Raw genomic sequence first — 72,089 nt, 5'->3', positions numbered from 1 at the left:
AAAATAACATAACTGGCTGCAGCATAGATACAGGGAGTTTGAAATGAGTGAAATTCAGATTTCAAATAGATTCACCATCTCTCACTTTCATTAGCTTTGTACTGACGATTTGAATTCTGTACGTTTAGGGATCTGTATGAAGTGTGCATGCAGTCTGTGGCTTGAATGAAGCATGATTTATGAGGAGAGGCTGAGGGAACTGGGATTATTTAGTCTGCAGAAGAGAAGAATGAGGGGGGATTTGATAGCTGCTTTCAACTACCTGAAAGGGGGTTCCAAAGAGGATGGATCTAGGCTGTTCTCAGTGGTGGCAGATGACAGAATGAGGAGTAATGGTCTCAAGTTGCAGTGGGGAGGTTTAGGTTGGATATTAGGAAAAACCTTTTCACTAGGAGGGTGGTGAAGCACTGGAATGGGTTACCTAGAGAGGTGGTGGCATCTCCTTCCTTTGAGGTTTTTAAGGTCACGCTTGACAAAGCCCTGACTGGGATGATTTAGTTGGGGATTGGTCCTGCTTTGAACAGCAAGTTGGACTAGATGACCTCCTGAGGTCCCTTCCAACCCTGAAAGTCTATGATTAACATAATTTGGGGAGATATTCTCCTCTCACTCTCTTTGGGGAATTTCTGTGTGTAACTTCAGTTAACTCTATTGGAAATTACACCCACACCCACGTGATCAAATGGACATGCAGAACACAAAAAGGATGTGTACAGAAGTCAGTTAAACGTTCACATCTTCCCATAGAAACGCTAACTGCCTAGGTGATCCATTCTTGGGTTGTCTGAAGGGCTTTAACAAGGGATAATGATGCAAGGCATGGACACTGCCGATTAAAATAACTCTTCGAGACTGAGGAGCATAACTGTTCAATATTGAGCATAGGTGATGGGCAGTAAAGTAGCAGCATGCATTGAGAGTCACTGTAATTTATAGTGATAGGCCCTGAATGATAGATGAGATTTAGATTGCAGCACAAGGATGGTGGTCTATTAATTTTTCGACCGAATGTTCTTTCTCACCAACTTTTTTGGTGAGGCTGAAAACCAGCGAAGGCTTGAACTCTCCTGCGATGAGATTTATTGTTTACTGCTGCCTTGTAGTCTGTGGTGTTATGATGAAAAGCTGCCAGTGCTGCATTCCTCCTGGTCTCCCTTTGTTTTTCTTTCGCTCGGTGGGAATTTATAATCGTTTGAGAAAGAACAGCTGTAGCCTGCTCCTTCCATCTGAGATCATCACTCACCCACCCTGCTTTCCCTCATCTTGTCCATTGACGAATGGCCCCTCTCTATTCTCGGGGAAAAGTTATTGACCTCATTTAACCTTTGGGGTTTGAGATTGCTGCTGTGTGGCGCAACCGGCAGGGAGTGCTCTAACAATTCTGTAACTGGCTTTGCCTGGCGTTCATGGGTGAAATCCTGGTCCTATTGAAGTCACTGTGAGTTTCACCTCTGAAACTGCATGGGCTCATTTCTGCTGAAGGGAACTCATTGGCGGTGGCAGCAGTAACATACCGTGAACTATATTTTTCTAATAAGGTTTTCTCAGGATAAAACTTTTCACAGGCCACAGTGGTTTTAAAACAGAAGCGAAGTCCAGGTGGGCGGGGCCAATGTGCTTGGCTTTGCTCTCATTAGTCGCAAGCCACCTTGGAACCAGTGCTCAGAGGAGGGGTTACAGGCTGTCATGTTTATAACTAGAGCTGCTTGGGAATTTTTCTATTATTTGTTTTTTCATCAAAAATGCCGATTCATCAAAACCAAAACGATTCACAAAACAAGGTTGAGCTCGAGAAATTTCCCAACTCGAAAAAATGTCAAGAGGAAAAATGCTTAAACATTGTCAAAATGACAAATTCCTTGTTTCCATTTTGAACCGACTCTTTGTTTTGAAATGTAAGCTAGTTAGACTGAAGAAAAAGGTTAAAAAAAGAGGGAAAAGATTGAAATGGAAACATTTTGAAATTATCAAAATAAAATGTTTCAAATGACCCCAAATGAAAAAAATATATATCATATTTTCAGTTTGTGAACATCTTTGAGATTTCGACTCTTTCGTCCCAGTTTGAGACAGGACAATATTTCAAGTTCTTTAAGATATTCGCAGGATGGAAAAGCTGTTTTCCACCCAGCTGTAGTCACAACCCAGTTTTGAGCTGCTGATTTTGGGGGCAGTTACGGGGAAGTAGGTAGCTACAAAAAGGTGTGGGGGAGAGTTGAACTACCTGCCTTTTGGGGTATTATGTCATTTCCCCACCCCAAAACTTGAGCACTGCTTGGTAATACTACTGAGACAAGGTGGGCGAGGTAATATCTTTTACTGGACCAATTTCTGTTGGTGAGAGAGACAAGCTTTAGAGCTTCACAGAGCTCTTTGGAGCTCTCTCTAATATCCTGGGACCAGCACGGCTAGAACTGGTAATACGACCATCAGTTTAAATCAGTCATTGTTCACGCTAAGGAACCTTTGGTGCTGACAAATAGAGAACAGTATTAAGCTGGCCGCAGTCAGATTGTCTTCCATAGCAAGAACACAAACAAACAAATAATAATAATAAAAAAGCCACGTTGAGCACAGCCTGAGCATGAGGATTTTTTGCTAGTTACCACATATAAGATTACACTGCACCAGGCCGTGTCAGTAGCTGTAACCTTCGGTGATGATGAGGTACCTTTGAATTAAGGCAGAGAACCAATCGCTATCACCTGTGTGATAATGCAGCTTGTCTGCCTTGCAGAAAGGGGAAGAAAGCATGGCCTGCGTGGCTTATTAAACAGCTATTTTGAAATATGGCCATCCTAGAGACGCAGCCAGTTTCAAACAGCCTGAGCAATGTTCCCTATGGCTTAGCTTGCCACTGCTCTGTGACGCTTTTCTAATTACCTTATTAAGCAACATTTTAAATCTAATTAGAATGGCGAGTGTCTCTTTTCTTTTACGGTACATTCTTCTACATCTTTTAATCACTTTATTACGTCGATACAGATTTGGCAAAGGTGTCTGGTGTTTCTCTAAAGCCCCAAATCCCGCTCTCCGCCTCCAGCTCTTGCTATCATTTCATTCTCCTGCGACCACTCACCAGTCTTAATGCTTGTCTACACTACCCGCCGGATCAGTGGGCAGCGATCGATCCCGCGGGGGGGGGGGGAGGGGGTGTCAATTTATCGCGTCTAGTATAGAGTCGACGGGAGAGCGTCAGCTGTTGACTTACCGCAGTGAAGACACCGCGGTAATTAGATCTAAGTACATTGACTTTAGCTACGCTATTCACGTAGCTGAAGTTGCGTATCTTAGATCGACCCCGTGGGGTAGTGTAGACAAGCCCCTGAGACACTGAAGTCATTTCACGTCAAGTGCTAGCAGAATCTTCCCAGTGATGCGCCTATGACTGCACAGCCTAGTCTCTACCTCTGGTTTATCCTGACAGTAGAAACTAGCTTTAGGCAAATCCAAACCAAGATTCTTGCTAACTTCTCTTGCCCACTGAGTCTGTCAGTATCACACAAGAACAAAATGCAGCCTGGTTCCATTTTAAACAAAAACCACAACTCATTTAGGCAGGGACTTTGTCTGCCTCTGTGTTTGTATGGCACCAAACACAAAGAAGCCTATTTGCTGAGAGGGTTGCCAACTTTCTAACTGCACAAAACCGAATACCCGTGCCCCACCCCCTGCCCTGCCCCTTCCCTGAGGCCCCCCTTCTGAGGCCCCACCCTCCATTCACTCAAGCCCACCTCTCTCCGTCGCTTGCTCTCCCGCACCCTCACTCGCTTTCACTGGGCTGGGGCAGGGGTTTTGAGTGTGGGAGAGGGAGAGGGCTCCGGCTGGGTGTGCGGGCTCTGGGGTGGGGCTGGGGATGAGGGGTTTGGGATGCAGGAGGGGGCTCAGGGCTGGGGCAAGGGATGGGAGTGCAGGAAGGAGTGCGGGGTGTGGGCTCCATGAAGAAGTTTGGGTGCAGGAGGGAGCTCAGGGCTTGGGTAGGGGTTTGGGGTGTGTAGGGAGTGTGGGTTCCGGGAGGGGGTTCCAACCTGGGACAGGGGGTTAGGAGTACAAGCTCCGGCCGGGCTGCGCTTACCTCAGGCTGCTCCCTTTTGGTGTTGCGGTGGGGCTAAGGCAGGCTGCCTGCCTGCCCTGACTCCGCACTGCTCCCAGAAGCAGCCATGTCCAGCCCCTAGGAGGAGGTGTGGCCAGGCGGCTCTGCATGGTGCGCGTTGCCTGTGCCCACAGGCCCCACCCCCACAGCTCCCATTGGCCAGGAACTGGAAGTGGGAGCAGCATGTGGAGCTTCCTTGGTTGCTCCTGCGCCTTGGGGCCTCAGGGACATGGCAGCTGCTTCTAGGAGCTGCACGAAGCCAGGGCAGGCAGGGAGCCTGCCTTAGCCTTGCTGCACCACTCACCAGACTTTTAATGGCCTGGTCAGCAGTGCTGACCAGACCCGACAAGATCCCTTTTCGACTGGGTGTTCTGGTTAAAAACTGGACGCCTGGCAACTATCTGCTGACCAGGCCATCTGGGTGCTAGTAGAAAATAAATATTAATAACAATAATAAAAATGAGTGTGAAATTTGGCATGTGTAACCATTACCTGACACAGTTATCTCCTCAGGAATTCTTTAACTTTTTCTCATCAAAATATTGAATGTAAATAAGCCGGAGGGCTGTGGCTGGGAATTTCTACTTTATTCAGGAAGCAATTAGGACTTCAGGTCTTCAGCAATATCTCTGCTATGGAGTTTCAAGCCCACAACGAAAGCTGTCATGGGTCATAACATATGCTCTACTGCAAGCCAAATATAATACAGGGCCTCGTGAAATCCCATCCATAAAATTAATTCAAACTGGCTTGGATATGATCGCTCACACAAATTGAAAGCTAGCTTAAAGTTCATAAATGAAAGGGAATATTCCAAATTGGTGAGTGGGAAGTATCTAGTGGGTTACTGCTGGTATCAGTGTTAGACCTGGACACGTATACCATCTTCATAAAAGATCTAAAAGAGGGAGTAAAAAGCACATTAATTAAACTTACAGATGTTACTAAACTGGGAGGAATTGCAAATACCATTGGATGCAGAAAAATGGTGTAGAAGGACCAAGAAAAATGGGCAGAAAATAACAATATGGCTCAATAAGGAAAAATGCAAACTAATTAATCTGGGGAAAAATTCACTGAGAAGGAGAAACCTGTAAAGAAGTCATACTGCAGGAGACCTAGGGGAGAGCAAATTAGGTATAAATTTAATATGATATGGCAGCAAAATAGGCCAGTGCAGCAATAGGCTGTGTATGCCTAATGTCATGGAGCTACTAGTCCACCTCTCTGCAGCTCTGGTATGATCACACCTGGATTGTGTTCCCTTCTGGGCACCTCATCACTAGAAAGATATTGATAAGTGAGAAGGACGTTCAGAGAAGGGCACCTATCACAAGGAGGTTCATGAGACCGATTTATGTGGAAGGGTTAGTAACTAGATGGATCTGTGTATAGCTTAGCTAAGTCACAGCTAAGGCAGAGGATGAAGACAGGTTAGGTTAGGAGCCTGCAGCTATTTGCAAGGTTTGGAGTGGGGAGATGGTAGATCCAGAAATAAAATGTAAAAAAGAGAAACTTGGTGGAATAGCAGAAAAAAACCAAAAAACTCAAAACCTGATGATGACATCTGTGAAGAGTGTCGAATAGTTTCCCAGTGGAAGCACCATTGTTTGAAATGTGGACTGGATATAACACTAAAAAGTGTACCATTGGGAATTGCCTTGTGATGGGTATATTGATGCAGAGAACCAGCCAAATTGCCAATTCCAAAGGTTCAAAAATCATGAGTCAGACTCACCAGAAATAATGAGATTATGTAAAAATAATAGATTTGGTGTTCTTTTTATTTGCCTTCAGCTTTTTGAGCCTGTAGGGTGTACTGGGATCACATTTTGAAGCTTTCTCCAGAGCCACAAGGGCTAGAAACTTATTTTTTCTTTAAGAAGGAAAGCTGAAATCATCACATATCGACTTGACTCCAGGAGCTGGGGCTTTAAGGAAAACAATAATTATCATGAGACTCATGACAAAATCATGAGAGTTGGCAACAGGTAAGATGGAAACAGATAAGACCAGACACATCTTCTGCTCTGAAGGGGGTTGCTGGACTGGCCTCTCCTATCCTATCCATCTCTATCTAAGAAACCAGTCCTGAGATTTTAGCATCATAATTACTACTTTTCCACTGTGTTCCTCCAAAACACTCAGTGAAGTTAAAAGGTGGGTCCCATACTGTTTAGGTAGATGTTAATATTTTCTTTCCCGCTGACCTTTTCCATATTCAGGTCTTAGTCAACAAGTCACTTTGTTAAATTTCCACTCAAAGCTTGATACCAGGATGAAGTCAGCTCTCTTTCTATTCAAATTCCATTTGGAAACTTGACCACCTTCTCCATATTCAGATATCTGACAGGTACTCAAATACAATCAGTGAAAATGCTACCAACCGTGCAGTAGCTTTGCATTCCTTCTGATTCACCTAGTGATACAGATTTGTTGAGGCTATTGGAAACCAGCAAAATGAGCTGTGAATTGCAGGAAATGTACGAGTGTTCTGGCTATGCTGCAGTTTAAGAAATCTCACCAAAACCTGTCTGTGCTGCCTATGGTTTTCCTATGTATTTACTGGTGTCACATCTTAATTAACTTTTATGGCTCTGTCTGACGACTACAGCTTTACCATAATTTCCTTCTGAAATCTCACTCTACTAGCTTTGTTAGGAGTTGTCAATATCAATGGTGGCCATCACAGGGTTGTTAACATCTAAGAGAGTGATTGGAGTGAGATGGAGCTGTCTACAGGCAATGCTGATTGTCAAAGAACTGTAAGTATTGCACAAAACTACATATTAGGGGAAAATGAGACCATTTCTCTGTTTGGACTGTGTCAGCACAGGTCTCACATACCGGGAAATCCAACAGGTTTGGGAGCACATCTAACCCAGGAATGAACAGTGAGTCAAGCTCTACGATACAACCGCATTTGCTCCAACCTCTCAGACAGAAACAAACACCTACAAGATCTCTATCAAGCGTTCTTACAACTACAACACCCACCTGCGGAAGTGAAGAAACAGATGGACAGAGCCAGAAGAGTACCCAGATGTCACCTACTACAGGACAGGCCCAAAAAAGAAAATAACAGAACGCCACTAGCCATGACCTTCAGCCCCCAACTAAAACCTCTCCAACGCATCATCAAGGATCTACAACCTATCCTGAAGGACGACCCGTCACTCTCACAGATCTTGGGAGACAGGCCAGTCCTTGCTTACAGACAGGCCCCCAACCTAAGGCAAATACTCACCAGCAACCACACACCACACAACAGAACCACTAACCCAGGAACCTATCCTTGCAACAAAGCCCGTTGCCAACTAGGTCCACATATCTATTCAGGGGACACCATCACAGGGCCTAATCACATCAGCCACACTATCAGAGGCTCGTTCACCTGCACATCTACCAATGTGCTATATGCCATCATGTGCCAGCAATGCCCCTCTGCCATGTACATTGGTCAAACTGGACAGTCTCTAAGTAAAAGAAAAAATGGACACAAATCAGATGTCAAGAATTATAACATTCAAAAACCAGTTGGAGAACACTTCAATCTCTTTGGTCACTCGCTTACAGACCTAAAAGTAGCAATTCTTCGACAAAAAAACTTCAAAAACAGACTCCAATGAGAGACTGCTGAATTGGAATTAATTTGCAAACTGGATACAATTAACTTAGGCTTGAATACAGACTGGGAGTGGATGGGTCATTACGCAAAGTAAAACTATTTCCCCTTGTTTATTCCCCCCCCTCCACCACACACACTGTTCCTCAGATGTTCTTGTCAACTGCTGGAAATGGCCCACCTTGATTATCACTACAAAAGGTTTCCTGCCTCCCCCCACCCCGCTCTCCTGCTGGTAATAGCTCACCTTAAGTGATCTCTCTCGTTACAGTGTGTACGGTAACACCCATTGTTTCACGTTCTCTATGTATATAAATCTCCGCACTGTATTTTCCACTGAATGCATCCGATGAAGTGAGCTGTAGCTCACGAAAGCTTATGCTCAAATAAATTTGTTAGTCTCTAAGGTGCCACAAGTACTCCTTTTCTTTTTGCGAATACAGAGTAACACGGCTGCTACTCTGACACTTGTCTAGCTGTTTTGTGACTTATTTTCAGAGCCAAGTTAAAAATATATAAAAACCCTCTTCTGTCAAAGAGTTTGCAAAAACTCCTTGTCAGTTGCTGGAGTGTTAGAGGAAATGGGTGTCTCCTTCTTGGTTATCACTCAGAGCTTTCTATTATCTAGCTACAAGCCAGGGCGCTTAATTGTGAAAGTTTATATCTTTTCATTGCAGACACGAACCTGGAAGATTAATGAAATTACTTTGGTAACGCATGATATCCTACGTCACTAGGGAAGAAATGAAAAAGAAATAGAAGACATTTAAGCATTTAAAAACTACCATTAGCAACACAGACATAACTTGACCCTAAACAAAAACAGCTGCCCCAAAATACTAAGTCAGAAATTCAGTAAATATCTGTATGGTCTTAGGAAGTAGGGTTGGCACTGGTGAACTCTCCCCAAAGCATCTTTATGTTGTCCTGAAGCCATGTCACCTTGGGATGTAATCTCATCAGGTCTCCTAAACTAAGCAGAGTCAGATGTACTCAGTATTTTGATAGGGAAAATGCAGGAAGTGTTGTAGGCTTTCTAATAGTGGGCATTTTTTTCTCCTAGTCAATAATCAAAAAACACCCCTGCATATTGTTAAGGGGCCCTGTTGTATTGGTGACTGCCTAAAACCAAGGTCCATTAAACCCTTGCTGTCGTTAGGTCTTATGGAATTAGAGCCAATGGCTGGAAGTTGAAGCTTGACAAGGTTAGACTGGAAATACGGGGTAAATTTGTGACTAAGGCTTGTAGTGGAGTCTCCATCATTGACCATTGTAAAATCAAGATTGGATATTTTTTTAAAAGATATGTTCTAATTCAAAAGGAATTATTCTGGGAAAGCTCTATCGCACGTTTCCTTCGGGAAGGCACGCTAGATGAGCACAATGGTCTCTGGGCCCTGGACTCTGTGAATGGATGAACTACTTTCAAGAATATGACACCAGGTGACTGGTAAATGTATCCTTGGCGTCCTAAATTCCTCCTGCAGTTTCTTTTTCATGATGTTGTTTTTCTGCACTTTGTGTCTCAAATGTTATAAAGCGTTGCTGCATGCTGATAAACAGTTGCCATGTTCCATGCCAGAGGTGGATGCACTAAAGTGGAGATGGAATTAGGGATGAGGTGGTCCCAGTTTATGCCACTAGGATCTCTGTACTTATAGTACCATGTGCCCTTTTTGTATAGTATTTATAAACCTGACTTTATATTGCCCTTTCACAGCGAAAACATGGAAGGTGAAGACTTCTGCAGAAAACTTAAAACTGGAAAAATGCTACAAGGGAGGCAGTGTTACCTAGTGGATAGAGCACTGGACTGGGACTGAGGAGACCTGGGTTCTATTCTTGGCTCTGCCACTGGGTGGCTTTGAGCAAGTCATTTTCCCTCTCTGTGCCTCAGTTTACCCATCTGTAAAATGGGAATAATGATGTTACCTTCTTTGTTAAGCGCTTTGAGATCTACTGATAAAAAGTATGATGTACAAGCCAGGGTTTTATTACTATTACAGCATGTGCCAGACCTGTTGTCACCAGGAGTGGCTCAGGCCATGAGAGCAGAGGACTCTATTGGCATTCCTGCAGAGTCACAGCCTAGCCCAGGCCACTGCACAGCACTGCCCTCCTATATCCCATCACCGCCGGGTCAGCTTGTTCTCTTTCCCTGCTGCCATTATTCACAAATAACCCAGGCTTGTGGCTTGCCCCATCCAGTGTATTTAGTAGCTGCTTCTGCATTGCAAATTACGGTGACCCCTGACTTGTTTGAATGATTATTCTCTCCACTCTTTCAGATGGGGCATTGCAGCGCAGAAAGGCTAAGGTCACAAAGGAAGAGCCAGAAATTGAACCCAGCTCTTCCAAGCCCTAGTCCAGCACCTTAACCATAGGCCTATATTCCCACTTTGTGTTATATTTTAGGGAGACTATAAGGAACAAATGGCAGCAGCTGTGACTGCTTGTGTTGTCCTAGTGACCACACTTTGTGTTCCAGGAGTTTATGGCTCTCTGGTGGCTATTCTATGATGCTGCTTTTAATACCAGGCTGTGGTAGCGTCCCATCAGTTTACGTGCCGGGGATTTCATGGCTAATTCAGTGGCATTTTGTGATGTGCAGGATCCACTAGAGGATGGCCACACACTCTGTAAAGCACTGTGGGATGAGGGATGCAATATATAAATGGAAGCTGGTGCCTTTTACACAGGGAGGGGAAAGGAAAGAAATCTCTCTCTTCCTCTGGGGAGTTCTTCTCTGATTTATGACGATTGTTTTACAGTCTGTGCTATTTTTGTAGCCGAAAGCGTAATCTGTAAAAGACTAGGCAATGCTGAGACCCACCAAAAAATTCCTTGTTAAAATTCGAAGGCAAACACTAAGGGGGAAACGTGGAACACTGACAGCTGCTGTTAAAGTCCAAATTCTACCAGCCCAACAGCTCCTGAGCTCTGAGACAGCTGGGCTGCTGCAAACTGTCCTACCAAAGAGTGCTGCCAGACAGTATAAGGTTACTCTAACGTCGTCTCGTTATCCTTGTCTAATGTGCAACATTTGGGAGTGCAGTATTGATTACTGAGGCTCAGCGTCCCATTGTGACAAACTGGTAGATCAACATTAATTCCTGACCTTCTGGTAAACAGTGGTGCCCGGCTGCTAAAGTATTATGTTGTTATGGGTGGCTGATTTAAAGATAGCTCTAAGCTCATTTGACCAATTTGCTTCCCGGCTCTCAGGCTTGGCCATATGTACACAATCGTCGGCCATTAGTCTGAAGTGCTCAGCTGAGATGAATGAATAGAAAAAGCAGCCATCTTAGCAATTGAACGTTCCCACTTTCCTCTCTTGCTGCTCTCTCCAAATAGTGGAAGCACAGGGCTAAGAAAATAACCGTGTGGTGAGTGACCTGGTTATGTGACTCCTGGATTATTGCTCTGCCTTAAAGCACTCATGAAAATGGAAGAGAGTCGCAGTTTCATTTTTCAGACAGCGTCATTAATCATGTTTTGAAAGTCCTGCACGGGACTTTCAGAGGTGGAAAACCAAAGTGCCCTTCACTTCTTGACATTCAGCTACTGACATGGTACCCATCTGGTCCTATGGAAGGATGTCATGTGGTATGATCCGGTAATTAATGCTGACGTATGACACTCTGGAGGCTGTGCTGTTTTTTGCTGCAGGTTTTTGCCTTCCCGGTTGTGGAGGCAGGGACCTGGAAGAGTTAAAATCTCATCCATTGCAAAAATGAATATGTATTTGTGCATATAAATGCCATGTCTATTTCTTTGTTAGCCAAGGAGAATTTGTGCACCACCAGCAGAGAAGGGGTTAATATACAATAGTATACTATCAAGCCAGGAAAAGTTTGACCCTTGCCCATCACCTGTGGCTAACTGAATTTTGGAGATTATAAGAAGGATTGTGTGGGCATGTTCCCAGTATTTAGTTTCCCAGACATGGAAATATCATCTTCCTTGACTTTCAGAGGTTTTAGCAGGGCGATCCAGAGAACAGTATTCATGGTATGGAGTCTCTCTGTACCCTGAAAGCACTGAATGCTAATGTACGTACATCAAAGCTGTGTGTGCCTCTGTCCTTTGCTATGCTGCTGCCAGGGAGGTAGAGATAGGCAGAAATTTGGGTAGCAGGGCAGAAAGCACAGTAGGACTGAAATTGCCTCTCTCTCTCATCTCTTGATTAAAGTGACCGTATTTGCAAACTTGAAAACTGGGACACTTTTGTGGCATTTTAGGGTCAGATAAAAGACGAAAATGCTTTTTAAAAAATGAGTGCAGCTGTTGTTACTGCCAGCTTCTGAGTCAATTTAATTTATTTATACCCAGAACGCATTGTGCTAGGTACAAACGCAGAACTAAAAGACAGTCCCTCCCCCAAAGAGTTTACAAACTGAGTATATGATGAGAGACCATGGGTGGATACCGACAGACAGCTTGGGGTAATACTAAGAAACAAGAAGACAACATTGGCCAGCAGGATAAGCAGTTGTCTCAGCAAAAAAATCATTGTCTGGTTTTCTGTAGGCATCACTACAAAGGAGATTTTTAGGGAGGGATTTGAAGTAGGACAATAAGGTGGCTATGTGGATGTTTACGGGGAGCTCCTCCTAAGTATGAGGGGTATCCCTGGATAAAGCACGAAGGTTGTGTGACATTGCACTCCATATGATTTTATGAAAGTATGCTGATGAGTGTGAATATAATGAAACTAAAATATGATTCATGCAAAAGGTGTCTTGTAAGGTATCATTACAAAGCTTATAATCTACTCAGTGGTTTCAGAGTAGCAGCCGTGTTAGTCTGTATCCACAAAAAGAAAAGGAATACTTGTGGCACCTTAGAGACTAACAAATTTATTTGAGCATAAGCTTTCGTGAGCTACAGCTCACTTCATCGGATGCTTATGCTCAAATAAATTTGTTAGTCTCTAAGGTGCCACAAGTACTCCTCTTTTTTTTTGCACATCTACTGAGTGTGGTCATCCTATTTGTATAAATGTATCACTCTTGTATCTGAAATTAGAAATATGAAATATAACTCTGAGGGCCTATTGTAATTATGCAAAGTGTGGGCCATTAATGGTGGTTTGGAATCTTAATGGCTCCCATTAACCAGGACAATTACTTGTAGATGGCTCTGTTTCACTTGTAAGCCTTTCTGTATACCTGTGGGCTGGCAGGTGGCAGCCATGTTAGTCTGTATCTGGAAAAAGAAAAGGAGGACTTGTGGCACCTTAGAGACTAACAAATTTATTTGAGCATAAGCTACAGCTCACTTCATCGGATGCATTCAGTGGAAAATACAGTGGGGAGATTTATATACATAAGAGAACATGAAACAATGGGTGTTACCATACACACTGAAACAAGAGTGATCAGGTGAGGTGAGCTATTACCAGCAGGAGAGTGGGGGGGGGGGGGGGGAATCTGTGGGGTTTCTTCTATGTAGTCATTTGTAGGGTTCCATCGCTGAAGCTGATCATGGTGTGATGAGTCCCCCACAGGGTGCAACCTGGAATTGTGGTACCACTGAGCCCTCCGACTCACCAGCCTGGGCTCCCTCTTGCACTGTGCTGCTATGGCAAGCTGAAGACAGCTCCTGGTCCTACACTCCCACCAGCATTCACACAGGCAGGGACACACCCAGCTGCAATTGCATGCAGGCTCTGGCTAGCCACAGCATGAACCAACAATAGAGAGGCTACAGCCAAAATACCCTCAGCTGCCCAGCCTAGTACCCCAGAGCTGCACCATCCTGCCCTGATTAAAAACCCAACCAGTATGAATTTATTACCCAGTTTGCCCCTCCCTCGATGTGGAGAGGACAGTGCACACCAGCCCTTGTTGACTGAGCTGAGATTTTCCCAGACACTTCACTCAAAAACACACCACTTAAGATAAAACATAAAACAAGTTTATTAACTACAGAAAATAGATTTTAAGTGATTACAAGTTATAACAAAAAAATCAAAACAGGTTACCTAGGAAATTAAACAAAAACGCAAACTAAACCTAATATATTATATAGGATTTGAATCAGCAATATCTCACACTGACTGATGGTACAAGCAGTCCACCAAGTTTCCATACACAGGCTAGAAATCCCTTTAGCCTGGGCCCAGCTCTTCCCCCAGTTCTTTGTTCCTCAGGTGTTTTCAGGTGTTCTGTTGTGTGGGGAGTGAGGCCCAGAAATAATGTGACACCCCATCTTTTATAGTGTCTCCATATGGTGGGAACCCCTTTGTTCTAACCCAAGTTCCCAATCCAGTTTGTGGAAAAATACAGATACCAAAATGGAGTTCAGTATCATGTGGTCTGGTCACATGCCCTTGCATGCCTTTCTGAGTCATAGCAGGCATTATCCGTAGGCTTTCTGAAGCATTCACAGGTGAGGCTAAGCTCTTCCATGGTCTATTGTCTTTGTTGATGGGCCATTAGCACTGTCTAGCTTCTTCATTGTTGTACCTGAAAGGCTAGCTGTGGGTGTTTCCAACCTCACAACATCTTTCAGTAACACATACATAGCAAAACTTCATAACTTCACATACAATGATAATACATACAATCCAACGGAGTATTAATGGTTAGCAGAGCAAGACTTTTAAAATGATACCTCACAAGGCATACTTTGTAAAAACATATCATAATTATATGACAGTGGTGAATATGGGAGTGCCAGGGTGTCTCTTTGGGGCACGGAATGTCACACATGGTATCCAGGAAGTTGATGTTGGTGTGTATGTTTGTTCCAGAGAGAATTTGATGGATGGGTTATAGTTGTCCAAGTTGTGGTGGAAATCTGTGAAGGAGTTTAGGTCTTTTGTCCAGAGGATGAAAATATCATCGATGTATCTCAGGTATAGTGTTGGTTTTGTGTTGCACTTTTTTCCAGAAATTCTTCCTTGAGGTGACCCATGAAGAGATTGATATTTTGGGGAGCTATCCTAGTACCCCTGGCTGTTCCCATGGTTTGGACAAAGTGTCTGTTGTTAAATGTGAAGTTGTGGGTTTGGCAATGTGTTTTGAGTGGGTTTTTGAGTGTTATGCATTATCTGGTATGTATTTGAGGCAGGCAGCGAAACCTTCATGATGAGGGATATTGGTGTATAAGGAGGTGACATGCCTTGTCACAAAGATGCTGTTCTGAGCGAAGTTGTTAGTGTGGCAGAGTTTCTGGAGGAAGCTGACCCTGTGTGAGGCAAGTGGTTTTAGGATGGTTTCTATGAGTCCTGATATTCCATCAGTAAGTGTGCTGTGGCTAGATATGATAGGTCTGCTGGGTTCCCTGGTTTATGTACCTTGAGAAGTGTGCAGAAGGTCCCTGAGGTGGGTTTGTTGGGGATGAGGTTGTAGAGTTTTTCTTGGAGCTGTTTTGGGAAGGATTTGATGGTACCTTTAAATTTCTGTGTGAACTGAGGTGTGGGGTCATCTATGAGTTCTTTGCAGTAGGTGGTGTTAGCGACATGTCTGTTGGCCTCATTGACTTAGTCATCATGACTTAGGTCTATGATAGCACCCACTTTGTCTGCAGGTTTGATCACTGTCTTGTGGTTGGATTACAGGGACTATAGCCGTCCTCTTGGTGGTAGAGAGATTGTGGTGGATGTGTGTTTGTTGAGGATTTTACAGTCTCTTTTTTCTCCCTGAAGCAATCTGTGCAATGGTCCAGTGTGTGGTTTCATCAGCTGGGGAGAGGGGGGGGGAAAGGAGGAGGGGAGTGTCCAGTCAGATGATTCATTTTTGTTATGACTGTTGGTGGGGATATGGTGGTTGTGGGTGGTTTTGTCTTTGTTATGAAAGAATTCCTTCAGGAGGAGTCAGCCGAAGAATTCTTCTGGTTCTCCACATGTTAGTAGGGTATCAGGTTCTGTAGCAGGGGCAGAAGTTCCGTCTCTTGGAGAGCACAGATACTTCAGTTCTGGTTAGGGGTAGTCTTAATAGGTTGATGATGTTGGGGTGTCATGTGGTGTCTGTGTGGTGGGTCATGTGGTCTTGACTTCTCCCAGAGGGAAAGTTCTGGTGGTTGTGGAGTTGTAGTTGGTTCCACTTTTTGTTGTTGTGTTGAATGGCTGTCATCATGCTTTTTTGATAGTTGTTTTGGGTTTCCTGCATGAGCTCTGGGTAGATTTCCTGATTATTTTTTTCTTCCAGTGTGTGGGAGTATGTGATGATTTCTTGTTTGAGGTGGTCTCTTCTGGAGTATGTAAGTACAGGAGATGGTTCCTCGGTTTTTCTGAGGTCCTTCTGCAGAGCAGTTCAGCATATTTGGAGCTGGATATAGTGGTCAGAGGGTTATAGATGGAATGATGTTTTGTTTCTGGCATTTGCTCAGGAAGTACATGTCACTGTTTAGTCTGGCTTCCATATTTGATGGGGAACACATCCCGAAAGAAATCTTTCCCAGCCCCCCTTTTCTAGCCTTCAAATAACTCACCAAGCTCGTCATCAGAAGCAAGTGCCCCACAGACCAGGCCACACCAACTCAAAATTGCACCAGACCCTGTCAGAACAACAGATACAAACCCTGCAGACATATCTCCATTGCTATGAGGAGCAATACCCCCCATAACACACCTTTCAGGATTCGGGGGTCCAGGCTTATTGCAACATGTGGTGTACCTTGTACCTTCCACCAACAGAAATTGGTCCAAAAAAAGACATTATCTCATCCACCTTGTGTCTTTAATAGAAGCTGCACAGTCTCATCAAAGGGGGGAGACCAGACCCTTGACTACATATCTTTCAACTGTGTGCTATTTACCCCAAGTCCCTGGCATCTAGGTGTGTTTAATCTGGCCCTCTCTGAAGTGCATGTGCTCTAGGCACATCTCACAGCAAAACATCTCAGCTGTCCTACGTTCTTTGGCCACCTTCCTGAAAAAGAAGCAAAAGTGACTGTAAAACTAAGCACAGGCCACATCTTTTAAAAAACCCTCGGATACTGGTCCAATAGCAGCTCATGGGAGTCCGCAATGACTTTGGCACCATGATATCTCTCCCTCCAAGCCCAGCAAGATGTAGCAATGGAGGCAATGAATGTTGAGTCTGTATCAGCTCCCATTGTGAGCCAGAAAAACTAAATGTGAACTCCTGTGTTTTTATACTACTTCAGCTAAGGACAGCTCAACAACTCCTCCCAGGCCCCGCCCCATCTCCCGCCAAAAAAAAATTATCCGTGCAAATAAAAGGAATTTTTAGATCCTATGTTGCTTTCCACCGTGAGAAACCCTGTTTCTGATAGAAACTATGACTGCCCCCCATCCTCTAACTCTGCAAACTGTAGGAGAAACTTATTTTAAGAAACTTAATCATGTGTTTTTAATCCACTTAGTTCAACAGCCTCCAGCGCTCCACCATGTTAGAGAACATACCACATGAATCAAGCACATTCCTTTATCTGATGGTCTGTTTGTATTAAAGCTCTGCAGGAGTACCGTTAGAATTTGCTGCCGTAGTGTATTTGCATTTACAGGAATCTCTAACCCACAGATTTTTAACATGCCAAAATCATGACGCTGTTGGGTATCCATCTATCTACTCATAAGAAGCCCATCATCACAGTATCTGGACACGTCATAAACATGAATGAATTTATCCTCCCCACCCCGCTCTGCAGGGGGGAAGTATTATCGTTTCCAATTTAGAGATGGGAAACTGAAGCAAAGAGTGACTAAGTGACTTGTCCAAGGTCAGGTGGGAAATCTGTGGCAGAGCCAGGAATCGCACCCAGATCTCCTGCATCCCAGTACAATGCCTTAATCCAGTGGTTCTCAAACTTTTGTACTGGTGACCGCTTTCCCATAACACACCTCTGAGTGTGACCCCCCTTATAAATTAAAAACACTTTTTAATATATTTAACATCATTATAAATGTTGGATGCAAAGCGAGGTTTGGGGCTGACAGCTCGTGAACCCCCATGTAATAACCTCAGGACCCCTTAAGGGGTCTTGATCCCCAGTCTGAGAACCCCTACCTTAATCCAAAGGCCATCATTGCTCGTGGGAAGTGTGCCATACCCCCATTTCTCACTCACTGCTGCTTGTTGGAAAAGGAGGAAAAAGTTGAGGGGAAAATCCCTGCCCCCCATTTAGGGGATGGGTCCTGTGCAATGCTTTGAGGCAGTATAATATTTTGCCTATTTTTCTCTAACATGAATATATATTAAACACACAAAAACTACATTAAAAGAACATTGTTGAGGTGCTAAGTCAAGCACCCAAGGTCTGGAAATGCCAAAATTCAGGATTTCTGTGCAGCCTTCATCACCCCACTTGTGCATATGCATTCTGACAATCTTTAATAACATGGCCACATACTATATTTTCCATCTCAGTATCCTCCCCATCTCTCCCCCTACTCCCCATGCCTCCCAGAGCCCAGCTCTTATCCCCTTTGCATTTGTATCAAGTAGTTTCCTCATCTCTGGTACCTGGGCCTATCAGGGGGTCATTGATAGCACAGGAGTGCTTGGCTTGTTTAGCCTAACTAAAAGAAGGCTGAGGGGAGATATGATTGCTCTCTATAAATATAACAGAGGGATAAATACCGGAGAGGGAGAGGAATTATTTAAGCTCAGTACCAACGTGGACACAAGAACAAATGGATATAAACTGGCCACCAGGAAGTTTAGATTTGAAATTAGACGAAGGTTTCTAACCATCAGAGGAGTGAAGTTTTGGAATAGCCTTCCAAGGGAAGCAGTGGGGGCAAAAGATCTATCTGGCTTTAAGATTAAACTCGATAAGTTTATGGAGGAGATGGTATGATGGGATAACATGATTTTGGTAATTAATTGATCTTTAAATATTCATGGTAAATAGGCCTAATGGCCTGTGATGGGATGTTAGATGGGGTGGGATCTGAGTTACCCAGGAAAGAATTTTCTGTAGTAGCTGGCTGGTGAATCTTGCCCATATGCTCGGGGTTCAGCTGATCGCCATATTTGGGGTCGGGAAGGAATTTTCCTCCAGGGCAGATTGGAAGAGGCCCTGGATGTTTTTCGCCTTCCTTTGTAGCATGGGGCACGGGTCACTTGCTCGAGGATTCTCTGCTCCTTGAAGTCTTCAAATCACGATTTGAGGACTTCAATAGCTCAGACATAGGTGAGAAGTTTTTCGCAGGAGTGGGTGGGTGAGATTCTGTGGCCTGCGTTGTGCAGGAGGTCGGACTAGATGACCATAATGGTCCCTTCTGACCTTAGTATCTATGAATCAGTTCAGGTGTCTGTTCCTGCACCTGGCACAACACATAGCAGCTCAGAGCTACAGTTGCAGGGAAAGCCCTGCTCAGCCCCAAGCTGGAGCATGCTCAGTGTAGACAGAATCTTCCGGGAATTTAAAATACAAGAAATCTTTACTGAGCATGTGCAAATTGGAATTTTTGAAAGACTTATGGGAGCATCAGGCAACCTTACTAATAGGCCGTGCTAATACTGTTGCCTTATACATCTCAAAGGATTAATTATAATAATATGCCTCTGTCTCTGTTCCATCCATAGCCCCCACACATATATGCCGTCTCTCACTCTACTACAGATGTTTGGAGTAGTCTAGTTAAGCACAGCAATAAACCAGGCTGCTTGATTGTCCTCAAATCCCCCAAGTGTTCTTTGTATATCTAACCAATTAAATGTGGGAGGGACAGAACAAATGCTTTATGAACAGCACAAGGACAGCCTCACATCCAGCAGAGACGTGGGTTTTTTTCCCTTCCCCAGTGAGAACTGATCACAGAATTACACCTTGTGTAAATAGAGAACTGATCAGGAAAAAGTGCTTGAGACGGTTTAGCAGAAGAGATGATCATATATTACTGAGGTACTCAGCTGATGCTGTATTTTCATACAGATACCATTTTAAAATAAAGCGCTTAGTTTTTACACTGATGTCTTCATAGCATTTAGGTATTTTAAGGCTATTTTTTCAACTCCATTTACATTTCTACTGTTCAGAAGAATAAGTGAAGCTGTGTTCATATAATATTTTATGTAGAGCTGGTGGAAACTTGGAGCTTCTGTTCCACAGGAAATTCTGACATTAGGAAATTTGTTTTCATTCCAATTTGGACCGAAAACTAAACATTTCAAATTTTTATTTTGTGGAAAATTTTCAAATGTTCTGTTTGGATAAAATTGAAATGATTTGTTCCGATTTTAACCTTTTAAAATTTCATATTATAATTTGATAAAATGTACACTGACCTTCAAAGCGAAAGCTGTTTTGAAATGAAAAATCAAAACATTTAGTTTCAATTTTTTTCTAAATTAAACTTTGAAATTGACAAGTTCCCGCAGCAAGTTTTAATTGTCAACAACACTGCATTTTCTGATGGAGAAACATGCCACCAGAATTTTTTGCTCGTTGTAACTTTACATTTAGAGCAGTGATACTCAGACTGAGGCTCGCGAGCCACAAGTGGCTCTTTCATGTGTCTCCTGCAGCTCTTTGCAACACATGATATTAAATTATTAACCATTCAGGATGCTTTTACTATATATATATATATATATATATATTAGTAAATGAAACAATGACTTCACACTACTGTGGCTCTTTTGGGTAATGCTGATCACTAATTTGGCTCCTGAACCACTGAGGTCTGAGTATCACTGATTTAGAGCCTGATCCAAAGCCCCTTGAAATCAATGGGGGTGTCACCATTCAGTGGGTTTGGATCAGGTGCTTATGGAACTCCTTCCATCTAAAGAGCTCAAAACATGAATCAGTTAAACCACATGACAGATTGGTTGGTGGGTGGGGGGAGGTTACAATTGTTATCCTTGTTTTACAGATGGGAAAACAGACATCAAGTGACTTTTCCACAGTAACTCAGAAATCCCCGGCAAGGCTGGGAATGGAATTTAGATCTCCTAACTTGCAATCCCATCTTTTAGCCAGGGTCTCTTCCTCATCAAGTGGCCCCTCCCCAACAGTGACCAGCAGTTTAATGACAGGTTTCAGAGTAACAGCCGTGTTAGTCTGTATTCGCAAAAAGAAAAGGAGTACTTGTGGCACCTTAGAGACTAACCAATTTATTTGAGCATGAGCTTTCGTGAGCTAAGCTCACTTCACGAAAGCTCATGCTCAAATAAATTGGTTAGTCTCTAAGGTGCCACAAGTACAGCAGTTTAATGACTCATTTTTACCAAGAAAAACAATAGCAGAAGGAAATATTGCTCCTTTAAAATCAGAGCCCCTTGGAAGATGTGGCCTGAGTGGGTCGTGCATTCTTTGGCTCATAAGACACGCATTGGTAAAGCCCTTTTGATGTAGGAATTTTGCTCCCTTTTGTGTTTTTGTTCTTTTTTTACATTTTGCAGCATTAACCCTTAGATTCTGCTGATAACTGTTCGGAATTGTAGTTACAAATAATAGTATTTAGCTCTTGTATAGCACTTGTGAGCAGTAGATCTCAAAGGGCTTTACAAAGGAGGTCAGTGGCATTACCCCATTTTACAGATGGGGAAACTGAGGCACGGAGTGGTGATGCTATTTGTCCACGGTCATCCAGCAGGCTAGTGGCAGAGCTGGGAATAGGACCCAGGTCTCTTGAGTCCCAGGCTAATGCTCTAAGCACTAGGCCACATTGTGTCAAAAGGGCCAGCAAACAGGTCCCTGGCATACTTAACCCTCTGCGGGTGCTCCAAATACCTGCTCTGACCATAGGTAAACCTAACAATGAAGGAACATTGGCCTTCTAAATCCTTATGCTGGTCTTGATCCTGTCCTGAACTCCAGGTGGGCAAACCCTGACACCCAGGTGGAGCCAAGTACAGGACAGAAGCCTTTGTTTGCAAAGAGCTGAGTCCATCTGGCACTGTGCAAGTGATTTTTAAAAGAGAGGCTAACATCAAAGCACGGGCCAGTTAGCACTGCCCAGTGCTGGGACATCCCACTGTCCATGGAGTAGTAGACTCAGCAATGTAGTTCAGGGAAGTAAAATCATAAACATGATTTGACCACCGGGAAGGGCATTCTTGTTGCATGCCCGGCAACACGCAGGTAGCCATGTTTCACTGGTGGGCTGCGTTTACTATGATTTATCATGTGTATTACAGTAGGTCTAGTAGCCCCAGCTTTGATCAGGACCCCAGTGTGCGAGGTGCTATACTTTCACCTAACAAGCAACAGGCCCTGCCCAGCAGGGTTTATAAAGAAACAGTCCCCAGTGGCCATTGCCAAAGGCAAGGTGCCAGATTAGAAGGACCAGTACACCGATCTGATGTGGCTTAGGATGGCACTCACCAGTTTCTGTTTTCTTTCATTCATGCAGCATCAGCGTCATGGGCATTTAAGTCATTTTTTAAAGGATGACAATTTTTCTGCATGTATATGTGAAATCTCCCACGTGCGTGTGCTCACAGATAAACAGTCCAGGGCTCGTCACAGCTGGGAAGGAGATTTGTGCCAAATGCATCACACCGTGCTTAAAATCACAGCTTCTAGAAAAAGTGAATCTCGGCAGGGGAGCAGCAGGGAAAGGAGAAGGCAGAGATGCTAGGAGTGCCCAATTTGTCCGACTTGGCCTGCAAGGACCATAAGAGAGCTTGTTTGGGTGGAAGGCCCGAGAGAGAGAGAGAACATATCAGTGACTACATCACAGGTTGAATGCACGAGATCTGATGTCTCTGAGGAAAGAAAGGGAGCAACAGATGTGAAGGGGCTATGGCAGAGGTAGTCAATTATTTTTTGTCAAGGTCCAAATTTCTTGGTCAAGCTATAGTCAAGTTCCAGAGTAACTAATAAAAAACCCGACAATAATGATAGTATAGTAAAAGCTGTTATCTGGCACTTTATCAACCAGAAAGCTCTACTAACTGGCATTTCCGATATCTCCCAATACAAATCTTCAATCTAGTAACCGGGACGAGTATACTGCCCAGGAGGTTACGCAACTGGACATTCTGCAGTCTACTTTTAGGCAAAAGAGGCAGACGGCAAGTAAACAAGCTGATATCAGGGATTTATTCAAAAAAGCAGCTCCCAGGGTGTGTCATAGGGTGATGACAGATTCAGCCCAATCTCCTACACCTTCTACAGCTACAATGATAATTGATGTTGATAGTGATGACCCTGAAGCACTGCAAGATCCTGAAGTGCCTTGTGAATCATCAAAGATTAAATTATGTTCAGCACAGTTTTAGTGTTAAGTGTATTTTTAGCGATCTGAGTGTACGCCATGCACTGCCCATAGTGATATGTAGCGTCATAATATAACCTCCTTGTAGCAGCGCCCCCGCAGGGCCCTCCTGGCTCCTGCCCCCGCTGGGCTGAGAAAGTCACACAGAGACCTTTAGGGGCAGTGCCCACCTGGTGCTTTTATTTACAGGCTGTGCTCCCTCCACCTTTCCACCACACACGTAGTCCCCTTCTTACAGTCCCCTGGCAGGAGAGAGGGCACAAGCAAGCTCTCTCTGCTGCCCCTCACTGCCTTTCCTCTACTGCAGCTTCCCTCTTTCCAGCTCCCCCTGGCTTCCTTCCCTGGGGCTCTTCCCTAATGAGGCAGCAGCTGTTCAAGCTTCCCCAATCAGGGCCAGGTGATCTACCCAGCTCCACTTCACCTCTCTTAATTGGAGCTGGAGCGACAGAGGGTTGGCTCAGCAGTTTTCTGCTTAGCACCCTGTCCTACTACTGTATTGAAAACTTTACCTGTCCACACCTAAGTGCTTCAAGAAACCAACCACTACTACTGGATTGGTGAGTACCTGTCGACGACTTTATACTTCATTCGTTTTATTGTATTCTAATTCTTTGAAAATTGGTATTCCATTGGTAAGTGTAACTCTCAGTTAACGGGAATTTTTGACTAACCAGCAAACCCCCCTCCTGCCCCCCATTTTCCCAACATTCCGGAAAACAAAGCTTTTACTGTAATAAGTAAACAAAAAGATTTTGGGGTCTGTTCAAAAGCATCTGGTGGTCCAGATTTGACTTCCTCTGGGCTATGGGGTGAAATGAAGTTGACTGGAAGGGGAGGGAGTGGGACTCATGAAAGGAAGGGGAAAGGAGGCAAGGAGAATTGGAGAAACAATGAGAAAAGAGGGAGAGGGAAGAGAGAATCCAAAGGAAGGGATTCAGAGTAAAAGTCGTGTTAGTCTGTATTCGCAAAAAGAAAAGGAGTACTTGTGGCACCTTAGAGACTAAACAATTTAAAGGAGAAAGACAAACCAATATTTTCACGACCACTGACTTTGGGGGCGTAAGTGCCCAGCTGGAAACCCTCCTGAGAAGATGCTGCTGGACTTTGTGCTTGTGCTTCTTTGCCTTTTGCAAAAATCTGGACAGTTTTTTTTTTCCTTTCAAGTGCAGCTTGTATTAAAAGATTGTGTTTCCTCTGTTATGAAGCAGGTGGTTAATCTAAAAAAACAGCGCCAGGCTCCCTGAGGGTCCTCCTGACATGCTGGGCATTCAGCAAGAATGTTGCCTCGTCCAATCCCCTTGGGAGCAACCTCAGGAACAAAAAGAGTGTTTCAACTGTGTGAGAATAATTAGGGGCAAGCATGCCCCCAATTGGGGGCTGCAGGCTATGGAATGGGCTAAACATTTGCTTGCAATATATTTGGGGCATGGTAAATGTTTGAGAAATAAATCCCTATTTGGGCAGGAGGCCTTACCAACAGCTGGGAAGCTTAAATGGAATATCCTGCGAAAAAGAAAAAAGAAAACAAAAAAACCTTTCCTTAACTACTAAAACGTACACACAGATTCCAGGAGTTATAGCCAATGGATTTCGTCCTTGCTCAGGAAGTTCCCTTTCCAGAAGCAAAATGTCATTAGGAGAGGAGTTTCATTATTACAGGAGTGACTGTAATGATGTTCTCTATATGGAGACTAGGTTCTTTCTTTACATACAACTTCACTGCGCTGGAAAACACTAGGGTTTGTGATCTCAGGGACGAATCATCTCCTTTCGGTTGTGAGAGCAAGAGCAGGCATTAAGGTTATAATTGCTGAAACAGCTGGATCGTAAATAACCCATGCAGAATTTATTTTAATTGTTCCCCTGCATAGGACGCTTCTGCGGATCTGACAATTATTCACAGTGATCCCTGTTTCTGTATAAATATTTTCAGATACATTCAAATAATTGGCTCTTGCTCTTTTCAAAACCTGAATCAGAAATTCGGGCTGGAGACTCAACATTTATTTAATACCTGGGTATGAATGGCACATATTGAAAAGGCAAAGTTACCGTGTGGTAAACATCTCTAGAAATCTGAGTTTGAAGGCCACAGCTGGGATTTCTTGAAAATATCCTTGCAGCTGTAATGGCATTTACTCTGCAGGGGAAAGGTTTTCCAGGTGATGCTGCTTTTATTGGCATTAGAAGCAATATGCATTAAGTGAAAAGGTTGGATCTAGCTTAAAGAAAACTTCCTTGATGTCCAGTTATGAGACTTAATATTTCCATAGAAGGTTCTCAAGAAGGCCTCTGGCTGTGTGCAGTTACACCCTGTGTATGGATGGACAAACTGACACAGAGAGAGGTCACATCTGCAGAAGCGTCCGTCAGTTTTGGGTGCCCAACGTGAGACGATTGCGTTGAGTGGATAACCCGGAAGCCTCTCTCCACTGGACTACGGAGACCAAAAGCCTTTTGGTTGTGGGCAGAAGAAAGCCTCCCAGTAGGTGGAGAGGGCTAGAGGAAGGGAGTGTGTGTAAGGAGCCCCTTCTCCTTGCTTCTCCACACCTCTGGGGGCTACCAGAGTCATAGATGAAGAGGTCTCTAGTGCAGCCAGCATCAGTACTGGTAGCCCCAGAGTGAAATGGCTGATCATATTATGGCTTTGATAGGCAGAGTACTTTGCAGGAGGGGCTGGGAAGTCCACGCAAGACACACCTGTATAGAAAGTATAACCAGAGCTGCCTCTGACACAGTTATCCCCAACCCTGATTTTCTCATTGGGGCTAAGCACCCACAACTCCCGTTGACTTCACTGGGAGTTTGGCCTGAGATGGATTTGCTCCCCTTCCTCAGGCAGGGAGGGCCGAAAGAACTCACTTTGAACCCCATTTTTAAAAAAAGAGCTGAACACACCTGAGTTCCCGGGGCTCGGGCAAGGCATGAGTTCTGGGCTGCTGTTTGGGGGTTCCTGTATTTCATTTCTCCGGGCATCCTAGAAAGAGAGGAAAGAGAATGACTTTCAAGCAAGAATCTCTGTAGCGTGCATAGCCCTGTCTTCCATTTGGTTAAAAAATATATGATGAAATGTCCCTTTCACATCAGTGGTTTTGAATTCAGCTCTTCAGGAGAAGTTTGAAAAAGCTTTGAGAAGCCCTAAACTTTTCTTTAAAAATAGGAAAGGAGGTTTCACAAACCACCCCCCAGGCTTTCCCAGCCCAAGCGAAAAGATCAGGAAGATATTCATGTCATCCTCAAAGGCAAACACTCGGAATTTCAAACATAAAATACCGGCATGAACATTAATGTGCCATTATATTTAGATTAGCAAATACATTTAGCCTGGGGAAATAGTTAGCTAAGGGCTTGTTAATATTTTTGTCTCCCTGGCCTGGAGCTTGTTAACCATTCTTGTCTGCTTTGGCCCATAGTGCTGCTCTTCCTGTGTGACAAACGCGGTTATTATGCTTGACATTTGCTTTGCTTCTATGAGTATCAAAGTAATCCACCTGTCTAAAACAACCCTTATGCAATCTTCATAGTCCCTACTTCCTGATGGGGAAGGTAAGAGGAGGACGGCCCGGGACACACTTTGCATTGCATTCACTTCCTTGTCATTTAATTAAAGAAAGAGTGGGGGTGGGGAAGATTGAAATAACTGGGAGAGACAGGTATGGGCCAGTGCTAATTGTTAACAATGGAGATAGTGCTGTTGATTTACATGGTGCTTTATTAATGCAAGTGCAGATCCTGCTCTCAATAAAGTCAATGGCCAAAATTACTTTGGTTTGACCTACAGCTTGCCAGCTTTCCCGTTTCTGAGATCTTGCCAGCTAAGGCGAGATCGATACTAGAAGAGGCTTGCTGGTATAGATTTCCCCTGCAATGGAACTGTAGCTGTTCCAATATCTCACTCTTACAGAGCGCTTTTCTCATCTCAAAGCGCTTTACAAAGGAGGACAGCCTTGTTAGCTTCATTTTACAGATAGGGAAACCAAGGCACGGAAAGTCAATGGGACTTGCCCAAGGTCACCTAGCAGGCCAGGGCAGAGCTGGGAATAGAACTCAGATTGCCTGAATCCCCATCTAGTGCTGCTAGGCCAACTGTTTCCCTAGGCTCACCAGGAACAGAGTTATACTGTGGGGGCCCAATACCCAGTAGTGGAAATGTCCCTCTGAGACCATACCCTGTGCAGGTGTCCTTCTGGCAGGTGAAGAAGTAGTGTAGGGACCCTGCTCCAAGCCCTGCCATAGCTTTTGCATTCCAGCATTTCAGCCATTCTCTAACTCCCAGTGCCCACAGGTGCCCTGAAAGGCAAAGCATAAGTTAGAGCAGCCCTGGGACTGCTCCTATTTACACTAGGACATAGGTAAGACCCTAGCTGCCTCTTAAAGCTACATTCTCTCCCTGCTTTCCCCCTCAATCCTGTCCCAATATCAGGGCTGGGACAACTGAGAATTGGGGCATGTGTGTTCAGAACAGAATACAGGTTTCAGAGTAGTAGCCGTGTCAGTCTGTATCCACAAAAAGAAAATGAGGACTTGTGGCACCTTAGAGACTAACAAATAAATTTGTTAGTCTCTAAGGTGCCACAAGTCCTCATTTTCTTAAAACAGAATAGCGAACACAGCATATAAACCAGACTGGCATAGGTGAATTAACAAGTGAAGTGAAGAGAGCGCTAAATAATCTTTTCAGGAAGATGTGATATTTTTACACTCCAATATTTTACTTTAAAAACCAGCTAATCAAGTCCACGCAGGGGTTTTATATCCCACAGAGAAACTATCATGTTTGATTAGCACATTAAGCTCCTGCTGAAACTAAATAAGGAGCAGTTAGAAAATGATCCTATCAGGAAGCAAAATGTAAGCCTTCTGAATGGAAGTTTTTAGATTTCGTGTATGATTTTGGACTGAAAAGGCTACATTTTCCTTCCTAGTCTTTTTTATTTATTTGTGTTTTGCTCCCCTCATTCACTTTTGCGCTGGCAGCTGAGTGAAGTTAGAAATGTGGCCTGCGCCTGCATTACACACTCAAATATCCAAACACCTGTGCAAATATGATAGTTATACAGTTACTGTATGTACTTGTGTATGTGTGGGCTTATGGTGCATGCAGAGTGGGCATCTGCCTGTTGTTGGATGTGCAAAATTGGATGCTGACTGCAAATTTGGTTCAAGTGGCATTTGCTGTACATGAAAGTTTTCGGAAAGGAGAGGAAATGCTAAGTGGCCAAGAATACAAGCTATCATGAAGAGAAGATTAAAAAATGGAATATAACACTTTGCCAGTGCCCCTCAGGGTCCTGTCCACGCCCCACTATACTTGATTTTGCTGTATCCTTCCTCTCCTTTGGTGACCTTACGTGGGTTCTGTTGTCATAATTCTGCCACCAGCTCCCCTGACATCTGGGCAAGTTCTCCACAATTATTAACTGAATATTGATATGTGGCAAATGCTTTGCAGCAGGAGGGTCGTGCTGTGAGCCTCTGAATGACTGAATGTTGAAAAGAGTCTGCTCTGTGGTCTGACAAGATATTTCAGGTCTAAGTCCTTCCTCTGAGAGAAGGAAGGCCTTGAGACCAGCCTTCAGCCTGAGCCCAAATCACAGAGGTTTCTCTCCAGCTGTCTGAGATTTGGCAGGCCATCAGTGACCTGATTCTCTAACATGTTGAGCCATTCAGTGAGGGTCCAGGGCACTCAGTGCCTCAGAGGACTGGGAGTGGGATTTTCAAAAGTGCTCAGTGTCATGGACTTCTGACTGTACCAGATATGGATTGGCTACAGAGCTTACTTATACACACCAGATGTGTTCAGTGTAAGAGTCCGTAATGCTCGGCAAGGTATGGCTGAGGTGGCTGAACGGTATAATACAGATGAGCATTCTCCCCTTTAAAGTCTATGTTCCTACCATTTACAATATTTACACTATCACGCTGTCTTTGAAGTTCAGTATGTATCAGTCTGTTGAGTCTCCCCTTCACAGTGGTTTTCTAATTATATGACCCAAACGCGTAACAACTTGGTCATTAGGCTGTCTATTAGTTGCAATGACTGGCTGTGGTCGGTTTGGTATCCTTGAGTCATCGTTGTCTTCTTGTTCTGCATCCTCCATCTGTAGAGTTTGCTCTGTTGATTGTTCTTTCTGAGGAATAAACTGTAGATGTCAACGGTTTGTGCTGAGCTCTCCACTGTTGGCCTCGATCACATATAATCTGGGTGCTGAATTCTTTTTCTTTACGAGAGCTGGAGTTGTCCATCCTTTTTCTCCATCCAATTTGACATGAACACTGTCACCAGGTTCTAGACCCAGCAGTTCGCTGAGTGATGTTTGTTGTAAAAGTATCCATAAGCTACTCTCGTCATGTCTGGCCACTTTGAAAATAGATTCTTTTCCGAAGTTGGAACAGTAGTTCTGAGCTGTCTTCCCATTAGGAGTTGTGCTGGACTATATCCAGTACCTGCTATGGGTATTGATCTGTAACTCAGAAAAGTAAGTGTGATAAATGAAATGTGGGGGTAGCCCCCTTTTATGAACACTCAGCCAGCCAGTTAGCTGTAAAGTCCCTCTTGGTGTCTGTTCTCTGCTTGCTTTACCTGTAAAGGGTTAACAAGCCCACAGGTGAAAGAAAAGGAGTGGGCACCTGACCAAAACAGCCAGTGGGAAGGCTAGAACTTTTAAATTTGGGAAAGAAACTTTCCCTTTGTCTGTTGTTCTCTGGAGAAAAAGACATGGGGAGCAACAATGCTATAAGCAGGAATGCTGTGTAAGGCTTGAACCAGGTATAAAAATTCATCTTCCATACCTAGAAGAAATTATTTGGATAGGGAATGTTTAGTTAGACACAATCAGGTTTATTTTTTATTTTGGCTTGTAGATCTCCTCTGTGCTACCCCCGATGCTTTTGTTTGCTTGTAACCTTTAAGCTGAACCCGCCAAGAAAGCTATTTTGGGTGCTTAATTTTTGTAATTGTTTCTTTTAAGATCTAGCAAAAAGCCTAAGTTCCAGATGTATATTTTTTCTTTTTGTTTTTAATAAAATTTACCTTTTTTAAGAACAGGATTGGATTTTTCGTGTCCTAAGAGGTTTGTGCATGTTGTTTGATTAGCTGGTAGCCACAGCTAATTTCCTTTGTTTTCTTTCTCGGCTCTTCCCCGGAGGGGGTGTGTGTGAAAGGGTTTGAGGGTACTGCACAGGGAGGAGTTCCTAAGTGTTCCTTCCTGGGCTCAAGGGGGGTTTTTTACATTTGGGTGGTGGCAGCATTTACCAAGCCAAGGTCAGAGAAAGGCTGTAACCTTGGGAGTTTAATACCAGCCTGGAGTGGCAAGTATTAATTTTTAGAACCCTTGCAGGCCCCTACCTTCTCCACTCAGAGTGCCAGAATGGGGCTTCAGCCTTGACAGCAAGGAATGGATCTTCCTGCTGTAGGATTTTCTTGGCCGTTTGTACAGCTCACTCAGCCTCTCCATTCACTTGTGGGTAATGTGAGCTGCTAGTAATATGGTCAAAATCATATTTTGTTTGGAATGACTTAAATTCTGCTGCAGTGAATTGTGGTTCATAGTCCATCATTAGTTGTTCTGGGATACTGAAATGAACAAAAGTGCACTTCAGTTTCTCAATAACACGACAACATGTTATGTCTTTCAAGTACATTATCTCTATATACTTGGAAAAAGAGTTCACAATGACCAGGTAATGTCCGCTGAAGTTGCATAAATCTGCAAATAGTCTCTTTCAGGGTCTCTCTGTTTGAGGTGTCTCTACGCTGTATAGTTCAGCACTGTCTTTTAAGTCGATTTGTACTTGGTCTCCTTTTGAAAGACCAGTATAATCAAATCCTCCATTGAGTTCTTCCACTTTTCTCATTGAACCCATTGTGGCTACCACTCTGCAGCTGAGAAAGTTGTTGGTCTGTGGTCCTTTGATTACATACACTGAATGCATGGCTTTTGTCTTTGTAAGTTGTTTCTGGGGAGAACTGGCCCCAGAATACCTCCAGGCTAGTCAGAGCTGTGTCAGGTGACTTCAGATCTGGAAGGGGTTGAAGGTTATTGTAAGTCCCTTCTGAGATGACTGTGATGTCAGCTATGGAGTCAATTTTAAAGTCCGTAGTCTTGCCATGAATATTCTGTTTCACTCTCCAGGCAGGCTCTATCAAACTTAATAGATCCCAGAAACAACAGCTCTTGATTGTCCGTAATATGAGTCAACTCCCTGACTGCTTGGGTATGACAAACAGCTGCAAAATGTCCATATTTCATGCAATTATTACACCATGTGCCTCTGATTGACATACACCATCTCTTGGGATATGATTTTTTCCACATCTTGTGTATGTCACCTGGAATTTGTCTCTCTTAGCCTGGTCTACACTGTAAACATATCGGTATAACTGTGGGCAAGTCTACACTACAGAAATACTTCATTATAACTATGTCACTCAGGGGTGTGAAAAATCCAAACCCCTAAGTGATGTAGTTATACTGACCTACATTGGTGTAGACAGTGCTCTGTTGACAGGAAAGCTTCTCCTGCTGACATAGCTACTGCCTCTCGTGAAGGTGGATTAACTACACTGATGAGAGAGCTCTTCCCCATCAGAGTAGAGTGTCTTCACTAAAGTTCTTACAGCCTTTTTAAGTGTAGACCTGCCATATGTCGGTAACGGGTGTAGAAAATCCACACCCCTGAGCAATGCAGTTATACCAACTGAACTCCCGGTGTAGACAGCGTTATGTCAACAGGAGAACTTCTTCCATCAGCATAGCTACCATCTCTCAGGGAGGTGGAGTACCTATGCCAAAGGGAGAAGCTCTCATGTCAGCATAGGTAGTATCTTCACTAAGCACTACAGCAGTGCAGCTGCAGCGCTGTAAGTGTAGACAAGCTCTTAGACTGGGAGATCTCTCTCCTTGCCTCAGGGGTTTTATGATAATGACTTTTAACACTTGTCTGTTTACAGCTTCTAAACTAGTTTCAGGTTTTTCAAGTTGCTCCTGTCTCTTGTTCTGTTGTTTGACTAATTCTTACTGCTTTCCTATCTATATAGCTGTGGCTTGGGTTAAATCTCTCTTCAGTTGTAGCTGCTGTGAAAGGGCTTTACCTGTTAATCCAATAACTAGCCTGTCTCTGATATTTTTGTGTTTTTGCATTCCCCAAATCACATTTTTCAGCCAATGTATGCAGAGCTCTTATAAAACATTTAACATTTTCCCCCTGGTTCTTGAATTCTCTGGTGAAAACATTCTCTTTGATAAACCACATGTCTCTGAGGTATAGTGTATGCATCAAAGATAGCCAGAACCCTTTCATAGTCATCTTTGTGACTATCTCCAGTAAAGTCAAAGGATTTAAATATATGCTCTGCCTCCTTCCCCATAGCGTAAATGAAAGAAGATACCTGTAGATCTCCAGTTTCTTTGTGGAGTTTGTTTACTCTTTGAAATCTTGCAAAATCTTGCCCCCAGTCTGTCCATTGTGAAAGCTGAAGTTCTCTAGGGCATTGAAGAGAGGCATGCTGGTGGGATCCTGCAACATTTGTTGCTTTGTTCCTTCTGTCTGCAACCTTTGTTCCTTCTGTTTCTGTTCTTAGTTTACTCTTGACACCATGTCATGTACTTCTGTACCACATATGGACTGGTCACAGAACTTGCCTATACACATCACATGTATTCATCATAAGATCCTTTAATGTTCTGCCAGGTAGGGCTGAGGTTTGTTTAAATGAGGTATTTTATACACCTAGTGGCTGAACAGTATAATACAGTTTAACATTCAGGGTTGTCCTAACTCTGCTTCCATTGAAGACAGAGATTCATAGATTTCAAGGCCAGAAGGGACCATTATGGCTGACCTGCGTCACACAGGGCACAGAATTCCACCTAGTACTTCCTGCAGTTGAGTCTATAACTTTTGGTTGAGTTTGGCTGCCTTTCTAAAAGAGATGCACTTTCTTCATTTAAAGCGATTAACAGAGAATCCATCACATCTTTAGCTTGGTTGTTCCCATGGTTAATTACACTCCCTGTTAAAAATTTGTGCCTTATTTCCCAGTTGAATTTGTCTAGCTTAAACTTCCAGACAATGGAACTTGTTATGCCTTTGTCTGGTGGTAGATTGAAGAGCCCTCTGCTATTAGAAATTTTCTTCTTGTGTAGGCATGTATAGACCACGAGCAAGTCACCTCTTAACCTTCTCTTGGAAGGCTAGACAGATAGAGCTTCTTTCGTCCGTCACTATAAGGAATGCTTTCCAGGCCTTGAATCATTGACAATTTTTCAACATCCTTTTTGAAATGTGGACACCAGAACACGACACTGGTGTCCAGTAATGGTCTCATCAATGCCATACACCACCCGGTTCCTTCTCAATATTCTCCTGTTTGTACATCCAAGGATCCCATTCACTCTCTTAGCCTGTACATGGCACTGGGAGCTCAAGTTAGTTGGATTTCATCTATGACCCCCAAGGCCTTTTTAGAGTCACTGCTTTCCAGGATACAGTCCCTCAGTCTGTAAGTGTGACCTATGCCCTAGACTCTCAAAGGTATTTAGGTGCCTAACTCCCATTGAAAATACCGGGAGTGAGGCCACTAAATACCTCTGAAGATCTGGACCTAAGTTCTTTGTTCTTAGATGTTCTTTGCGCTTGGCTGCATTAGAAGAAAAACTCCCATTGACCTCAACAGCAGCAAAGTTAGGCCAGCACTTCACGCTTCTGAAAATCCCAGCCTGGGTTCATAATGCCACTTTACAGCGGCAACCCTAAAGCGACGCTCTCAGCTGATCAGCAATGATGGCAACTGCGCTTACTCTGGAACTTGATTAATGAGAACATCCACTAAAGGCAAAATCCTCCACTGTTTGTCCTCCTTTTGTGAGGAGTCAGACAACCCCTGGCAATCCTTAGTGTCTGTTGCTCTGAGAGCTGAGAGCAGGGCAGCTTTTTAATCTCCGTAGGATGAATGCATTCAGAAAATAGAAAAAATGAAATGGAAGAAAAAAGTGCAACTCCTGGGTGGAGTGAGAAAAATGAACTCTATCAGCAAGATTTCTCTCTGTGGCTAACTGGTGACTTCTAGCAGTTGATGTTAGCAGCATGTTTTTTATTCTCTCACACCTTCCTTCTTTACATATTAATTAAAATATTCTAATTTTACTTTCTCTGGTCCCCATTCAGGACAGCGCTCAGGGGTGTTCTTACACCCATGCTTATTCAGGACAGTGCTTAAGCATGTGCTTAAACCCCAGTAACTTTAATGGGATTGAAGCATATGCCTAAAACGGGGCTGCCACGCTCATTGAAAAGAGAGGACAAATTCTCTGTGGACCAGCCAGGCTATAAATTCAGGACTGCACAGTGATGTCAGTAAGAGGTTTGCACAGAGATCCAGGGACAAATACGACCTTTATGCAGTAACTAAATGTTTCATTATTTATTACTTGTTCAGGGCTTTCTTGTTGCATTCATCGTTCAGTAAAAAAATCTGCTCCCCTTTAGGTCACTGCTGTCTCAGCCCTTATTTATCTTCCTTCCCCATCCTCCCTTCTGTTTCTCTCTCCTTTCCCCCTCTTTGTGAATTTCCTCTAATTTTCCCTGCATTCCCTTCCCTACAGCAGCTCCCCATTCCTGACCCAGTGGGTTTTAATTCTATTCTATTCTATTCAGGTGTTTGTACCATATTCATTGCCATAATATCTGAAGGCCTTCTAGTAGTGCATTAAGTCCTGTGTTGTTCGTTCTCTCATCCTCTCCCAGGAGGACAAGTGTCTCGTTTTGGTAGCATCTTTTCTTTTTTAAATCTAAAGATAACTGATGCTCTGTGTTTGTTTGTAACAGGATGGGTGGCCCCTTTAAGGGTGAGAGGCCTGGGTTATTAGTGACTAGTACGAGTTAGTTACTAGGTAGGCACGCCTGAGCTGGAATCAGCTGATTCCCCTATAGTGAGCCTCCCAGCCTGGGTAGAGAGACTTGTGGTTGCGCGGCTTCAGCTAGCTCGCTGACCGTAGCAGTGTGGACGTTGCAGCTCCGGTGGAGACTCAGGCTAGCAAGCCCAGCTCACACGCAGGAGGTTGGGTGGGCTAGAGAGCCTGATCTGCCTCCCAAGCTGTCACATCCATGCTGCTATTTTTAGCGCGTCAGCTTGAGCTGAACTAGCATGAGTCTGTCTACCCAGGCTGGGAGGCTCTCTGCCAAGGGCAGTGTGTACACACCTGAAAAGAGCAGGAAGCTTCAGGGCTAGGGGAGGGCAGAGGAGGGGAGAGGTTCCTACAGGGAAGACCATGACATCAGGGGACTTTGGGGGCCTGAAGAGGGGAAAGGAGCTGGGACCCATCTCTGGGAAGGAGGGCTGGGGACTCCCTACCCAAGGGTAGGGAGACACTGAACTGGGATTGGGGCCTGCAGGGCCAGTGTGTGTGAGGACTAGGGTTGCAACCCATACGGTTTTTCCACGGACAGTCTGCTTTTGGGCTTCTGTGTCCGGGTGCCATTTAGGGTTGCCAGGTGCCTGTTTTTCGGGGACCTAGCAACCCTAAATGGCACCCGAAGCAAAAGTCCAGTTACCGCAGGACAGGGGGAGGTGCCGGGTCATTAACCTGCGCCAGCCCCTGCTCATCCAGGGCCGCCTCCTACCTGCAGTCAGACTCCTTGAGACGATCCAGTGAGTGATGGGAGGAGGTGGGAGAGGAGCAAGCGACGGGGACCGGGCCTTGGGAGGAGGAGGTGGGGTAGGTCCTTGGGGGGAAGAGGCAGAGCCGGGGGCAGGTCCTTGGGGGAAGAGGCGGAGCAGGGGGCAGAGCCTCGAGGGTATGGTTACCAGCAATTAAAAAGGTAGCAATCCTAGTGAGGACTAAAGAAATTGGACCCCAGAAGGGGAGTGTCTTAATTATCTTTTGACTGTGATCTGCAGTTGTTGAGGCATCCAGGAGGGAAGTTGAGGCAAGGTGCCACAGAACCACCTCTGGATCCACGGCAGGCAGCCAACCCTGTTTCAGTATTAGAGAAGGCAAAATCAAAGAGTGCTTGGAGTGGAAAGTGGTGAGGTTTATGATTGTCCTTAGCTCTCGGGGACGTTCATTCCACAGTCTCAGGTTGCCGCTGGAGAAAGTTCTGTCTCCCCCACAGACGAGCTTGACCCTTCGTGTTGAAAGTGCCATTGCGCCTGAGGCGTGGATTTGTCAGCTGCGTCTTAGCTCTGAAGCTTGAGATGATCTTTGAGGTACCCTGGATGCAGGCTGTGGAGCTCTTTGAAGATAAGGACCGAGACCTGGAACTGGATCTGAAATTTTATAGGAAGCCAGTGCAGAGAGCAGAGGACAGGTCTGATATGTTTGCAGTAGCCTATGTTGCTGAGGAGATGTGCTGCAGCATTTTGAATTAGTTGGAGTTTCTGAAGTGGTGAAGACTTCATGCCCAGGTATAGCGCATTGTTGTGGTCTAGCCGAGAGGTGATGAAGGTGTGAATAACTGAGGCCAGGTCTTCATCTGCCAGGATGGGACACATTTCTCGGTCAAGTGGAGATGGTAGAAAGCATTACCAGTGGTGGCTGTTATGTGAGACCTCCGCATCAGTGAGGAATCCAAGAGTACTCCTAGACTTTGGACTGAATTGACCAACTATGGATCTTTAACCAGCAGAGACTGCACCATGGGAGCAAGCTCTTAGAAATCTTGTCATCTGCCCACCAGCATCACCTCTTTCTTGTTTGGGTTCAGCTTCAGCCAGCTGTTCTTCAACCATGAAGTGATCTTATCCAAGCACTTGCCCATCTCGGTGGTAGTGATGTCCACTGTAAAGGACAGGTGGAGCTGTGTGTCACCTGCATATTGCTGGCACTTGAGTCCATGTTATTTGACCAGTTCACCTAATGGTTGTGTGTAGATGTTGTTGTAAAGGACTACAGAGAGAATTGATCCTTATGGAATTGCACAAGTGAGGGTCTAGAGGTCGAGATGCAGTTTCCCATCACTGCCCCCAACTCCTGCTCCCCATTTCATCCTTTAAAATGATCAGTGGATAAAGAGTTTACGTTCAGACTGACCTATCATCATTGGCTTTACTTTTGATGCTCCAATCAGATTAATAGGGGACAGCTGAATCCAATCCTGTGAGTCATTATTTCAGGCTATCTGCACACTCAGGCAGACATCACCTCATCGGTTGCACTCAGTTCAGATTTGCAAGGTTGTCTTTGCAGTCATGAAGGATAGAAACATACTTTTTTATTTAAATAAAAGTTTAGATTCTGGAGACTCTGAATATGTCACACAGGTCACATAAGTACATCATGTGAAATGGATGCAGCTCAGGGGCCATATATTTAATAGATTCATATGCATAGAGTCCAAGACCAGATAGGACCATAGTGATCATCTAGTCTGACCTTTTGTATAATACAGGCCACAGAACTTCCCCCAAATAATCCCTAGAGCAGGTCTTTTAGAAAACATCCATTCTTGATTTAAAAATTGCCAGTGATGGAGAATCCACACGACCCTTGGTAAGTTGTTCCAATGGTTAATTAGCTTCACTGTTGAAAATGTATGTCTTATTTCCCATCTGAATTTGTCTAGCGCCAACTTCCCACTATTGGATGATGATATATCTTTCTCTGCTAGACTGAAGAGCCCATTATTAAATATTTGTTCCCCATGTAGGTGCTTATAGACTGTAATCAAGTCACCCTTAACCTTCTCTTTGTTAAGCTAAATGGACTGAGCTCCTTGAGTCTCTCTCTCTCTCAGGCATGTTTTCTAATCCTTTAATCATTCTCATGGCTCTTCCTTGAATCATCTCCAATTGATCTTCTTAGATTGTGGGCACCAGAACTGGATGCAGTATTCCATCAGTGGTCACATCAGTCACAAATACAGACGTAAAATAACCTCTCTATTCCTACCCAAGAGTCACCTGTTTATGCATCCAATGGTCTCACTAGCCCTTTTGACCATCATGTAGTGCTGTGAGCTCATGTTCAGCTGATTATCCACCATGACCCCAAAATCTTTTTCAGAGTCACTGCTTCCCACGATAGTTCCCCATCGTATCTGTATGGCCTACATTCTTTGTTTCTAGATGTATACATTTACATTTAGCCCAGCTTACCAAATGATCCAGATCATTCTGTATCAGTGACCTGTCCTCTTCACTGTTTACCACTCCCCCAATTTTTGTGCCATCTGCAGACTTTATCAGTGATGATCTTATGTTTTCTTTCAGGTCATTAATAAAAATGTTAAATAGTGTAGTGCCAAGAACTGATCCTTGCAGGACACTAGAAACATACCCATTTGGTGGTGATTCCCCATTTACAGTTACATTTTGGGACCTATCAGGTAGCCTGCTTTGAATCCAAATAATGCTGCCATATTATTTTTATATCGTTTTAGTTTTTTTTAATAAAAATGGCATGTGGTACCAAGTCAAATGCCTTACGGTAGTCTAAATATATTACATCAACACTATTAATGTTATCAACCAAACTCTCATAAAAAAAAAAAGATATCTAGTTAGTTTGACAGGATCTATTTTCCATAATCTTTTAATACTTGATTAATTGAGTCTGGTATCAGTCACTCCATTGTCTTGTCCAGGATTGGTGTGAGGCTAACAGGCCCATAATTACCTGGATCATCCTGTTTATTCTTTTTAAAATTGGCACAACATTGGCTTTCTTCCAGACTTTCTGGAACTTCCCCAGTGTTTCAAGACTCATTGAAAATCAACATTAATGGGCCAGTGAGCTCATCAGCCAGCTCTTTTAAAACTTTTGTGTGCAAGTTATCTGGTCTTGCAGATTTAAAAATGTCTAACTTTAGTAGCTGCTGTTTAACATCCTCTTGAGATACTGGTGGAATGGAAGAGTGTTATCATATGATATGATGATATCATCTGTTTTTCCCCATATACAGAACAGAAATATTTCTCGAACAATTATGCCTTTTTGCATGATTAATTCTACCATTTCCATCTAGTAAGGCCCAATACCATTGCTAGGATTCATTTTGTTCTGAATATACTTAAAAACCCCTCTTTCTTTATCGTCCTTAACTCTGCTGACCATAGATTTTTCCTTGTGTTTCTTTGCTTCCTTTATCTATTTTTTACAATTCTTAGTTTCTGATTTATATTCATTACTATCAACTTCCCCTTTCTTCCATTTTATTTATTTTATTGACACCTGGCTTAAGGTTGAGCACATGTTTAAGTGATATCCAGAGCATTCTGAATTGGGACTTTAGATGTACCTTTATGAAAGACAATATTAATCCAACTAATAAAACTGTTGCAGACTCATGTGAATATTCCCTGGGTCCTCTTCTATGCTATTTTTCACAGAACTTTGTACAGCTTTCAGGTAAGACACTCGCAGCTCTCTCCAAACAAGTCAGCATCAGAAATTAAGGTGGGTAGAAATGTTGGTCAGAACTGAACAGTTGTATGGAACATTGAAATATCCATAATACAAACTGTAGTTTAACTAAACAAAACAACACTAAAACTACTCAGAGATTATTCAAGTTAATTTCTTTTTGATGAAAGGGTGGGATTCTTCAGTGAAAAGGTGTGTTTCTTACAGCGCATATGCCAAAAGGCCGTGTGTCATAGTGGATGAACTTAATGATGCAAGAGTTTTTCTGCAGTATGTGGTTTATGTGTCCAAATTATACCAGCCAAAAAAATGGGAAAGAAGCTTATTTATACCATTTACCAATAATGTGTAAAGGCTAGTACTCTGAATAATTGACCACTCCCCGTGCGTGTTTGTATTACTATGTATAATTGTCTATAACAGTTATTCCTACAGGTCTTTGATGTATGGATCCTCAGCTGGTGCACATTATTATAGCTTCATTGAAGGCACGAGAGCTGTGACAATTCACACCAGCTGAGGATCTGCCCCTAGATGTCTTGTTGTTGTCACACCATTTATCAAGACTAGATAGCCATGTACTGAGAATGACACATGGCTGAGGTTTAGCCAACTGTGTACCTGTCAGTGTGAGCCAAAGGGATCCCCTGATGAAGATGATAGTTACTCCAAGTGAAGACTTCCCAAAGAACTCGGTGACATCGAAACAGCTTCTCTCAAGGCAAAAGAATCAGCAAAGGGTTGGCTGCACGTTGCAGAAATACTCCCAATGGAGCCGGCTCATGCTGGTGGCCCCTACCCTCTGCCACCCCTGCTGCCTGAGAAGCCATTCATGTGGGGAAGTCCTGGTGCAAAGGGAACTGCCTGGGCCTTTGAATATCAAGCAGAGAAACATTTCCCATAGTGTGGAAGCAAGGACCCAGTCCCTAGGGACCTACCACGTCCTCCACCAAATACGACTGGCTAGCATACAGCTGTACACCAGAGTGCTAGGCAAGGTACAGCTCTGCTGGGTTATCTGTCAAATGGATTTGTGGTGATTTGCCGCACTTGGGAATGGGCTCAGAGTAAGGGGAAAGCCTCATGGTGGGGCCAATTGAGGCTAAAGCCTGAGATGCAACGTAAGCTTTTCCTGCTGCCTTGATTTCTTCCCCTTATTTTAAAATTTCTATTTTACTTCATTTCAGCATTCCATAAAACCAGGATATGGGAGCATGCTTGCTGGACAGGCTTAGTTTTCTTACAGCCCCACTCAGACGCTTGTCAGAAGTTATTTAGGTATTTAATAATATTTAATAGTATGTTTCCTGCAGTTACAGCTGCCCATTTCACTAGCAAAAGCCAAAGTCATTTAAAGATTAATATTTTTCCATTCTGGGAGTCAGATTGTGCTGCTTTATATGTTATATCTGACTGCTTGCAGGCTGGCAAGGTGAAAAAGGAAGATAAGGCTGAAAGAAATTCTGCATTTCATGACCCGTTGGCTTATATTCTGTGTTTCATACAGACACTTAACAATCATGACAGAGTGTCTTACATCTCCCTTAAAATAGCCACCATATTAAGCCACATATTCAATGTAAATGAATCTGAACTGTTTTTTTTCTGGGTCACGGGACTCCTGAGTCACACTGTGTAACAATGGTTACATTGTGTGCAAGGATGAAAAGAGAGAGTTTGAGTCTAAACCATGACACTTATTGCTTCATATTTAGGAGGCCTTTAGCAAGAAGAATGGGCTTCATTTCTTACACTGGCATAAAATCAGTTTTTAAAAAAAGTTGTTCTAGAAGAGAAGTACAGAGATTGGTTTGAGAACTGCTGCTATAAAGCACTGGGCTGAGAATCAGGAGACCTAATTCCCAGCTCTGCCACGATCAGTGGTGTGATTTTGGACACGTCACTTCACCTCTCTGTGCCTCCATTTCACCTCCCACCCTTCGTCTGTCTTGGCTATTCAGACTGTAAGCTCTTTGGGGCAGAGACTGTATCTCACTCTGTGGTTGTGCAGTGCCTAGCACCATGAGGTTCTGATCTCAGCTGGGGCCTCTTATCACTGTTGGATATATAAATAGTAATTATACTAGGAGATTGGGTCCCTCAAGTGAGCCATGTTGGTAGAAATGCTTGAGATCAGTGTAACTTGCTAAAGAAAGACAGGGCAATGTTTCTCAACTGTCCTTCATTACAGACCAAAAGCTGCTTCCTTCACAAGTCAACATGGGGTTAGGTTCATAGCTCACTGGATGGAGATGGGGAAAGAGATGTTACAACATCAAGTATAGCTCCTCATATGTATCTCCATTGCACGGTCAGGCTCTAGTCCTCTGACTGAGAACATGTCGGACCTCAAACCACTCGATTTTATTGTAATGTATTTACATCAAGGATGCTGAAGTCAGAAACTGACATTGTAGACCGGGATCCTAAAGTGGAACATAAAACCCGGCCTGTAGCTGCCGCCTTCCTATAACTGCAAGGTGAGCACAACTGCTGGCCTGTAACGGTGATGCACCAGCTCCTGTTCATCTGGCGAGAAGGGCAGTGTGACTGTGCCCATTTATCTAACCTAATAAATATATATTGCAAGTGCTTTGGGGCAGGATCATCTCTGAAAAATTTCGACAGTACCTAGCACAATGCGGCCCCAGCCCCATTGAGGCCATTAGCTGTTACCACAATCTAATAATAAATATGCAAATTTGGTTTGGCCATGTTGCTAGAATGACCCCATAGCAACTGCCAAAAATTGTGCTCTAAAAGAATGAGTGGAGAGAGAGGCCAGGGACGTCCAAGGAGACGATGGTGCCCCAATGGGCTCAAATGGTGGCTCAAAACAGATGTGGATGGAATTTGCTCATAACCTCGGCCATATCCACCTTTGGCATTGGAAAAAGAAGATGATGATGATGAAGAAATTAGGCGCAGCCACCTGACAAATAGCTGGGCAACCCTTGTGATATGTGGGTCCCCCTGCCACAGGCAAAGTTATTTATTCCTAAAAATTGTACCCCACCCGGCATCCCTCTTCTCTTCTCCTTGTGTTCCAGTTTGGATGTCACCTCTCCAACTTAGGCCTCTGTGGTTTGGGGTGTGGATTGGCTCAGAAGAGGGGCCAAGTTCTTTTGTCCAGGCTCGTGCTTCAGCGCGGCTGCAGTCTGAGCTTTACAAACGAAAGGGTTCAGCAAACAATGGGAGAGGTAGAATCAGTCTGGAAGAGACCCGCGACTGCTTTTCTTTGTAGGACGGCTCACTTGCATTTCACAAAGCAACCTTGGCTCGGTCTGTATTGAGGAGCGTGGCAGGGCCAATTGCCTGGAACATCTGGGAGCTGGCTCTTTAAGACAATGGTAGGCACAAGACGAGAATGAGTGTGAATTGCCATTATGTCCTCCGTGGCTAGCGTGCTATCAGCATGTGCGGCTGAGAGATGCACACATGGCCCTTCAGAATACTGATGAGTCAGTGGCATTAGTATTCAATGCCAAGAGCTGGAGCTGTTAGTCTTAGAATAATGGTGTGAAGTTGATAAATGATTAAGCTGTATTATAATACTGGCACCTCTGGTCCTGGCTTCCTTGTGTGGAGGATTTAGTAAATACAAATGTTGGTCCTTAACATCATAATGAAGCAATTGGAATATGCACATTTCAGGTGCTGCGTGTCAACTGCTTTGTTGTCAGTGTAGTTCCAGAAAGGGAAACACCCAATTGACAAGGCGTACAAAAAATAATAAAATCCGATCACGTGGCCCTGTACCTACTTACCAGACACTTAGTCTGCATAAGGACCTGATTCAGCAATGCCAATGTCCATCCCTATGCAGGAAAGCACTTAAGCATATAATTACATTAAAATTAAGCACACGCTTTGGTGTTTTGCTGCACGGGAACCTAGATGCACGGTGGCTTGTAGTTCTGTGAAGTCTATCCTGCGTAGAGTCGGCTTGCTGGAAGTTTGGCACCTACTGTACCAGATTTCTAAAACTAAGGATGAAATTGCCCCTTCACCGTTCAGAATTGGGTTAAATCCCCAGGTGGTTACATAAGATGATTTAATATTGAATCAGGTGCACTGTACCTGCTGAAGGTTACCATGCAGGAGTGTCGTCTTCAATTGTGGAGAGCCGCAAGCAGGATCTAAAGCAAAATTGATTTAAACAGGTGAAATATTTGTTTTGTTTTTGTTTATCCTCAAACATAGTCACTAATTTTATCCAGGCTTCTGGCTACGCACCCACACAAAAGCATGTAGGTGAAACAGAACAAAGGTTTTGTTACATCTGGTTTTCAAGTAGAGCTTCTTATAAAATAGGGTGGAGGAAAATATTCATGAATAAATTATTTAGGTTTTTTTTAAAAAAAACAAAGTTTGCAACAAATAGTCTTTACCGTGGATTATCCAGCCAGCTGTTTCTGGGCAACTTTGGTAATAATTATACATGAGAAAAGCCCCTCATTTTCATGATTAGCAAAACCAGGTGGTGAACACTTCCCACACCAAGAGGTTTGGCTGAGGCTAAATTAATGAATATTCAGCACTTTGAGCTCTTGCTTGGAAGGATCTGTGTGAGGTCAAAGTCTTAGTATTTATAATAACGAAAAGAACTGCTGAGCCTTACTTGGATTGCAAAGCTAAAGAGATGTAGACGTCTGGGAGCTGGTTTGTATAAACTAGGTGCTGTAGGTATAATGGGGACCAGGTGGGCTTAGAAACAGCTGATCTGGGCACTGTTGAAGGAGAAAGAGAAGTAATCAAATGGGAATACAAAAAACAGTCAGGCGCCCTTTCTTAGACAGTGTAATCTGCACTGCGGCAGCTTTCTTTTAGCCAGACACTTATTGATCATCTGGGTCGTCTGATACCTGAAGGACTCTGGTTATCAGTTACTTAAGAACATTATTCCCAGTATTGATTATTTTATTATTTCCCTGATGCATCCTTGTATTGACTGTCTGAGCCTGTCGGGGAACACTGTCAGGGTGGCAACGAATCATGGAAAATGTGAGGTCATCCATCATTTCCTTTCAGAAAGTGGGAGGTTTTCCTTGGATTATCTTCTGCAGCACACATGGTTTGGAGCAACCTCCCCGCCCCCCAAGTCACAATTAACTCTTGCTGGTGTCATCTGGCTCTAATTTCAGAGTCAAAGTTTACGGGCAGAGTGGGAGGAGCAAGACATGGCTGTCCCATGCTGAGCTTGTCAGAGCCCTGAACAGATGGCTCCGCAGATCTGTGCTATGGGATGTGACAACAAACACAAGTTTCCATTGTTTTCTTCTGTACCTTGGTAGCCACTTAATCTCAGAGAGATGTCTAATGCCCTCAATGGCCGGAAACCGTTTTAATTGAAGGAGGCCAGCTATTGAGCTGTTCAAGGTCCCAGCAAAGTAGATGGGTGATATGTAAGTGGCTAGAGAAAGTATTCTCTGGATCATGTTTGTGCAACAGCTTTTGTTGAAATGATGGGATTATTTGCAAAGGAAACTATTGAGTTGCAGAGAAAACGTTATGAAAGCAATAGTTATGTGTTGCAATAGGCTCTCCATGCTAGCAGTGCTTACGGAATTGTGGGTGCCTCCCCGGATCAGGCCACAAACACCTGGCAGCTTTTGCAGATGAGTCCGCATTCTTGAGGTCTGAACAGTAGGGGTTCTCAGAGAAAGGTCCCTGAATGTGAAACTGCTCCTACTGTTAGGTTTCAGAGTAGCAGCCGTGTTAGTCTGTATCCGTAAAAAGAAAAGGAGGACTTGTGGCACCTTAGAGACTAACAAATTTACTTGAGCGTAAGCTTTCGTGAGCTACAGCTCACTTCATTGGATGCATCCGGACACATGCATCCGATGAAGTGAGCTGTAGCTCACGAAAGCTTACGCTCAAGTAAATTTGTTAGTCTCTAAGGTGCCACAAGTCCTCCTTTTCTTTTTGCTCCTACTGTTAGTCCATCTGAGCTCTTAGCTTTCCAAGCATGGAAGCTGCATTGATCTATTTTGACTGAGTTTTTGATGAATGGGTTTAAACGAGGGACTGGCATGAATCAGAACTCTGGGTCTACATTTTGCAGTTGGCCTATGTCTTTATGATGGGTTGAACCCCAGAGCCAAACACCTCTGGGTGTTCTAAATCCATCAGTGAGTCAGGGCCCATCTCAAATCTGAACAAACCATTGTCTTTGTCCACATTTCTGTTTTGTTTTTATGGATGATGCATTCAGGTGTCTCAGCCGCAAGCATGAAATAAATGAATGAAACAAACAGATATGAGCTGTTGGCTGCTTTAGGGAATGTATTGTGCATTAAGGTTCATTGATAAAAAAGGGACACAGCTGAGACTTGGGGGTGGAATGTATAAAATATTCCCCAGATATGCAAATTCCTTTCCCCAGATACACTGAAATGGCAATCTTGCTTGCCTTCATCCCTAAATCTGGCTCACACCTCGAGGGTTGTTTTTCAGCTACACATCTATATCTTAAAATTTGAGATGGGCAAACTCACTTTGCCTAATTACACAATCATTACTATTAGAATGGATTCTATTATGGCATCACCCAGGGACCTCAGTCAGGATCAGGGCTGCATTGTACTAAGCATATAGTTGAGAGACAGTCCCAGACCCGAAGAGCTGATGCAGTTGTTTTTGTGTTGGAAAGTTAAAATTCAACTTAAACTTTACAACGTTCCCGTTTCCCAGGGCAGCAAGTAAAAGATCCAGTAGGAGTAAAAAAACAGGGGCTGGAAATGGAGCAGAGAATGGGCAGAGTAAAAATCCAATACATGGTTTTTCTAAAAGATCTGCTCTAGGAATTATTTTGGGGAAGTCCCGTGCCCTGCGTTCTATGAGAGATCAGACTAGATGATCACAATGGTCCCTTCTGGCCTTGAAATTTATGCAGCTATGAATCAAATCCAGGGAGACTGTAAAGGAAAGGAGCAGAGATGGGAGGAAAGTGAGAAATGTTAATGAAGAATATGTTGCACACAGCTCTGAACACTACAGGGTCCTTGCCCACGACTGGGGCTCCTAGATGCTAGGATAATACAAATAATAAATAACAATAACACGTCAGTGTGCGCTATATACAGGGCCATCCATCTGTCCCAGCCAGAGGGATGAGACAGTTCAGTGGGTTAAATTACAGCAGAAAAGCTTTGCAAACCCCAACAACAACATCATCAAAAATAGTTGGAGAGGTTTGAAACACTCTTGATTTCCCGGAGGTTCGCCCAGCCCTGTTTCAAGCACAAATTGCTCTGGCTGGGGTTCATTTAGTCCAGTGGTTCTCAAATCTTTGTACTGGTTCCCCCTTTCACAGAGCAAGCCTCTGAATGTGACCCCCCCACCCCCGTATCAATTAAAAACACTTTTGAAATATATTAAACTCTTTATAAATGCTGGAGGCAAAGCGGGGTTTGCTGACAGCTCACGACCCCCATGTAATAACCGCAACCCACTGAGGGGTCACGGCCCCCAGTTTGAGAACCCCACTCTATTCGGTGTTGACCGTCTTGTGGGTTTTCGTGCCTTTAAGCTGAGGTTTATTTTATTTAGTAATCACGCATGGCCAGTGATCCCTGCAGGACTCGGGAGATGGGGAGTTAGAACCGTGCAGCTCCGAGGCGCTCGGAACACTCCGATCCGATGCTGGCAGCCCGGTTGAAACGCAAAGGCAGGATGGCCGAAGCGACTCATTGTCAGTGTGCAGTGTAAGAGCGAGGGCTTGCACGCTGGCACAAAGGCCACAGCATGGAACGGATTCAGCTCCGTCGGCCCGTTTGCAGACGACGGACTAAACAGTCTACAGCAAAGCAATTATCTCCATAAAGATAATTCCAGCTCTGCTGGCGTGCTTTAAAAGAGTGCACAGAAACAAAATCATTTCGCACTAAGTTTTGCAATTTGTTTCTGGGGGTATCTATGAACTCACTAAGTGCTCGGATTGGAGTTTGCAGAATGGAAGGGTCTAGTAAGACGTAACTAGTAAATCAGAAGGAATAAGCAAACCTCCTTCCCTTTGAATCACCGCTTATTATCTAGCTTGTTGGGCTAGCCCTCCCTGCTATTTTTTTTGTCCTATGGGAATTTGCTGACTGAGTCACCACTTGCAGACCACCTTGAACTTCAGACAGCCACGCTGGGCTCTGAAGCAGTAATATAGACGGAGAGGGTATGTTCAATGGTGAATTAAACAGACCAGCCGAGTTTATTTGGCAACAGTCAAGGGCTAATGAGACACTTTCAACATAATCCAAGCCCTAAAGAAACACAAATGATTTGCTCCAAAAAGGGCAATGTTTGAAACTGACGAGATTGGGGATTTGACACTGTTCTATGGTATGAGTAGGGCACAGTCCATTTTGGTCAATTTCATGGTCATAAGATTTAAAAAGTCTAATTTTCATGATTTCAGATATTTAAATCTGAAATGTCAGTGGAGTCACTGGCTGGGTCTTGACCCTAAAGGGGGCTGTGAGAGGTTGCAAGGTGATTGTAGGGGGGGTTCACAGTATTGCCACCCTTACTTCTGTGCTGTTGCCTTCAGTGCTGGGCCCTCAGCCAGCAGCCGCTACTCTCCGGCTACCCAGCTCTGAAAACAGCCCCAAAGTAAGGGTGGTAATGCTGTGATCCCCCTACAATAACCTTGCAACCCGCCTGCAATGCCCTTTTGGGTCAGAACCCCCAGTTTGAGAATGCTTGTCTCCCCTGTGAAATCTGGTCTTTTGTGTGCTTTTACTCTGTACTATTCAGATTTCACGGGGGGGGGGGGGGGGGGGGGCAGATTTCACAGTCTTTGACACTTTTTTTTTTTTTTTTTTTTTGGAGGGCCATGAATTTGATAGAGTCCTAGGCATGAGGTACCTGTCTGCCTATGACCCTGTTTATTGCATTAACCTCATTATCCTTGTTAACCTTTAGGGAGTATTGCTCAGGAAATTTCATTGAGAACTTTATATTTGCTTTTCAGGGTATATTTAAAAGGACTTTATTGATTGAAATGGGAGCTTAGACTGCACAGCGCCTCCCAGGATGGAGCCCTTTATCTGCAGTTCACAGGTTGGTTCTTATTATTTATTATCCATATTGTGGAAGTGTCCAAAGGGCCAGCCAGAAGCTGAATACCATTATATTACAAGTTGCCTAAACACATAAGACACAGTCTTTGCCCCCATAGAGTTTATATTCTGCCAGATCCCCTTTTGTCCTTTCTATGTGCTTGCTGGTTTACACATTAGTCTTTAGACATAGCTCAGCAGGCAGGGATCATGTCTGATGGTAACATTTTTCAAGAGCAACTAAGTGACTTAAAAGCCTACGTTCCATCGACTTTCACTGAGACTTAGGATCCGTGGTTTCAATGGGAGTTCTTGACAATCCCTCTGGATGCCTTTCTGCAACTTTAGGCAGCTAAAGACCTTTAAAAATCCAGCCCGAATTACCCACGTTACTTTTGAAAATGGACGTAGGCTCCGAAGTCACTCGGGCACTTGAAAATTTTACTCTGCATCTTGAAATAATATTGTATACATACTTATGATGCTAATACATCCCAGGCTTACAAGGCACTAGCACTCTTCAGCATGCAGCATATTTCATGGCGAATATTACCGGCACTCGTCAAGGGGCCAAGCCACACCCTCTGATCAAAGCATCCTTCAGTTTTGGAAAAGTTTGGATCTGAACTTTGCATTAGGCCCCCATCTTTATAATGGGCCAAACCAAAAACCCACGTCCAAGACTCCTGACCTTTTGAATAGTTGGGATTCCCACCCAAATGCTGCAGCTCAGGCCCAGCTGTCCTCTGCACGAGCTCTTGGTGTTTGTTCTTCTGAACTTCTCCGATAACCTGCAGTGCAACACAGCTTCTCCCTCCACAGTCTCCTTAGGCTTGATATTCTGTGTGTCTCCCTGAGCCTGGGTGAATAAAGCGGGCCTCTGAGTGGTCCCAGTTATTGAGGTAAGATCTTGCCCACTTAGGGTCACATTTTCAAAGGGCCTGGCCTCTCAATTTGTGTCCAAAAATGCAAACAGGCAGCATTGCTCTAACAACGTTAGTGGCTGCTTGTAGAAATGTGGCCCTGAGAACAGGCAAGAGCTCTGCCTCTGTTATCCCCTTCCTGTGTTAGTTTGTGACGATAGCTCCATTGAACTCTAAGGGTCACATTTTTCTTTGGGTGTGATTAGCACTCTTCAGCATGCAGTGAATATGCCCTGCGAACATTTCTGACGCTAGTCAAGGGGTCAGACCAAACCCTCTGATCAAAGCATCCTTGAGTTTTGGAAAAGTTTTGGGTGTGTTTACTTCTGCTTCCATGAAATGCACCTGCCGTGTTTGCATGCAAAGCTGGTAACGGTGCTGTCGTGCCAGTTTGTACATGCAGTCCAGCAGGTAAGAACACACTCTGTCATCTTTGACATGCACCTGTAGATTCTGGGCTTGCAGGGTCGCCGTGCTCACAAATTCCCCCCCCCCCCCCCCCAGCATAACTTTGTTGCTTTATTTGGCTTGCTGTTAATGCCTGAGCTGTAATAATATTGGTCTGTCAAGAGACTTGCACTGTGCGCGCTCTACAAGCATTGCATGTTGTTCTTGGCCATGTAGTGAGGCTGCAGAAACTGAGTGTTTTGTGTTTCATATTTGTATGAGTAAATCATGTTAGAGGAATTTGTATTCTTTCCAAGTGCTACAAGGTGGCAGGAGAGCTATGTCCTGAACTGAGGAGGTCCCAGAGGAGAATAGCTCTGGAGTTTCCCCCCTGCACTCGCTGGTCTGTGAGGACAGACAGCAGGCGCGTTTGCTGCAGTGCCTTTGCCACTCAGCTCAACCACTGCAGAGCCTGGGTTAGCAATCGCTGTGCAATGCCCTTGTCCATGGAAAGTCCTGCAGGCCTTCTGGACTGCTGGGGAAGAGAGAGAGCACTCAACCTGAACCTGCTCATCCAAAGCCCCAGGCTCACGCTGAAGAGAGTGGGTATACACCACCGAGGCCCTGTCATGGGCAGCACATCCTGGGTTTCCACGTTGCCATAGCAAGAGACACGTTGTTGGTCCACCATAATTAATGTGGAATGAACTTCCACCGAAACTAAGGAGCACCACAGACCTGCTCACCTTCTGCTCTAAGGGCAAGATGGACCTCTTCAACTTGCCTTCTCCACCCATCGCTCATAGCTCTCTGGGTATTTACAAAAAAAGCTCCTACCAAAACAAAACGCTCCACTGCACACACAGTTCTCCCCCAAGGGAGAGGATGAGCGGGAGCGACGCACACGGGACAGATGTTAGTCACGTCGCTTCATGCATGACTGGAAAATGCTAGCTCCTGTGGTGATGAGTTGGGGAGAAGAATCTACGTGGAATAGACCGATATAGAATTTGCCATCAATTTACAGAGCTAAAAAATTGCCATAAATGCGTCAATTACTTTTGAATCCTGAATAAATCTGAGGAAGTTGCAATGCGCATGTGGATTTTCAATGGAAAGAAAAGGATAGCAAATTATTTGCCTCAGATGATTAAATCTGCTCTGGTTAATAATGCCGAACTAGACTGTAACTAATATTTGAGGTTTTACTGGTAGTGCAACACTAGAGGGCACGCATCCTTAGAAAAAAATATAGCCATGATACTATCTTTGGAAATCATAGAGAAGAGAACTCCTGAGTGTCTTTATTTTCCCTCTTGATTACTATATCATAATGGTTAATTTTGTGAAATGCTCTTTTCTTTGATAAAACCAGTGTGATGCCAAAATCCTGGGAATTATATTCCAGCTCTTGGGCTCTGGGGACCATTCCTGTGTCGTTCCTTTTCCAGTGTAGTTAAAATGCATCCATCATCTTTTTTTTTTCCCCAAAGAAAAATGTAACCTTTTGTTGACATATTATGGTTGTGTTTAATGGGTGAGATACACAACATTCGCATTTGCTGCCTGCGGGATCACTCTCTGGCTCGAACTGCTCTGAATGTCTCTGCTGAGTCTGGTGCCAATGGGATTATGTATTGGGAAGTTCTACACAGAAACCGCCTTTCAGGAATATTTGTTGAGAGGCAGGCAGTGTGGTCTAGTGGTCAGAGCGGGACACTGCGAGACAGACCTGTGTTCTGTTCCTGACTGCCACTGTCTCACCTGGGAAAGGACATAATTTTTGTGCACTTATTTCCTTATCTGTAAAACTGGGATCCATCTTTGTAAATTGCTTTGAGATTCTGAGACGAAATGTATTACAGAAGGGCAAAGAATTAGTCTCCTGCATTCTCCGCTCTCCTTTCAATCACTTTGTTACTGATTATTTCTTCTCTTCCTTTACTATCCCCACCTTCTTTCATTTCCTTTGGCCCCTCATCTTTGTCCTCCTCTGTTCCCCCCCACCTGTGTCGTGCATACCTGTCCAGGTGTCTGTCTCTATTTCGCTCATCTTCTTTTCCTCTTTCTGTTTTTACAGGTGTTATTGCAATTGCATCTGACACTATGCGGCCCCTTCGTTCTCCCCTACCTGCTTTCACTGCCAGGCAAATTGTTTGCTGTGGGACAGCAAGGGAAAGGGAGCCAAGTTTCAGGAGGACCGGCTTTCCTTTGGCCCTCTCATGCACACATAGAGCTAAATGAAATTTTTCTGCCAAAGCTTTTTTCCCCACTGGAAAATGCAGAATCAGGTAGATGGAAATATTTCATGAGTTTGTGCTGAATCCCTCAAGTTGAACCATTTTGGTTTGACCTTTTGAAATCAAAACATCTTTTCGTTTAGAAGTTTACTTCAATTTAAGTTTTAAAGAAGGGAATAAGAAAACAGCCCTGAAAACTAAACAAAACATTTAATCTTATGTTGCATTTCATTCAACCCAAAACAATTTTATTTTTCACTTTTTTGCTTCACCAATTTTTTTTAAGTTTCATTTTCGGTCAGCCCGAAACAATTGGTTTTTGGTTTGGCCTGTGAACTGGAAAATCAGTTATTTGCACAACTGTAGCTACCCACACAGGCTTTCTCTCGTGTTGGTGCCGATAGTCACAGCCATATCTTAAATAGATGACGAGAGCATTAAAAAACATCTATTCCTTGTTGGCCTGATTCCCCATTGCCCTGCACCAGGTGTTGCTAGTTACACAAGTCTGATTTGGAAACGTTTTCCACTCATAGCATTGCCAAACCCAAGCATTCAAAAATTGTCAGTCATTTGCCCCCAAAATCATGAGACTGACTTAAAGATCAAGACACTTTTGTTTCTGAAGTTGGGTTCTTTTTCACCTTCAGGTTTCTGAGCCTGTAGGGTACGTTTGGGTCACATTTTCCAGCTTCTTCTCTGCCGCCATGAGCGTGAAACACTGACTGTTTTTTTAAAAGGAATGCTGAAATCCTCACATCATCACATGACTCTGGGAGCTGGGGGCTTTAACAAAAATACGGAATCTCTTTTCCTGCTAACACTAGTGCAGCCCTGTGAGTCGGAGCTCCCCAGCCCTACAGTTTCTGCAAAGGCTAATGCATTTTGCAGCAAGTGAGGGAGGTGGAGAGAGTGCCTTGGCCCAGCAGGCTGCCTCTTGTCTTCGTTATCAAAGAGGCTGCCATCGGCCAAACATTTGCAGAGGTTTCCAGGGACTAATCATAATGATTCTTAATCCCTTTAGCTCCATGGTGAGCATGGCATGAACCACTGCTAGGGATGGGATGCATGATGTAGGGAAGTCCCGGCCAGAAGCTTATTTAAAAGAGCCCCTGGGGAGAAAGCAGCTTTCTGATAGGACAGTGAGGGGCTTAGAGCCAATCTGTTGGAATCCTGACATTTTCTTCTTACAGACACCCCAAACCCCTGCTGCCCGTTCTCTGCTACTTCCCTCTGCTCTCAGGATGTGCTCTGCTCTCACACCCTTCCCCTCCTGCCTGCCTGGCATTTCCGATATCCCCTTTCTAGCTCACCCGGCGGCCCCTACCCTTCTTGTGGAGTCCCCTTCTAGGCTCTCCTCCCGGATTTCTTTTGCAGCTTCTTCCTTCCCCTGCTGCCTGCCAGGTCCTGTAAATACCTGGTACGCAACTGGCAATATAGGCCTCCGTCCTGCATGTGCATGGGTGGAACCCCAGGCGTTGTAATGCACAAGCAACTGGAGAGGAATAGACGGTCTGCAAAGGCTAAGGCCATGGCTACCTGTCCAGCGCCACAGTGGCACAGCGGTACCGATGCAGCTGCTGCAGCACATCTGGTGAAGACGCTGTATGCCGACGGGAGAAAAAAACCACCCCTGCGAACGGCATAAGCAGAGGTGACAGTAACTTAAAGGACTTACCAGTATGCCGGAGTCCTGAGCGGCGGCGTGGCCTCAACCGGCAGAGGCGGGGCCTTTAAATCAAGACGTAAAGGCCCCGGGGCTCCGGCTGCAGCTGGGAGCCCCGGGGCCTTTAAATAACCCCCGGAGCTCCCAGCTGCAGAAGTGGCTGGGGGTTCAGGGGGCGATTTAAAGGGGCTGAGGCTCCGGCCGCTGCTATTGCAGCGGAGCTCCAGTCTTACTTTAAATCGCCGATGGAGCCCTGCCGCCACTACCCCAGGGCTCTGGCAGCAGGGCTCGGGAGGCGATTTAAAGGGCCCGGGGCTCCGGCCACTGCAGGGAGCCCCGGGCCCTTTAAATCACCAGCCTGGGGAAGCCAGTCCGGTACGCCGTACCAGACCGTGCCGGCTTACTTTCACCTCTGGGCATAAGCTACGTCGGCAGGAGAAGCTCTCCTGCCAACATAGCGCTGTGCACACTAGCGCTTCTGTCAGTGTATCTTCCGTGGCTCGGGGTGGAATATTCACATAAGATGCTTTGGAAGAAGGTGCAAGAACCTGCATAACAGACATGTATGGAATAATCTGCTTATGGAAGAAGCTTCTTCGTACCCCCACACAGTCTGGGCCTGTTTCTATCCCTAGGAAAGCCAATGAGAGTTTTGCCACTGATTTCTGTAGGCACAGGAGCAGGGTCCATGTTACTTATAAATTAGATGAAAGAAAAGGAGTACTTGTGGCACCTTAGAGACTAACCAATTTATTTGAGCATAAGCTTTCGTGAGCTACAGCTCACTTCATCGGATGCAAATTAGATGGTATCCAATGGAGATGACAGGAGCAAACGCAAAGCTCGGGGGCTGCCTGATCCATGCTGTGATGGCTTCCTTTTTTTTTCTTTTCTTTTTTACTTTGTGCATCATTCTTTAGCTGTGCCAAAACACCAGGTTTTGGCTTATCTTGCAAACCCAGTTCACACGGCTCTAAAGTTACTTAAAGCCCTTGGTTTCCTAGACTGAGTTCAGCAGTCTTCTCAATTTGCTAGCCTGCTTTATTTTCTCATTGAATTTGACTAAACTCCAGGCTGTGATAAGACAACAAAGAGTGAAATCAGCAACCCTTGGAATATTCAAATCGGCTCCAGTTTGTTTGGTTTGGGGCTCAATTTGGAGTGAGAAAACCGGAGCTTGGAGGTGCTATTGGGAATGGGAAAATATAGTTGTCTTTCATCTTGGCTCCATCCCCTGTGGCTATGAGAGCTTTCTGCTCCCAGCTGGCCTAACAGCCCTCCTCCCTTTTGGGAGGGGCTGTTTCATCACTGTGTCTGGGGAGGAACATTTTAGCAGGGACCATATGACATGGAGCAAAAGTCAAGGGAACAGATGTTTCTCTCTCAGGGTGTGTGTGTGACCGGGGAAGGGGGGTTCTTTGCAAAGTGTTGAAAAGGGTATAAAATGCCTTTCAATATTTAAAATCAAAGCCTGGAACAGCTTTTGTTTTTTTTGGTCGTTGACCACAATGTTAACCTGCTGACAACTACACACACACACACACACACACACACACACACACACACACACACACATGTACGTGCGAGCAGAACTGCTTCTGGCTATTTGTGGGTGGTTTCATGCAACTTTCATAACCATAGACATTTGATTTTTGGCCTTGGAGTAATTCTGGGCCAAATTGGGGGCGTAAACTCCATGTTAAGTGGTGGTGGAACCTCCACTGACTTTGTCTGAGTTTCTCCCGTTTGTACTAGCAGAGAATTTACCCTCAATTTCACTTCTTTTCTAACCCAGGGCCCCTCCCTAGAACACAGCAGGAATGGTTATTGGTATGAAACCTTGGTGACTTCCATTAGCGAGTTGCCCTGTTAACTAATGGTGATACTCTCCCATCCCTGAGCCTTTCACTGATTTCCCTTGTCCTGATTACTTTTATTTATGGGGTGTCTTTCTAGTGATAAGCATTTTGTTTCACACAATCTCCCTCTCCAAACCCTTACTTGTCCCAGATTGCTTCAGTTTCTTTTATAAAACTTTTGTTTTCTTCTCTTTTTCTGCCTTCTTTTCATTCACAGCTCTTTCAAAATAGCATTTCTGGTTTGTTTAATACTGTATTTTAGAATGCAGATCTGCCACAGACTGGCGGTTGGACTCTCTCCTGCAGATGTATGTTACTCTTAGCTAGTGGCTGACATATGCTTAGCCCAGTGGTCTCAGATTTTCATCCGTTTTTAGTGTTTTTCCTCCAGATATATGCCAAATTCTTCAGTTGATTTTTCTCGCAGTCACTGCTGAATTACAGTTTCAGATCATGCACAAACTGGTCCCCAAGAAGAGGACATTGACTGTTCTTTAAAGTCTCACTCTCCAGCTGCTAATTCAGCTGTTCTACACTCAGATTCCATCTCAGCCGTATTAAGGGTTTGATCCTGCAAGATGCTGAGCAACTTCTGGAGGTGCAGAATACTCTCATTTCCCAGTGAAGTCAATTGATCCTAAGTTTCCATCTCTTTATAGTCATTCAAAACTTAAGCTGTTCTCGTTTTTAGCTACTAATAAACTCTTTCTCCTCTGGTCCCCTTTTGTGTCTTGCATCTCTAAGAGGTTATCCACAATGTGCCTGGAATTTGCTTTAACAATGTTAGTCTAATCCACACTGAGCAGCCAAACTGTGTTAGCTGAACTGGGTATCTCTGTTTGTCTAGTCTGCGTGGGGCTGGAGGTCAAACTGCTTCATCCAAATGTGGAAGGTGCTCTAGACTCTGCCTGTGTTTGTACTAGACTTCTGTTTTCTTACCTTTACCCTCTCTCTCCCTCCAGACTATGGTTCCTATAGACATCTGTTTTCCTTCATTCCCTACAAACCTTCCCCTCTGCTTCATCAGAGCTAAGACGCTCTTTCATATCCTTATTGAGACCAGACTGTATTTGTATACTTCCACCATATAAAGCTGCACTAACTCACTGAGCTTGAGTAATTTTATTTGAATCAATTTTGGGGTGAAATTTGTCTTTATGGGGCACAGGCGTTCTGGAACATGGTCCCCGACTTTTTAATAGCCGTAAGAGCGAGCGACGGGAAGGGGGGAGAAAGGAGTGAATGGGGGGTGGGATCTTGTGGGGAAGAGGTAGTGTAGGAGTGAGGCCCTGGTGTGGGGGCAGGGTCTCAGGGGAAGGGGCAATGCGAGGGAGTGGGCTTGGGGAGAAGGGGTGGTGCGGGGGGTGGCACGGTGGGGGGCAGGGCCATGATTTGGGCACCTGTGGCCCCCCTCACTTTCAGGGCGCTTCTGGTGCTCCTGCTGGGGCTCCTTTCATGAATGCGGGTTGCAAACTGGCCAATTTCTTAGCAAGCTGCGAATGGCAAGCTATGCCAGGCTCCTTATTACTCATATTACAACAGTACTGAGAGACCCCAACTGAGATCAGGGCCCCGTTGCGCTCAGGGTTGTACAAACGCAGAGTAAAAGACAGTCTCTGTCCTGAAGAGCTTCCAGTCTAAGGAGACAGAACAGGCAAGGGGGAGAAGAAATGAAACGTTCTCTCCATTCTATAGATGGGGAACTAAGCCCTGGTCTACACTAGGGATGGGGGGGAGATCGATCTAAGTTATGCAACTTCAGCTACGTGAATAACGTAGCTGAAGTCGATGTACTTAGATCGACTTACCGTGGTGTCTTCACCGCGGTGAGTCGACTGCTGCCGCTCCCCCGCCGACTCCGCCCGCGCCTCTTGCTGCGGTGGGGTACAGGAGTCGATGGGAGAGCACTCGGGGGGGTCGATTTATCACGTCTAGACTAGACGCGATAAATTGATCCCCGCTGGATCGATTGCTGCCCACCCATCCGGCGGGTAGTGAAGACATACCCTGAGACATAGAGAGATTAAGACCCAGATCTTCCAAGAGGGTTAGGTGCATAAGTCCCCTTGACATCAATGAGAGTTAGGCACCTAAACACCTTTGACAATCTGGGTCTCTGTGACTTGTTTAAGGTCACAGAGGAATTATATGATAGAGTCAGAGCCTTGAACCCTTTATCTCATGAGTCCTATGAGGCCATCCTCCCTCGGCCTCAGCCAGCCCACTAACGTTGGAATATTCCACATGATCTCAGCTAATTTGCAATGCTCTTGTTTGGATTTACTCCTAGTCACTGGAGACAATGACCTTCACTTGTTAGGGTCAAGCACAGGCAGGCCTAGGACAGTGTTCTCCTGAGCAGATCGGCCCAGTGGTTTTTTTCAAAACCTGAACTTTTTCAAACATCACAAAAACTTTAGTGGTTTACAGTGCTGCAACAAAGAGAGCTAGTACTCTGGAGAAGGAGGTCAGTTAATAGCACTGATAGTTCATATATATATATTTAATGTGAATTCATTTTGTTTTGAAGGACCGGGTTAGAAAATGTAAAGGTTTCTAACATGGAAAAAGAACAGGAGTACTTGTGGCACCTTAGAGACTAACCAATTTATTTGAGCATAAGCTTTCGTGAGCTACAGCTCACTTCATCGGATGTTGTAGCTCACGAAAGCTTATGCTCAAATAAATTGGTTAGTCTCTAAGGTGCCACAAGTCCTCCTGTTCTTTTTGCGACCACAGACTAACATGGCTGCTACTTTGAAACCTGTCATTATGTTAACATGGAAAAAGCTTTGTTGCAATGTCAGTCTTTGGCTAGTAAGCTAAATAGCTTTAAGTACACGCTGAAGAGTTTTGCTAAAGTTAGGAACGTCTTGGCACTTTCTTTTTCAGTATGTTTAGGAAATCCGATCTGCACAGCAGTTTGTCTTTGCTCCTGGTGTCTTGGACACGAACGTCAGTTGCATTCCTTGCTCCTTTCCATGCTGCTGGCGGAGGCGTTATTGTGGCAGAGGCAGGCACAGATGTGGAAACTCCTTCTCTGCTCCATCCCCTCCAGCACCTGAAGAGAGACAGTGAGAATCAGAACTCTCCCTAGGGCAGTAGAAAGCAGGTAAGAGTGAGAGTGAGAAGAGGAGCTTGACTATCAAGCATAGGCACTGACTCCGTGGGTGCTCTGGAACTGGAGCACCCATGGGAAAAAAAGTGGGTGCTCAGCACCCACCAGCAGCCCTGCCGATCAGCTCCTCTCCCACCCCTCCCGCCCGCCGGCGGGCCCCTCTGATCAGCGCCTCCCCCTCCCTCCCAGCACCTCCCACCTGCCACAATCAGCAGTTCAGCGGCATTCAAGAGGCGCTGGGGGGGGAGGGGGAGGAGCGGGGACAGGAAGAGGCGGGGAGGGGGCGGAATGGGGCAGGAAGAGGTGGGGCAGGGGTAGGGCCTTGAGGGAAGGGGCGGAGCGGGGAGAGGGGCCTGGGGCAGAGCGAGGGTGGAGCACCCCCCCGGGAACGGGGGAAGTTGGCACCTCTGCTATCAAGTACTGCCTGTGGGTCTCCCCTCATTCAGTTTTGAGGCTCACCCCTGTCCCTTGCTTTCACTCTACACCCCTCTTACTAGTCACTGCCCCTGCCCTTCAGGTTGAGGAGCGCTGGCTGGAATTCTCTTTAGCACTCAGCTGCTCCCTGGGATTTAGCAGGTGGCGTTTTCTATTTGGGTGGAGCTGCCAAGTGAGTCCAGCCTATGCTGAGATTTCGGGGCACGCCCTGCCCGGCCTGCCTTTGAAGTGCTTTTGGGGAAAGCGCAGTTCATAAAACATAAGGGCGATTCGCCACACGGAAGGTCGTAAAACGGGGGATGAAACCCTTCCTGCAGCTGCATCAGCACAGTCCCATTTCAGACGCGCCTCGGAAAGCTCTCTGAGGGGACACGGGCATTCCTGGCAATGTGCACACCGCCTCTCAAGAGTACTGGCACAAGCAGGAAGTGAGAGGTAGGGGCTGGAGGGGATAGCGAGGAAACGTGCTCAGCGAGGTACATCAGCACAGCAGCTTTAAGAACTGAAGCGCAGATCCTCAAAGGTATTTAGGCTCCTAACTTCAATTGAAATGAACGAGTTAGGGGCATATAGACCTTTGAGGATCTGGGCCTGACTGCTTAGTTGAACTGTCAATCAACAGTATAACTTCTGATTGGATGGGAAGCTCTGCTGCTGATCCCCAGTCGCTGATCAGAGCAGACATAAGCAGTAATGTCAGCCCCATGCATTCAAATATCATGATATTGGTTTAAAATAATGAGATTTTTTAAAAAGAATCCTTTTAGGGTTCTCTTGATTTGCCTTCTGTTTTTTGAGACTTCAGGGTTTGTAATTCCACGCTTTTCTTTGCAACCATGAGGGTTAGCAACTTTTTGTACAAATACAGTGAAAGCTGAGAGTCTCTTATGAAATCACATGACTCCAGCAGCTCTGGCTTCAAGCAAAAGCACCAAATACAGTGAGATTTTCTTTCTTAGAAGCTGTGTTACTTCTCTCTAGTTTGCAGTTTTGTTGTAGCCATATCGGTCCCAGGATATTAGAGAGACAAGGTGGGTGAGGGAATATCTTTTTATTGGACCAAGTTCTGTTGATGAAAGAGACAAGCTTTTGAGCTTACACAGGTCTGGGAAACTTAATCAGAGTGTCACAGCTAAATAAATAAATTGATAGAACTTCCCAGACCGGCAGAAGAGCTCTGTGTTAGCTTGAAAGCTTGTCCCTCTCAGAAACAGAACTTGATCCAATAAAAGATATTCCCTCACCCACCTTGTCTCTCTTAACATTAATATTAGAAAGCCACCTTTTTAGATGCTGAAGGACAGCTTTGGAGTTACGTCAAGATCTATCTTCAGTACCTGCATGCCACTGTTACCGTAGTATCCGAATTCCTCACAATATCTAATGTATTTAATCTCACAACACCCCAGTGAGGCAGGGCACTACTATTAGCCCCATTGTACAGATGGGACTTGAGGCACACAGAGGCTAAGTAACCTTCCCAAGGTCACAGAGGAAGTATATAGCAGAGCAGGATCTTGAACCCAGGTCTCCCAAATTTAGACCATCCTTTCTCTCGTGCTGTGGTTATGATGAACGCGGTTGCAGCCAAGGAACAAATGAGAGGAAGGTCAGATTCCCAGGATTCAGAGACGCATCCATGGTTTTGGATGTTTATCAGAACTGAAACTGGTGGGTTTTGAGCCATGCTGATCCTGAACAGTTCACAAAATGAATGATGGCTGTTACTGGTGTCATTGGACAATGAGTGGAACTGGTTCTGACTGTGATAAGAGTGTGACACACACACAGTGCTTGAAAGAGACTGATCTTCATTTCCTGGACTCAGACACATGACCAGTAAAGCCTATGCCAGGGTGCTGGAGAGGAGGTTACACCTGTTAGTTGAACCTCAGCTTGAGGAGGAACAATGTGGATTCCATCCCGGCCGTGGAACAATGGACCAGCTCTTTGCTGTCTTGCAGATACTCGAGGGGTCATGGAAGTTTGCTAATTTTGTTTTGTAGATCTGGAGAAGGCATATGACCGTGTTCCCTGAGATGTCTTGTGGGAAGTGTTGTGGGAGTATGAGATGCTGGTGCTGTTTTTGTGTGCTATCTGGTCCCTCTATTCTCAGAGTGAGAGTTGCGTTCGTATTCTTGGCATTAAGTCGAGTTCGTTCAAGCTGGGTGTTGGACTCTGCCAAGGGTGTGTCTTGTCCCCAATCCTGTTCGTGATTTTCATGGATAAGATATCAAGGTGCAGCCAAGCTGTGGAGTGCATCCGGTACGGGGACTCGGAGGTGGCATCTCTGCTGTTTGCAGATGATGTTGTCCTTCTTGCTTCTTCAGACTGCAATCTCCGATGCGCACTCAAATGTTTCACTGCTGAGTGTGAAGCGGCTGGGATGAGAATCAGCACCTCCAAATCAGAGGTCATGGTCCGCTCCTGGAAGGAAGAGGACTGCTCTCTCCAGGTGAGGGGGGAGCAGATGCTCTTATTGGATGAGTTCAAGTATCTAGGGGTCTTGTACATGAGTAACGGTGAGCGTGAATCAACTGGCGGATTGGTGCGGCAGCAGCAGTGATGTGGGCTCTGTACCCATGTCTGATGGTGAAGCAGGAGCTGAGTTCTCAGATGAAGTTCTCGATTTACAGGTCACTCTACGGCTCCATCCTCACCTATGGTCATGAACTTTGGGTAATAACCAAAAGGACGAGATTGTGGGTACAAGTGGCGGAAATGAGGTTTCTCCACAGGGTGGTTGGGCTTGCTCTCCGAGACAGAGTGAGAAGCTAGGCTATTCAGGAGGGCCTCAGAGTAGATACTCCTGCTCGAGAGGAGTCAGCGGAGGTGGTTTCGGCACCTGATAAGGATGCCCCTGGGAGGCTTCTGTTGGAACTATACCAGGCATGTCCCACTGGGCGGAGGCCTCAGGCCGACCCAAGACACACTGGAGGGATTATATCCCCCAGCTGGCCTGGGAATACTGGGAAATCCCCCAGGAGGAGCTGGAACCTATTGCAGAGGAAAAGGAGGTCTGGTTCTCCCTACTCTCCATGCTGCCGCTGTGACCCTCACCAGGAAAAGCAGCACAAAAGAAGAAGAAAGTCACATGGCCAGGGTCAGCACGTCAGAAGATGAATACCTCGGTCACATCCCGTTGCAATAACTGGAGCTACAGCAAATGTACATCTTGGAAAGTCCACATTACAGACAGTGTAGATCTCCATGCCCTTCACTGACAATGTCACTTTGGGCAGTGTGTTTCCCCCTGGAACTATTCAGCATAAATCTTGCAAGAACTTGGGCCTGATAACTGCAGTCTCCAGAGAAATCTCAGCAGATGCCTCTCTCCCCAAGGTAGGGATGTGCTTCTCCCACGTGCGAGTCACTGGACGGTCTGAAAAATGATCAGAGTACAGTCTCCTTCCAGCGTGCCTGAAGGGCTGAGGAATCCTGGCTGTCAGGCCCTTTCCTTTCCCCTGCTGAGGAAGGAGTAGGAAGATCTCTGGAGTAGAGAGAGAGGGTAATTCACTGAAGAGCTTCTGTGTATTCTGACTCAAACGGGTTTAAAAATCTTAATGGAATTTTCAGCCGCTTATACAAAAATGACAAGAGACTGCACTGAAAATTCCCACAGCTGGCATGCATCATCACGTCTGCAGGTCTGTCAATTAGACAGCTTATTAGTGGGAATTCTGCCGCTGCTTAGAAAGTAAAGTTGAAAGACAAGTAAAGAACACCTAGTATCTTGTTAATAAGCACTGCAACAGACTGGTGAAAGACAATGGGTGATACACTGGCCCAGTGGTAGTTCTGCCAATTGACTTCTCTGGGCCCAGGATTTCCCCTCACGTATCTGCGCTGAAGAATTTACGATCTAAGTCTCTGCTTCTGCCGAGGCTTATGCAGGTACCTTCAAGTACCTGACCGGTTCTATCAAACTGTTAATATTTGCTACCTGTTACAGTGCTTATGACTGAGAGCTGCTCCATTGAGGCCAGTAAACACTATGCCTCGTAGGAAACACAGGCAGGATTGGGCTTAAATGAACACTTCAGGGGATCTCTACATGGCAGCTGGGAGGGTGCTTCCCAGCGTGGGTAGACAGACGCGCTCGAGTCCGTGCTGAAAAACTGCAGTGTAGCAGAGGTGGCCGCTTGGACTAGCCCCCTGACTACAGCCCCTCCTGGAAAAGAGCTGCGTACATATTCGTGCAGCTCGTCTGAGCCGTTGCCTGTACTACCTCTGGCTATTTTTAGCGTACTAGCTTGAGCAGAGCTAGCATGTGTCTGTCTACCCGTGCGTGGAAGCACTCTCCCAACTGTGGTGCACGTATCCTTCCTGTTGTTTGACCTCATCTCCGCATGCCTGTGATGGCCCACGGCCATGCACTTTTATAAACACCAGCCATCCATGTCTGTACAGGGGGTGGGGAACTTGCAAAAAAGATTTGCATTGCTACTTCCACCAGGCAAGGCTGTTCAGTACATGTCCTGTGAAACCATCTCCCACCTGCTGGTTTCAGAACCCGTATTTCAAGCTGCATTCAGGGGATAATGTATTCCTCTCTGTGGCCGTGGCCACAGTAGCACAATTGTCGCCTTTTAGGTCAACAGCGGCACTAGCAAAGAAATAACTGTCAGCAGTACAGCCCCGTTGGCTGGGAGGCCACATCTCTCACTGCTTCAGACTGTAAGGTGCATGTCAAGGCTAAGGGCTGATGGTTCAGCAGCCAGCAGGCACCACGGCAGGTAATTCATGGTTGTGATACGCACCACTGAAATCAGCCGAAAACGCCATTAACAGCGTCCGCTTTCTGAGCCTGCAGGTTTGCTGCTGCGCCTTCAATCTGAGCTGGACCTTTGTCAGAAGCCAAGTCTGCAAACCATTCGAGGCATTCACACCATTGAGGTTACGCTGATAATTTATCAGAGAAATGTAAAACGCACTTGCAGCACATCTGTGTTGAGGCCATTTTAAATTCATATAATGGTGGAAATTTCTCCAGTGTACAAGGGGCCTTAGTACATCCATGAATTACAGGATTACAGTCATGGCATAAATTCTGCCACACAGTAACTATCCTTTTATTGACAGCTTCTTTGCACACAACTTGTCAGCTCGAATGTGCCTGACGGGCACGGGACATGCCTGTTTGCTGCTGAGAAATGCTTTCTTTTGACAACATTTTGGTTTGGGGCTTGTAGTGGGGCAGCTGCCCTACTCTGATAAGCAGGGGTTAAAAGCAGTTAAGCTAGGCTGGTTGGGAAAGCAGCCACAGGTGTGGCCAGCTCAATCAGGGCCCAGCTGGCCCCTATAAGAGGGCTGTGGGCCAGCAGTTGGAGTCTCACTCTAGCCCTGGAGTGGGAAGGGCTAGCTGCCTGAGGGGCAGGGAGCAGGGCAAGAGGAGCTGGGGAGCTCCAGCCTGGTAACTTCCCAGGCTGAAGGCCTTGTTGAAGAGAGACAGCCTGGGAATAAGCAGAGGCAACTGGTCCTAACCCCTTTCCAATGATGCGTGGCCTTTACAGACTGCAGTCTGCCCCAGTGAGTGGGGGCTAGATAATGACTGGCAGTAGCCACTGAGGCAAGGTGGGTTTAGAGGGTTGGGGGTTCCCCTGGGAGGGGAGACCCAGAGTAAGGGGGTACTGCTGGGAGCAGAACCCTGAGGTAAAGAGGCACCGGGGTCTGGGAGGGACACAGGGCCTGTGGCAGGCGAGACACTGGCTTGCAGAGGGCACGCCATATGCTGGAAAAGAGCTAATTCCCAGATGACCAGCAGGAGGCGCTGCACTGGTGGGTTGTCGCTTTGCTACAGGTCTGTTCATTGAACCACCCCCTTCTAGGGTGACCAGATGTCCCGATAATATTGGGACTGTCCTAATTTTTAGGTCTTTGTCCTATGTCCTGACCGATGCACGGTTGGGATGCCATTTGTCCCGATATTGTGGCTTTGGCTGCTCTGGCTTTTTTTTTTTTTTTTTGCTTCCCCCATGTGTCCCGATAATTTCTCCCTTACATCTGGTCACCCTACCCCCTTCCCCCCCCCCCCCCCCCATTTTTGCTGTAGGAACAATCTTCTGGCAAATGCATCTCTTCACAGCACCCTTTTAGTGTTAATGTAATAAAGCTCCTAGCAGGTAAATGATTTTGCCCTCCCTAGTCATTACCAGGCACTTGCATTGAGTCTCCTTCGGTGGCCTTCGAAGCACTGCAAGCCTGTCGCGTAAACTACCTTTGAAGCAGTAGTATTTTCAATGGGCGATTCTGTCACTAGTCTAGAAATCCATTCACATTTCAAGGAGCCACCAGCCACAGCACAGATCTGTGTCCATCAGTGGCAGCCCAAAGGCCACTGTAAATTTGTTAGCCTCCTCTCTGTAACTAACTGTGTATTGTAGTGGGCTTTCCCTATACACTGGAGTTAAATTACCAACACTAATGTAGGGTGAGATTAAGGATTTCAAGCACTGCCCTGGAATCCTTTGAGAGCTATTTAGTTCTTGGCCTCCTTTCTGGGTCACTGGGTCTAAGGTGCCACAAGTACTCCTTTCCTTTCTGGGTCACTGTTGGCTCTCAATGTAACGCCCAATTCCCTGTAGTCAGTTGTCAATCCTAAAACCCCTCTTGAGCAGTGGCTGATAATGACTTTGGCCACCAACTGGCTGCACTGATTGATGCTTTCCACCACCCTCCCTTTGGAAATCAAAGGCCTAGCATAGAGATAATGCAAAACCCAGCCAGGCTTTCATCTCAGAGCTCCCTAATGATGTGCTCCTATTGAGTAGACCTTTGCTATGCAGATTCACACATTGTCCTTCTCTATATTGTTGTATGCAGCCTTGTTGTAGCCTGCGGGTCCCAGGATATTAGAGAGACAAGGTGATATCTTTTATTGGACCAACTTTGGTTGGTAAGCGAGACAAGCTGTCCAGCTACACAGAGCTCTTCTTCGGGCCTGAGACAGCTAAATACAAGGTGGAGCTGATTGTTTAGCATAAATAGTTACCACAGATTTCAAGGGACTGTTCCATTCACCTCACCCACTTTGTCTCTCTGTATTGTTGTAGCAGCTCTGGGCGGGGGGAGTGTGGGTCCCTTAGCATATGAAAGCTGCCTCTTGCACAGGACTACAAGCACGGCACATTTCAGCCAGCCTGAGCCACAAGCTTCTGCCAAGTCATGATGTATGAGGCATGAAGGTCAAAAGTTCAATTTGACAATCCGCAAGGTTAGCTGATGGTCACTTCATTTGTGGTTGTTTGTCCCCAAATTGTCAAGCCGGCGTTTAGGTTTTGGTGATGGATCTGACTCCTCAATTAAAGCCTGACATTTGCCCCTTTGTTTCTATTTCTAGAGGGCCCGATCCAGAGCCCAGTGAAATCTTCCCATGAACTCCAATGGGTTTTGGATCCATCCTACAAGAAATATGTAGCTTTCTAGAGCCTGCTTTTCTGTGTTTGGTGTTATGACTATCTTACAGTTCCATGGGATGCTGCTGTTGCTGGGGAGTGCATATGCTCCAGAGCACGGTCTGAAATGTATGTGTCCTGTTTCTCGTTTACATCTCAGGTTCCTTTCCCTCGTCCCGACACAATATTTACAACAGAGCTTCTTTGGATGGCAGATTGGAACAAATCTGAGTTGTATCAAATGTATTCAGAGTCTGATGTTTCATAATCCCTTCTTTTAGCTTATCCAAACAAATATATAGCTAATACTTCTTGTGAGGCAGTCTGCTTCCTTGATAACGCTGTCCTTATCCAAACAAAAACCTCTTTTAAATATTTCACTGTTTTTTTCCAGGGGCAGAGGGAGGGAGTTATTCATCCAAGGGCTTGATCTTGCAGGATACTCAGCTGTCAGGGTCCAATCCAGAAAAGCAATTAAACATGAACGTCTCCCCATAGAAGTCAATGGGACTGTGTGGATGCCTGAATTACACACATGCTCATGTGGTGTGCTGGGTCAGGGCCAGCGGGCTCAGCACCTAGCAGGATGGAGCCCTGGGTGAATAACTTTTTAATGGCCAATGAATGGAGTTTATTTGGTGAGATTTGGCTAATCTGATTAAATGCCAGTTTGTTCCCTCTGAAGTCTGCTCTACGCACAGTTTTTGAACCAGTGTAAATATTTCAGTTGGGGGGGTGATTTTAAAAAAAAAATCAACAAAATAGTTACATTGCTACAACTGCTAGTGTTATCCCTCCCCACACCTCCTGACTGCTGCCACCAATGAGCGTGTGTGTGTGTGTGTGTGTCTCGAAGATTCTGTCTCTCCCTCAGCCTTCTTGCTGAGGGGGTGTCTCCATTATTCTACTCCTGTCCTAGTTCCCAGTCTTTACCCCTCCTCCCCAGTGAACAGCTCCAGCACCTGCCTTTCATGCTGCTCCTGAATTTCTCAAGGAGAAGTAGAGGGAAACTGACAATCTGTTTCATGGCTGCCCATAGGGTTCTGGACAGCAGCAGTGAAAATGGACAGGACTGGTCAGTTTTCACTTGGCAGAGTTCTGAGCAGCAGCAGAGACACAGCAGCTGTCTGCCTGCAGACTCAGGATGGCAGCACTGCAATGATCTAAAGACAGATCCCATTTTTGCTAGTGCAGGGGTCTCATCTATGCAAAGCATTAATACTTTATGAGCTCTTCTATGGTATGCATGAATCTAGTAGCTGCCTGCGCCACAACGCCCCTGAAAAGTAGGGAAATACTATCGCTCCCATTTTACAGGTCCAAGTTGAAGCAGAGAGAAATAAGAGCCTGATTTCTGGAAGTCACTAGGAGCTGTGGGTTCCCAACAACTTTTGCTGAAGGTCAAACAGGGAGCCTGTGGCAAGGCCAGGAATAGATTCTAGAGCCACTGAGTCCCAGGGGAGTGTTTTAAGCACAGGGACATCCCCCTCTCACTGCGGGGGGATTTAAGGCTGCTTAGCACCTGAGAAAGTCAAGCCCAGAAGGGCTGGTTCAGTAGAAATGATACGGAGCCTTTCCTGGCGACCTACAAATGGAGCCACAATAGGCTCTGGCAAATTCGGACTCCGCAGAGGCAAGATAGCCCTGCAAGTTGCAGAAATATATTTTAAAGCCCATTTCCTGGGGCTTTCTGCAGAGAACTGCGAGGGGACTGAAATTTCATTAGCGAACATCTCTGCTCGACTCACCGCTAATCTTGACCCCCCGCCCAGAGGCAAAATCTCAGTGTAACATGGATAGAAATGCCGTTTTCCCCTGGACGGCAGTGAAACTGGGAGGCAGAGTAGAGATTGCTACTCTCCTTAACTCTAGATGTAGCAGTTTAGGGCTATGTGATTCCTTAATGTTTCTCCCTGGAAAATCCTGCCTTAAAAGCAGCACGGTTTCTGGGCATACACGGCATGGGATATTGTCTTCCAAGGTTGTGGCACAGGATATTTCTACCTTTATGGAGACTACACTGGCATAGCTACCCGGGCATAGACCCGTAGTGTAGACGCAGCCTATGCTGACAGAAGGAATTTTTCTGCAGAGGTAGGAACACTGCCTCCCCAAATGACATTAGCTATGTTGACAGAAGCACTCTTCCCTCCACGTGGTTGTCAGTTTAGCTACATTGGTCAGGAGCAATGTCCGCTCATTAAAAGTGGGGAGGCCACTGGTGCCTGAACTGTGGCCTCGCCCCCATGCCATCCCTTCTCCCTGAGGCTCTGCCCCCGCTTGCTCCTCTCCACCCCATTCCCACTGTCACTCACCCTTACGGCCGGTAAAAAGTGATGGGGCCCTGGTCCACCCCGTTCCACCGCCCCTGACATTGGTCAGGGATGTGGATTTTTCATGGCCCTGACAGACCAAGTTATGTTGATATAACTTTCAGGGGTAGCCCAAAATCTGTGTGTTAAATTAGCCATAGACTCCCTGAAAAGATGGCTGGGGAGAAAGGATGATGATGTTGTGGTCTGCAAATCGGATCTGGGTTCCACTAAACCTCCTCTCCTGTGTGTCCGTTGGCAAGTTACCCCACCTCCCGGTGGCTCCATCCTCCAGTTGTAAAATGGGGGTGATGATGCGGACCTACTTGTTCTGCAAGCATGCAGAATAGCTGGCTGCAGCCCAGGGAATCAGCCACACCAAACTGAAACTGGAATGGACGTGGTTTTTCTCTAGGGAAGCAAATAAACTGTTTCCATGCTTTGTCCGCATGTCGCATATTTTGGGCTATGTTGCCTGTGCATATTTTCTCCTTCCCCTCTTCCTCAGAGTTTGTGCTGAAGGCCTCTGGGCTGCAGCAGAAGGAATTGTGGGGGTTAGGGATTGCCGGGCCCCTTATTACCTTGGGTCCAAATGTTTGAGGCTGCAGCGAGTGGCTTGTGTGCTCCCAACTGTTACTGTTTTCTAGAAGGTTCTCCAAGCTTAGCAGGGCTGTGAATGTGCAGCAGAAACACCTTCAAAGGTCTGCAGCTACTGTTAAGTAACTTCTCTTGATTATGAAGTCTTTAGCGGTTAGCACTGTATTTGTCCTGCCACTTAGACTTATTTACTGTTCATTTCCTTTCCCCATCTTAGCCTCATGTTGTCAATATTTCCAAGTAGTTCTGTAGACTGATGTGTTCCACAAAATGATTTTATTTTTTTGCAGGCAGCCTGATTATCTTGCCATTTCCTTGGTGCCAGAAATTCTGGAGGTAGAAAAACAGGCTTCTCATATTTTCTTGCTGATACAATTTTGTTTGCAAAGTCATAAAGATATGAGAGCTGTAATGAAATGTGTCCAACCACAGAATACTATGTACAAGAAATAAGATAATCAGATCTCCCGTTAAAATCATGAAAGCACAGATAGGCAGATTGTAATGTCTGCAGGACAGTATTGGCAATGTCCGGCTGGGTCAGAGGAAGGAAATGAACCAACAAATCTTCCTAGAGGAAAGATATAATGCTAGTCGCACTCTTCCCTGCACTGAGTCCCAGTGGAAAAGAAAAATTAGCAGTTTTCACAGGCTACTCTTGCAAAACAAAATTCAGAACCAAATGCTGCAGGGAATCGTTTTCATTTTTCTGGAAAAGTTCCAAATTGAAAAACCTCTGGACTCATGTGAGAAAATTGATGAAAGACATAGCAAAGGGATAGAGTTCCCAAATCACTGTCGGCATGGTGGAAAGGAACTGTCCTGGTTTGTTGAAATTAAAGACAGATACTTGTTCTGAATCTTTGTGACTGCAGCCAATACATATGGTATTCCTATGGTAGCAAAAAAGCATCCCCAACCAAATACTTGCTAAAAAGAACATGGGTCACAAAAAAAAGAGAAACAGACAAGCTCACTGCCTTTATAAGGGCAAACTACTGAACTACTGGAGGAGAAATAGAGCATACTAATGCTCTCCATACATACTGTGCTCTCCATACTTTGCTGTATTCAATTAGTCGACCTTCTGGCCCACTCAAGTAAATAGGCATTGCAAAATGTGACTTGCCTGCCTGGTGCGAAGGTTGCAGATCACTCGAGACATCTAGATAGACTTATGTGTAGTGCTAGGTGGTCGTGGTACATGTATGTACCAATGACATAGGGAGGGATAGGAGAGAGGTCCTGGAGGCCAAATTTAGGCTGCTAGGTAAGAGCGTGAAATCCAGGAAATCCATGGTAGTAGTCTCTGAGATGCTCCCAGTTCCACATGTAGGGCCAGTTAGACAGGCAGAACTGCAGGATCTCAATGCATGGATGAGACGATGGTGTAGGGAGGAGGGGTTTAGATTTATTAGGAGCTGGGGAATCTTTTGGGAAAGGGGGAGCCTATACAGGAAGGATGGGCTCCACCTAAACCAAAATGGAACCAGATTGCTGGCACTTAAATTTAAAAAGGTCGTAGAGCAGTTTTTAAACTGTGGGCTGGGGGAAGGCCAACAGGTATGGAGGAGATCTGATTCGGACAGAGACATTCCTGCGGGGAGGATCTACTAATGCAGATTGTCTATGTCCTAGTAAGGAGGAGAGGATGGAAGATGATAAAATACAGGTAGGATCTGATGAGAAACAGTCAATGAAAAATGGTTTCAGAGTAGCAGCCGTGTTAGTCTGTATTCGCAAAAAGAAAATAAATTGGTTAGTCTCTAAGGTGCCACTAGTACTCCTTTTCTTTTTTCAAATGAAAAAAAGTCTCATTCAATTATATCATGTAATGGGAGACAGCTAAAAAGTGACAAGTTTTTAAAGTGCTTAAATACCAATGCTCGATGTCTAAATAATAAGATGGGTGAACTTGAGTGCCTCCTATAAATGAGGATGTTGATATAATAGGTATCACAGAAACTTGGTGGAATGAGGATAATCAATGGAACACAGTAATACCAGGGTATAAAATATATTGGAAGGACAGAACAGGTCATGCTGGTGGGGGAGTGTCACTATATGTGAAAAAAAGCGTAGAATCAAATGAAGTAAAAGTCTTAAATGAACCAAACTGTACCATAGAATTTCTATGGCTAGTAATTCCATGCTCGAATAATACGATTATAGCAGTATGAATATATTACCGACCACCTGACCAGGATGGTGATAGTGACTGTGAAATGCCCACGGAGATTACAGAGGCTATTAAAATAAAAAACTCAATAATAATGGGGGATTTCAACTATCCCCATATTGACTGGGTACATAGCACTTCAGGATGGGATGCAAAGATAAAGTTTCTTGACACCTTACATGACTGCTTCTTGGAGCAGCTAGTCCAGGAACCCACAAGAGGAGAGGCAATTCTTGATTTAGTTCTAAGTGGAGCATAGAGGCTTAACTTATATGTATATGCCAAATTAAAAAACATAGTAAGAGAATCAAAAAAGAGCCACTGTGGTTAAACAACAAAGTAAAAGAAGCAATGAGAGGCAAAAAGGTATCTTTTAAAAAGTGGATGTTAAATACAAGTGAGGAAAATAGAAAGGAGCATAAACTCTGGCAAGTGAAGTGTAAAAATATAATTAGGAAGGCCAAAAAAGAATTTGAAGAACAGCTAGCCAAAGTCTCAAAAAGTAACAGCAAAATTTGTTTTAAGTACATCAGAAGCAGTAAGTCTGCTAAACAACCAGTGGGGCCACTGGACAATCAAGATGCTAAAGGAGCACTCAAAGACGATAAGGCCATTGCGGAGAAACGAAATGAATTCTTTGCATCAGTCTTCATGGTTGAGGATGTGAGGGAGATTCCCACACCTGAGCCATTCTTTTTT

At 44.9% G+C, this 72,089-nt stretch overlaps 1 long non-coding RNA gene across 1 annotated transcript; it reads left to right on the top strand.

The window, feature by feature from the left end:
• The first annotated feature begins 47,994 nt into the window (after positions 1 to 47,994).
• On the top strand, positions 47,995 to 66,917 carry LOC122466222. Its single transcript, XR_006291579.1, has 3 exons — positions 47,995 to 48,281; positions 58,248 to 58,467; positions 66,248 to 66,917. It is a non-coding gene; the product is annotated as an uncharacterized LOC122466222 (long non-coding RNA).
• Positions 66,918 to 72,089: the final 5,172 nt, after the last annotated feature.

Source organism: Chelonia mydas, chromosome 6 (assembly GCF_015237465.2).
Source record: "Chelonia mydas isolate rCheMyd1 chromosome 6, rCheMyd1.pri.v2, whole genome shotgun sequence".
NCBI lineage: Eukaryota > Metazoa > Chordata > Testudines > Cheloniidae > Chelonia > Chelonia mydas.
This window is presented reverse-complemented; position numbering and strand designations above follow the sequence as displayed.